The sequence below is a fragment of the Dama dama genome, chromosome 11 (assembly GCF_033118175.1).
Source record: "Dama dama isolate Ldn47 chromosome 11, ASM3311817v1, whole genome shotgun sequence".
Lineage (NCBI taxonomy): Eukaryota > Metazoa > Chordata > Mammalia > Artiodactyla > Cervidae > Dama > Dama dama.
Window position 1 is genome coordinate 36807375 of NC_083691.1, and position 56341 is coordinate 36863715.

A 56341-nucleotide genomic window follows, 5' to 3' on the forward strand; every position below is an offset into this window, starting at 1 on the left:
TGGGCTGGACCTCCTGGCAGCACACTTCAGGGAAGGAGTAACACATTCAGAAGACCCGGGTTCAATCTCTGGGTTGAGAAGTTCCCCTGGAAAAGGGAATGGCAATCCACTCCAGTATTCTTGCCTGGAGAATTCCATGAATAGAGGAGCCTGGCAGGCTACAAACAGTCCAGGGATCACAAAGTGTCGGACACGACTGAGTGACTAACAGTCAAAATCATAATCACAGTCAACACATTCAGAGAGGAGATGTAGAGGAAGAAGAAAGTAAAAATGGAGTGTGAAACTTTGGGTGTTTCAGGAGAGTGGTTGTTATAAGTGAGTATGTCTCAAAAACATAAGACATGTTTTTTATGTTATATATATATTTTATGTTTTTTATATTTAATAAATATATTATTAATTTTAAAAAATAAATAATAGTTGTAAAAAAAATCTGCACTGTCTAAGAGAAAAAGAGGAGCTTCATTTACTGAGTGCCTATAGCATACATGCATTATTTAGTCTTCATAATCACCCAGTAATGTCAACATTTTGGGTTCCATTTTACAAATGGGTAACCTGAGGTCCAAGGTCATACAGCTAGACTCTCCCTGCCCGACCCCTTCCCACTTTCATTGCTGTTGGACTTTGTATCCCTTCAATCTTCAGAACCCTGGGAGAGAGGGTAACTCACGTACTATGGCCAGCAACGTGACCCCAAAGGGCCATCTTACCAGAACTCCCCAAGAGCTGGATACACAGCTTGCTCATCCACAAGCCAAACAGAGCTGGCCTCCTCTTACCTACCTAGGGCCCACGGAACTCATTTTTGCCTTTTTCCCCTAAATATAAAAACTTATATTTCATTGGGAAAACATCAGCTTGGAAATCCTAGAGGCTAAAATCATTTCTCTAATCCAGAGTAACAACAGTAGGAAAGTAGTGCTCTGTACAGTTGGCAACTGACTGCCCTGCCCTGGGCCTTAACTGGAATCTGGAAGGTTCTCTGTGGTGACTGAATTTTTTTTTAATTTTTTATTAGAGATTAATTGCTTTATAATATTATGCTGATTTCTGCCATGCGTCAACAAGAATCAGCCACAGTATACATATATCTCCTCCCTCTTGGACCTCCCTCCCATCTCCCACCCATCCCATCCCTCTAGGTTGTCACAGAGCATTGGGTTGAGCTCCCAGTCAGCGCCTGAACTTTTATACAAACCATGAGAGAAAGGAGAAAAGAAAAACCAGAATAAAGAAATAAACAGGGCAGGTACTTTAGTCCCTTTTCTTTTATCAGCAGAATCCTTTTTTTTCCTCCTGAGATATGAAAGCTTAGGACAGGCTCCCTTGGCATGCTCTGCCTACTTGGGCTGGTCTTCTGGACAACCCAACCCTTTGGACGCCTGCCCTCACCTAACACCTGAGGGCTGGCTCCTTGCTCCTTCGTTGCTGGACTTCTGGATTGCACACTTTGCACCTGTCATGACAAGCTTGGGCTTTTGACTTCTGGAAGTCACTGACGTCCAGCACTCAGGCCTTCAACGTGACTTCATCCTGACCTTCAACAGTCTATCCTGCTCTAGAGCTTTACTTGCTCCCATGCCCTGGGTGACAGCAGATGGGAAGGGGTTACATGGGTAGGGACGTGGCTTTGCCCCTCATTTCCAGTACTCAGCTTTGGGGGGCATAGAGGGACTCATCGGGGGTGGAGGTCAGCAGGGCCCAGGGCATCTATGAGTCACCACACCACACAGTGATACATAACTTCAGGGGAGTGGAGGTTATACATGAGTGACAGGAGGCCATCTCAGATCATCACCAAGAAGCTGGAAGAGGGACTGTATCAGAATTCATTTCAGTGTTGATTCCATCTGCACCAGCAAAACCATCACTCTGCAATCCACATGTCATGAAAGGAATAATGGTACCATCTTCCCCCAAAAATCTGCAAAATTGCCTTCATGGTGCAAAGCAATAACAATTTAATTAAACCAAATATTTACAATGGCAGAATCTAAAGATAGAAATATTGATAAATAAATAGACATAAAACTCTTTAAAAGAATATAAATACAGGATTACTATTTATAAAATCAGTAATACCTCATGTAGTAGTATACATGGCGCTTTATGACAAACTGTGATATTTTTCATCATTTGGAATAAATAAAGGTTTTCCTAAATAAAATGCTTTTCTACCCCCTGAGCCATGCTTTGAAAGTGCTCCCTCCTTCTCCTGTACTGCCCATCTACCAGGCCGTCAAATTTCCTTTAGTTCTGCCAAAAGACACCCTTTGATCCCTCCTTTTCAGCCTCCTCCTGTAGTCTGCTATGGGCCTGGAAACCAGGCAGTCACGTTGGTTAGAACAGTTTGTAAGTGAATAATAAATAGAATTTTAACGAATGGCTCTAGGTTGCTAACTTATAAATAGAATGTATGGCCTTGGAAAATAGCCAATGCTCTGGTTTTCCATCTGGGTTCTGGGTTGGTAGGGATCCCATGAAAATGAGGTGTGAACGTAGTTTAAAAAAAAAAAAAACACAGATATACCGACTGTTTACTGACTAACTCTATGATGTAGCATGGATTTGCTGTTTTTCTTTGAAGTAGACCTGATAACCCCTAGGTCAGGTAAGCAGACTGACACCCATCATATGCAGGAAGCCCTTTAAGAAGCTGGGTGTTCCAAATCTACCCGTACATACCAAATCCAACTATCTGGAGATACTGTTAGCAGAAGATCACTCAGTGACCTCAAAGGCCAGAGCCAGCCCATCCCCGCCCCCAAACCTTGCCAGTTCTATTATTTTCTGTACTCTTGAAAGTGCAATATAGGTCTACTCCACCCCCAGACAGTTAGAACTTAGCCTACGCTGCTACCAGTTTATAGATGCCAATTTACATATGTCTATAAACATATCATTCCCTCTTCAGATCTTGAAACCTAGATAGACTCTTACCCCAAATATGATGACACAGCATGTCTAAGGTCATTTAAGTTGGACACCCATAGAGGCAGTATCATACAAAGGTAAGCACACCAACCCAGAGTCAATCAAGCCATGTCTCTGCTTATGGTTGTGGTCACTGGGGAGAAGAGCTGCTCTTGACAACCCCAAGGCAATCTTTACTTCCTCACTTCTCTTTTTGTATGCTGCCCATCCTCCCAGATGAGAACGTGATGACTGGAGACACGGTCCTGAAGAATTGTAGGCGGGTTGAATGTGGGTTGGTCTCAGCTAAAGGCCACTCTTGGTCCATATGCAGAGTCCTCAGTGAGGATCAGTGAGCTTCCAGCCTTCTCAGCAGTACAGAGCCATCATTAGCCACTGGAATAACGGGGAAGCAAGTTACAGTCCATTCAGACCCATCTCTGACATTCTGTTAAGGATGCTTCATCGCTCAGTCACCTGGTGACTGGACTTGAGGCCTCCTCCCCCTCACTCCTGGGAAGCCATGGAGACAGGACATTAATGGATGGCTTAGCCAGAGGGACCACACCATCTGGTGGTAAGTATAAATCAACCTGAAATATAATCAACCTTGACTTCTCCTGGTGCCTGTGAATGATGATAGCCAGAGATGCAGGTTGATTCTATATTCAATTCACAATGCAATTTTCCCCCATGAATTCAATTTGGCATGCTCTTGATAGCAGTGCGCAGGTGTGTGGACCAACTGGGCAGCAGAGATCCATTAGAGCATATTCTACATGTTTACATTTATGAACCCATTTGTCTGACAGCTTTATGTGCGTGTGATGAATGGTCACTCTAACTCACACAGTGGGGATCTCTGGGAGGCCACACCCCGGGCCAATTACATAAAAAGGGTGATGCTGATGCTGGTGATGATGAAGGTGATAATGGTGACATTACCAAAGGGATCAGAGAAAACCCCAGAGTGAAATCCCAACAAGTTGGCTGCTACTCCCTTCAGACCACTTTGAATGACCTTGAGATCTCCTTAGGGAACCAGAAATGGTCAGGGCTGCAGACACTCTTAGAGACCACCTCACTCAGCCAGCTCATCTCACATATTGGGAAGCTGAGGCCCAGAGTTGTAACATGATTTGCCCACAGATGGTTACAAGGGGTACTGTGGCTTGTAACTGTCTATTCTGTTATTGATAGCACATTGTTTTTTAGAAGCCTCCTCAAGCAGTGGGCTATCCTGTGTCGATTGCCACACTGACGTTGTCCTGCTCTCTCAGTGCTGAGTCTGCTATGGAAGGACTGCTTGAGATCAGGAGGTGGTCTTGGGGACCTTTGCTTGGGGATGGGCTCAGGAGTTCTAAAACCATTGCCTCTCTAGCTGCATCCCACCTTCATACTCAAACATGGGAGTGATTGAGGGTAGACACACGCTGTGGGTCCCTATATCTTAGAAAGTGAAAGTCAATCATGTTCAGCTCTTTGCGACCCCATGGACTATACAGCCCATGGAATTCTCCAGGCCAGAACACTAGAGCGGGTAGCCTTTCCCTTCTCCAGGGGATCTTCCCAACCCAGGGATCCAACCCAGGTCTCCCACCTTGCAGGCAGATTCTTCACCAGCTGAACCACAAGGGAAGCCCACCAGGGAACCTTCTATATCTTAGAAGGTTATTCCATAAAATGGACATCTTGGATCAAGAGAGAAACCCCAGCTTTTATCAATCCCTTTCTAAGCAGCTCAAACAGAGAATGTGTTTTATTTTTTTGACCACCCTGCATGTGGTATCTTAGTTCTCTGACCAGGGATCGAACCTGCACCCCCTGTAGTAGAAGCACAGAGTCTTATCCACTGGCTTTCTAGGGAAGTCCCAGAGAATGTTTGAGACGGAAAGGGCAAATGATTCAACTCCAGACACCAACGTCTATGCAGCAAACACCATCTAACACCACATCTGGCCCATAGAAGGTGCTCAGTAAATCCATACAACCTGAGTCATCAGGGAAGATAATCAGTGTCAGACACAGTGTTGTTTTCCCCTCAGCATATCACTTCAATCATTCAACAAACACTTGTACCTTCCCGTGTGCCTGGCACACAGCGGGTGCCCCATCAGAACAATGCCTGAATGAATGAATGCAGTGCTGCCTCCTGAACTCAGCAGAACAAAGGGTCCCCAGCACCCTTCTCCTTCACAAGACCCTGGACCCACACTGACCACCACTCTTTAAAATGACGAGACTCAATCCCGTGGAGAAGGTCTTACCTCTGGCTTCTGGAGGTATATCCCTTTGCCATCTTGGGTCAAGTTTTGGAAGACATCTGTGAAAATGCAGCAGAAAGGAACACAGTTAGTGTGTGTGTGTTGGAAACATAAGGGACCATGCATCCCCTCACCCGGGAACTCAATTTTGGCCTTAGTGCAACCACACGCGCCACACTTGTTCTAAGCAAGCCACCCCACACCTCTGCCCTGGAACAGGCAAGGCATCCATGAGTTTGGGGAGATGCAGCCAGGTTTCACAGAAACAGAGCCAGCATCCCCAGAGTTCCCTGCACAGGCAGCCGTCCTCTTTTTGCTTGAGCTGGGGACAGGTGGGCAATCCACGGGGAGAGCAGAGGAAGCCCGGGTCCACCCTCCTTCCTACCAGCTCACCCTCCATGTTCTCCACACGCAGCATCAAGTGGACAAAGTTGACGAAGTCCATCTGGAGGTCGGGGCGGCCGTAGCGGATAAGCATCAGTTGGCAGACATCATCACTGAGCACGATTCCTGTAGGGAACATAGGCTCCAGCTGTGGGTGCTGGGACCACACACCCAGCTCCCCTCCCACCTGACGCCCCTAAATTGTCCCTCCATCTCCAGGACCTGATTCCTAATAGCCCGGGGTCTTCTTTGACAGGGTTCATTGTGAATTAATTACTTATCTTACTAATCTTATTTTCTCTCCATTCTCTGTCCCTGTCCCCTAGGCAACCAGGAGGATCTCTTGATCACGCGGGTTACTGGCCTTCCAGGCAGGAGACAGTCTGCTTAGTGGTCAAGAGAATCTGTTTTGGAGTCTGGGAGTCCTGGAGGTAAGCCCCAGGTGACTTAACTTATCTGAGCTGCTATTTCTTCCTCTGCAAAGTGGGGATTATGTCTAGGTGCTGGCAAAGACTAAAGTGTGGGTGTGCCAGACCTCAGCAAATGTTAGCTGTGAGCATACTGGTAATAACCCATGTTTTAGTTAATCACAGATACTTATCTTTGGGCTTCTGAACTCAGGGAGTAACCCTGATCTTTAGAATGACTGCAGGCTTCCCTAGTGGTTCAGTCAGTAAAGAATCTGTCTGCAATGCAGGTAGACCCAGGTTTGATTCTTGGGTCAGGAAGATCCTCTGGGGAAGGAAACGGCAACCTACTCCAGTATGCTTGTCTGGAAAATCCCATGGACAGAGGAGCCTGGCAGGCTGCAGTCCACGGGGTCACAAGAGTCAGACACAACTTTGTGACTGAACCACCACTAGGACGTCACGCACCCCTGCCCCACCCCTGTCCCACCCCCAGCCTCACTCCCCGCCTGCTGTGTGCCTACCTGCCTCCCTCATGGCAGCCCTCAGTTGGGCCCAATTCAGGGATCCTGACCGGTTAGTGTCTTGCTTGTGGAAAACCTCCTGGGAAGAACACAAAGCAAAAGCTGAGGAAGCCAGCCATCTCCAAGCACCCGCTGAGAACCCCTTGCCCCCCAGCATCAAGCCTGCAGGACTGCTAGTAAGCATGAGGCTCCATCTTCACTAGCTGCCCAGACAAGAACAGGCTGGGGTCTCCTGGCCGGGATCCCACCCCCTGTCCCAGTTGTCCTTTAGGCTGTAAGAGGGGGCAGTCTTTCTGTCATGAAGGATGGAGAGACAGGATACAAATAAACATGCTTAATCTAAGCAAATTATCCAAATTTTGAAGGGCTTCCAACCTGATGACTCAGGAGACAGGAGGAGAGTTGTGAGCACTGACTGGAAAAGTAGGTGGGAGCCAATTTATGAAGGACTCTAAAGGCCATGCTAAGGGGTGTGAACTTGATCTGAAGGCCACAGAGAGTCTCTTGCTTTTAGTTAGGTAAGGAAGGAGGCAACGTGATCAGATGTCACTTTCAAAATTCAGAAGATGATTGCAGCAGGCTCTCTGGGTTTGGGAGGGAAAGGAAGAAACACTCAAAGGACACTTGGGAAGACTGGGTGAGTGGTTGGGTGGTGTCAGGCGAGTGTATTCTCGGTTCTGTCTCGTCTCAACAAAAATTTGAAGTGACGGACATTAGAGCCCTCGGCATATCATAGCTCTCAGACAGACCGTGCTATATAGCTCTCAGGTCTTGGACAGACCGTGTTATAGCTCTCAGGTCTCGAACAGACCCTGTTATAGCTCTCAGACAGATCAGTGTTACAGCTCCGTGTTACAGCTCAATTTTATTTAGAAAATAGCAAGAAAATACACCCTCGAGGTGTGAGGGCATGCCGACCCAAAGATGCAAAGAGAAGAGAGGGGGAGACCCAGCCCTTTGGCTCCTCTTTTTATATGTTTTTTCCTCCCCCCACCCCCCACCCCGGGCCTGCCCTATGTAAATTGGGCTAGCCAGGAGTGCTGTTTGTTCTACCTGAGGTCCTCACTCCGGTCCTTGGACCTTTCTTTGTTCTATTTTTGCGGACTTTTCCCTTCCTTGTCTTTTAGCCATCACCATTCTGGACTCTTGTTTCCTATTCTAACTACCTAACAGTAGAAAGGGCTGAAAGGGAGAGGAGTCTTTTATAAGTTCTGCAGAATTGCCATTTATGCACCATCCTGCGGGAGGCAGGCTAAACACTTGTTCTCACCTGATAGAACATCAGCTGCTTCCACAGGTCCCTGAATTCCTGGATACTCACAGTGCCGGATGCGTTAAGCTGATAGCAGGGTTAAGGTCAAAGCCCCCACGGAAGTTTCATGCCCACTTCTGGAGGCAGTGATGGGCCCTCCACAGAGCCGCGGGCAATTTGGGACACCACAGTCAATGTCGGACAACCCTAGCTGGCCTCCCCTGGCTGGTCTGTCCAGCCCAGGGCTCCCTGGCCCCTGCTAGGAAAGGACAGAAAGAGTTGGAACTCGGCAATGCTGGGAGGAGAGGTGGGGATGATGGTGGTGACAACAGCTTCCATTTAGTGAAACAGGGTGTTCTGATGAGGCCGATTTGATACAGTTTAAATAAAACATGTAAATATTTTATCACTGTTGTTAAAACTAACTTATGGATGGATTCAGGCACAAGGGTAGATGAGGAGGCCTTTTATATCTAGACATTTTGTGACAAGTTAACAGCTGAATGGTTGGCTCTGCAGACCATGTCCAAGTCCCCCCACATCAGAGAGACTGGGTTAAAAATCCCACCACACGCCTGCTCTATTGGAGCCCTGACTAGTGCTAGGTGGGCCTAGCGCTGAGCTACACACTTGACCTATGAAACTTCATTTTCACCTAGCAGTTGGGGTAAGTACTAACTGCCCCCTGCTATGGATGATGAAATGAGAGCTCAGCGAGTATGATCTGGTCCAAGTCCATACATCTGGTGACAAGGCTGGGACCTGTCCCAAAGCCTGCACACCTGACCACCATCCCCCATCACCCCCGGCCTCTGCAAAGTTGCTAACAAGATTCTTTGTATTTGCAACCCTCTTCACACTATCCATTCTACATGCCTCTCTGTAGTGTGGGTAATTAAACTCCAGTTAACTTGTCCACTTAGAAAAGCAGAAGGTTTGCTAGAAAGATCACAGGGTTGAGAATAAGGAAAACTGAGTTCTCGGCAGGTCACTGAACTCCAAGCTCTGGTTTCCCAATCTATAAATGGGGGCAGCTGCTGCCCCATCAGCAAAAGGAAAACTCAGAACCCTGAGGCTCCTTTAAAAGCTTCTTGTCATCCAGAGAAGTGTTACTATCCACCACCCTGCAGCTGCTTCATCCTCACTCTTAGGAAATAAACTTATTGTTATTAATAACAATGCATGCGTGCTAAGTCATTTCAGTCATGTCCGACTCTGTGAGACGCTATGGCCTATAGCCTGCCAGGCTCCTCTGTCCATGGGATTCTCCAGGAAAGAATCCTAGATTGCATTGCCGTGCCCTCTCCCAGGGATCTTCCTGACCCAGGGATCGAACCTGGGTGTCATGCATTACAGGCAGATTCTTTATGTCTGAGCCACTAGGATATTGATCACTTATTCAATGACTCAGTGACAGTTCTGTCCTTAGCACTTTATCTTATTTGCATACCAATCCTACAGAATAGGCTTTAACACCACCCCCAGGCTACACATGAGGACTTTGTCACTCATCAGAGCCCTAGTTTAGTGGGTATCAACCCCAGGCAGTCTGGCTCCAGGGCAAAGCTCTCCAACAGCAGAATGCATCTACCCACAAACCTGGAAGGATACATCCAGCAGAGCCAGGATACCCTGACAGGCCTCAAGGCTGAAGAAAGGCTGTTTGCTTCCTAGACCTGTGAAGGAACAGAAAGAGTCTACATGGGAGTGGCCCTGGGACTGCATGGCCCTTTTTCCAAACAGGAAGAGGCAGTGCTGTCTAGACCCTCCATGGGTTCCAAGGAGCATCATTTATGTTGGGGGTGGGGAGAATAAGAGCAGTGGAGACAGAGAGAGAAGGCTTGGCGGGTGGGGGTGCAGGGGGTGATTCCTACCCCCAAGGAAAGCAGTAAAACCCTGCAGAGAACATTCTGGCTTACACAGTGGGACAGATGAACATGGCCCTTTGTACCTGGTGGAGTGGCAGAGGGGTGACATTTTGTAACTGGGGGAGTGGCAGAGGCAGGTAGCCAGCTAGTCACAGACTACCCAGCCTGAAAGAGCAACTTGCTCAAGCTCCCACCCAAACTGGGAGACAGCCTCAGACATCTTGACAGTGCTCCTATCAGCGATGGGACCTCTCTTTTTCACTTGAACCCATAGCTCCAAGTCGGGAGAAATTTCTCATTTAACTCCAAAGGAACCTTTTTTCTCATTCATTCACTAGTCCTAGTTCTACCTCCAGAAAAGCATAAATAACTATCTGTCCTCTCCTCGACATCTCCCCTCCATTCTAAATATCTAAACATTTCTCCAACGCTTCCCCAGATGACATGGTTTCTAAACCCTCACCTCCCTCTTCCATGAGCTATGCTTTGCCAGCTTCTTCCTAAAATGTGATACCAAGACTGGAACACATTCCTGCAGCTGCAATTGGATTAAGCAGAGTACAGTGGGCCTATCACTTCCAAAATTTTCAGTCTGCATTTCCCAAATTAGGTTCCAAGGAAAATGTTTTGCAGAGAAAGGGTTTTGAGTTCAAATACATTTGAAATATTTTGTATCTACAAGCCTTTTCTCCATTATCATGTACCTTAGCACGTGACTGGTATAGAGGAGTCAACACTGAAATTTTGTTTAATGCAGAATTACCTAAGCTCAATTGACCATAGAACGTAACCCCTTATATTTCATGGAACACTCACGAAAGCCTAATTTCCTAAGCACAGTTGACCATAGAACCTAACCCTTTTTATTTCATGGAACACTCACTAAAACCTTTTGGTTTCTAACATTTCTTGGAACATGATTTCAAAAACACACATCTAAAGCTTCCATTAAATACCGCCTGAATTTGGATTAGCTTATTTAGCAGCAACTTAAAACTATTAGCACATGTTAAGCCCAAGGTCAACTAAATTAACCAGATATCTCTCAAATAAACTGCCACAAAGATGAGGTCTCTTCTGTTATGAACTTGTGCAACCAATTTTTTAAAAATTACAAAATGGCAGTTTTTAATTATCACCCTGACTGCATTTCATCTTTTTGGCTTGGGCACAGCTTGTGGTGAACATTCTGAATTTCAATTCTGTTGTCTATTAATGATTCCTCCCAGCTCTGGGCCATCTGCAGATCTGATAAGCCTTCTTGTCCTGTCTTCTTCCAAGCCATTGATAAAAGCTGAGGATGTGTAGGGGGACCAAGGGCAGAATACAGTGCTTCATCTAAGTATCTAAACATGTAGACTCTGATCCATAACATAGAATTATCCCTCTGGTTTCATATTTATATAACTCTTGGGATTGATGCTAAAACTTTGAATCATATTGCTACTTTCCAACCCCCACTTCATCACTTGTTATGGGAGACTTTACCAACTATTTTGCCAAAATCTATAGTAGCTCTTTGATCTGTCCACCAGAAACGCTGTCATAGGAATAAATGAAAGCAATGTGTCCATCCATTCTTTTAAAAATTTAAACATGCAGAAGCCATCTCTTTTAGATAATTTCCATATAATTTTTTTTTTTTTTTTTGATGAGGAGTAGGGAGGGGGTGCATCTCATATTCTATCATTTCTAGAGCCTCGCCTTCTGGCTCTTTTATGATATTTGAGTGTGGTTTTGAGAAACCATCTGGAAATTATACAATTTCGGAGTTTGTTTGGGTTTGAAGTCTTGGCTTCATATAAAAGAGAAGCAATCAAATACCCTTCAACTGTTTGGTTTACTTTTTTCATTTTAAGGTTCATTCTCTTGCCTGGAGAAATTATGTTCTTCTCATTCAAAATCTACATATAAAATACTTTTAGATGGGCTTTAAGCTTTCCTGATGATTTATGCCAGGCTTCACACAAAGGCATCCACATGGAAGTTCTCCTGTGTGATGTGCTCCCTTCTATCAGATTTTTGTAGGTTAATCAATTTAAATATGAGCTCATCAGAGATCTCCCTGGTAAGCTACCAATACTTATTTATTTGCTGAGTTGAAGAAATGAGTGCTATTCTTCCACATGGACTTTCTAAGCCAAGAAAGGAATACTCAGCTATTCTTCTCAAACTAGCAAACTAGCAGAAATCTTTATTTTCTCTACCATGTATCTCTACACACCCAACTAAGAAAAAAAAAAAAAGAACTATTTTCCCAAGCTGCATAAATTCCTCTACCTCTGTCTGAACACACGACCCACCCTGGTGTAGGACACAGCTGCTGGGGAGACCAGTGGGCATTCACATGGCCCACCAGGAGAAAGAGAAGCAGACCCAGAGTTCAGAAAAGTTGTGTCCCCTGAGTCCAACAGGAATGACTGAAATACTCACCTGACCAGGGCATATGGTTCAGGATATTCTGCAGTTGGATCGCATTTATTTCTGGATACTGAAGTGGAAGCAGAGGGTCGGGAGAAAATCATCATTCCTGAAGGCTCATTAGATGAACCCACAGATAAACAAGGCTGGGAAAAGCCTCTCCCACATCTGCTTAGCACAGCACATATGCCATTTCTGGGCAGAATAAGTGACACTGTTTTCTTATACATAAGGACGTGACTAGACATATAATTAAATCCAAAATTTCATAAGAACTTCAACAACAGTTTAACTGAGTGTCAAATTCAGACTGCCCCAGCAGGGCAGGACTCTTAAGAGGTAGACAAATAGAAGTGTTTCTCAAACTGGGTTCTATAGAGATGCTGCAAAAGTTTAGCAATTGAGTTTCAATTTTATTCTTATTTAACTATCCTTAGCCAAGAGTCCAGATTTCCATTCTAGACTTCATCAGAAGCCACTCTTTACATGGACATTTGACTTTAAAATATGTTAATGAAATGTAAGTACCATAAATTTGAACTTATAAAATGGTTATGATACCTGTTTATATTTATCTGTTTTATATATCTTAGGATTCTCTATGAGATTCCCTTTGATAAAAGGACTGCAGCAGAAAATGTTTGGAAACCCCTGGCATGGAGGAAAATTCTTAAAAACATTACACAGATTTTGATGTAGCCTCTATGACTACACTAAGCAAATGCCAGTGTGAAAAATGAGAAAAGATGGGAAGGCAGGCAACTTGTGAATTAAATCAGGAGTGTTACTAATGCAGGAAGTTCATGTTCTTCCAGTTTTAAATGACATCTCTCAGATGTCAGACCCAGATTTCTTGCCCTGTTCCTAACTGGGTTTACTGTCCTACAAGTTAAGAATGGGGTGGCTTTCTGTTGGTGCTCAGACCTGGGTCAGCCCAAGGAAAGAACTTGAAAGGCTAACAGGTGGGTAACCTTCCTCTTCCCCAGTCCTCTTACCAGTCCCATCCTCCACAGGGGACCACCCACGGGGTCTTTCTCCCTGGGTTTCCCTCCTCCAGACACCCCAGGGCTCGTCATGGCCACACCCCACCCTCCCCTCCCAACACTGAGTCTCACCCCTGCCATGTTCCATTTTTTCAGGGTTTAAAAATTGAAGTTGTTTCTCCCACAGCAAATCAAGGTAGCTTCCAAGAGCAGATATGCATTATATAAGAGGCTTCTGAAAACAATGGCTCTATTCATTTGTCTAAAAACTTGAGGGCTTTCCTGGAAAGTGGCAATTTGGGGACTAGGAAGCCTTAAATCACAACTTAAACACAGGATCAAGCAGAGACAAACCCATTCTTCATGAAATTAGAAGCTCCCCAGCTTCCCCTGCTCCTCGTTACCTCCCCTGGTCAACTTACCTTTTCAAAGAGTTTGGTGAAGAATTCATCCTTCCCTTCACTTTGGTCTACAATTTCCTATAGAAACAGACATACAGAAGGACAAGGTCATTCCCTGAACAAATGGACTCTCATGCATACACTAATGGGTCATGGCCCCCAGGCCTCTGAAATCTATAAACTTGACCTTGAGCACTGCTTTAAATTTTCTACCATAGCCTTCACACACACCCCTTGTTTCTCTAACCCTCAGTGGCTTGGGAGAAGTAGCAAACCATGAAAGGGGCAGAAGAAACACCAGGTAGAGAGAAATAAGAGCATGGATGTGTAACTCATGCACAAGGGCTCTGGGCCTTCAAGACCAAGGACCTGATCAGAAGGGCAGTTCTCCTGGTACAAAAACAGCAGAATCTGAGGACTTTCAGGGCATGATAGATAGATAACACAATATATGTGCCATAGAAGGCTTCCCCAGTGGCTCAGCGGTAAAGAATCTGCCTACAACGCAGGAGACAAGGAGATTCCAGTTCGATCCCTGGGTTGGGAAGATCCCCTGGAGGAGGAAATGGCAACCCACTACAGTATTCCTGCCTGGAGAATTCCATGGACGGAGGCTGCAGTCCATAGGGTCGCAAAGAGTCGGACACAACTGAAGCGACTGAGCATGCATATGTGTGCCACAGAGTAGGGCCTGCAGGATCTGTGGACCTCTTCCCCCTAAACCCTAAACATGAGGGGAGAAACCTGCCCCCCCAGCTTTGTGAACAGATCCAGTCATGTGGAAATCCACCTGAAAACTCACCTTAGAGAAGATGACACTGGAATTGCTGCCAATTTCACTGAGAGGGGAGAAAAGACAGACTTATTTCTTGGGGATAGCCTTGGGAATCTTTTGGCCAATACCCTCCCTCATCTTCCCAGTTCCTTAGCTAATGCGCCACGCGGGCCTTGCCCGGCTCCACCTCATGCCCCACTTGCCCTTGAAGTGTGAAGTCTGGCACACAGCTCAGCACTTGGCGGTACTTCTCCACCTGCCCTGCGTTCTCACCCCCTGCATTTGCTCAAGATGAGCCCCCCACCCCGACCCCATGTGCCCTTTCCTCCCCCTTCCCCCGCACCTTCATCTAACTACACACAGTCACACATTAAGGCTCAGAGGTCTCATAAGGCAGTGAGACCCAGGACCAAGTTAAACTACCTACGCCCAAAACATGAAGGAAAAAGAACTGGGTCCTAAGTACTGAAGGGCAGTCATGTCAAAACAATCCTTGGCAAAATACAGGCCTACCTCATTTCACTGTGCTTCGCTTTATTGTATTTTTCACAGATTAAAGGTTGGCGGCAACCCTGTGTTGAGCAAGTCTATGGGCGCCATTTTTCCAACAGTATTCACTCACTGTGTGTCTCTGTCACATTTTGGTAATTCTCACAATATTTCAAACTTTTCATTATTGTTTTATTTGTTATGGTGATCTGTGATCAGTTTTGTTATTATTGCAAAAGATTCTAACTCCTTGAATGCTCAGACAATAGTTGCCATTTTTTAGCAATCAAGTATTTTTTACTTAAGGTATGCACATTGGGTTTGTTTTTTTTTTTTTGACACAATTCTATTGCACAATACTACAATACAGTATAAACATAATTTTTATACACACTGGAAAACCAAAAACCCCTGTGACTCTCTTTAATGAAGTATTTGCTTTATTGCAGTGGTCTGGAACTAAACCTAAGGTAGGCCTGTTATAAGTTCGGCTGGGGTGTATGTATATTGAATTGTCTGAGCCCAATAGTTGATGACAGCCTCCCTCATCTGAACAAGCCCAGTGCCTCCTGTAGGAATCACCACCTCCATGAAGCAACCCCTGCTTCCCCCAGGACCGTGGAAAGTTAGCTCAAATGCTCCTCCTTGATGTTCTCCTAACACCCTGGGCAAATAAACACTTGCCCCAGACAAAGTGCCACATAAATAACTGCTCACATATCTATGTCCTTTCCAGACTTTGAGCTCCTGGAGGGCAGGGCCCAGGCCTTTCTAGCTTTTTCTCTAGCAGAGTGTTCATTTGTTAGGAGAGCAGGGAGGAAAAAGTGAAGGTGTCTCCATGCAGAGAGCGGCCCTGCTCTCGGGCTCACCCTGTCTCTCTTCTGTGTGGTCACAGAGACCCCTCCACATTTTCCGCTTACTTGCCCTCCCTTGGCCCAAGTGGACCCCAATGTCCGGGAGAGGATTGGCCCTTACTAAAAGATGTGCTTCCTGGAGAAGACTCTGAGGACGAACTCAGACTCCTGCCGGGCCTCAGATGTGCAGGGCACGATCACGTACATCCCTGGCTCCAGCCACAGTTCCTGGCTCACTTCCTTCTCTGTGAGAAACGTCACAGGGCGACTCAGGGAAGCATTTTTCCAGAAGAACTCAGAGGGCAGTTTCTTCTGGGCATCAAAGCTCTGTAAATGGAGGACAGAGGGCAACAGATGAGGTGATCACCCAGGGCTGTGGTCAGGCCTGGGCACCTTGTCCAAGAGCCAGGACTAAAGTGGCCTCTGATTTGCCAAATGCTACCTGCCCCAGTGGAGGGGTGAGGAGTGGAGAGAAAACACCAGAACATGTCCTGAGTAGGCACCTCTGCTGGAAACTTACATGAGGCTGAATACACTGGTCATTTGATTTGACTTTGTGTTAAAACAACATCATGCGTAGAATGAGGTGAGGAATGTCACTGCGTCTACACATACACGTTACAGTTGAGGGTCTGAGGCTCAGATAAGGTAGGTCGTCTGCACAGAGTTACCCAGCAGGTAAGAGTCTCTGCCAGTACTGGAATTCAGGGCCGCTAAGCCCCAGTGCCCATGTTCTAGATCCTTCCTGATGCTGCCTCCAGGTATGCGCTACAGTTTCAAGGTTGATTATGACATGATTGTGGTCACAGGTGCACACATACCACCAGCCATCTCCCTCCATACAGATCACCTGGACATTCCACACCATCTCAGGGAATATAGCCTCATTAAAGGGAAAGAGGACTGGCCAAAATCCAGAAGACCCAATCAGAGGTCTGGTTTGTGTTTTGTTTTTACATCATATTTTCATTCTCTCTTCCTCGCTCCCTCCCTCTTTTATTTCCCCCTCGGCCCTATTTCTCTCTCTCACTTCCTCTTCCCTTGGCTCTCGTGCAGGCTGTGGTGGTCCATACGGGGATGCACACCTTTGCTGATAAAGACACTACACCACGTAAAGACATTTCCCCCATTCCACTCAGGGCTGGGGAAACGAAATGTATGTCCTAGTCCTGCTTGCTTCCTTATTGAGAAAATGAGAACTAGAGAATCAGTCCGTTGCTGTCTTTGCCCTGGCTTCCAGGAATCTCAGAACTCACTTTTACAATCAGCTGTAGCAGCTGTCCTATGTGTAATGTTCCTGGTAGAATCAATTGCTTCCTTCTCCATTGTCCATTTATAAATTTTTTCTCTCCAGGTGAATTCTATAACTGGCTCATGGTTTTGCTCTGTTTACACTTTTTATTGTAGGTTGACCTAAATTCTATTTAGGAATAGGCTTGATATAAATAACTTTTTCTTTTTAAATTAATAGGTAACTTTGGAAGCACTCAGTATTCCCTCGGGAGAGAAGGAAAAAAAAAAAAAGCCCAAACCAAACTAAGACACCCAATGCAAAATGGTTTCTTTATAAAAATCCTTTTACTCTAATCAGTCTAATCTGAGAAAATTAAGTTTTTCACTCCTGTTTTCTTTGGGAAACAAAATAATAGCTACCACCCTTCAGAGGCCAGGATAGCTCAGGCCTTCTTAACTGATCCCTCTAGGCTGCCACTGCAGCTGAAACAGCTATCCTTGTCCCCTGCCTGTGTTTTCTGTTTTGTTTTCCCAAGCCTTTGTCCCTGTTTCCTAGGCGGTGGGCTGTATGGTCTCCTGTTGTCCCCTCTGTTATAGATCTATTTTATTATGGGCTTCATAACTCAGGCAAGATTGTAATTTATCATTCTTCCTCTGCTGTGACAGTCTGCAATATTTGCCCTAGGTATTTATGTAGAGATTTAATAAATTCTAAAATTTATTGGTTCTGCATCAGGCTCAGACGTCTCTACAGAGGCATAGGGACATTTGGGAGTCCTTGGATAAAAAAGAACAGCTGATGTTCTTTGCTTGCACACACAGGCAGTTGGCATTATTGCCAGCCCTTTCCAGAGCTCCTTACATAAGGCTCCTGCAGTCACAGTGACACCAGCCACAGGGGACATCACTCCCAACCAGGGCCAGAGGGCAAGTGTGAGACTCACCTGGTTCACCTGAAAAACAAACAAAAAAAAAAGAGGCCTCATTAGGCGCTGATCCAGCTCTTTCACAAGCACAAATTCTAACAGAGGCTGATTTACAAGAAGACTCTACCCAGAGGCCACTGCCCCTCCCAGAAGACTTGTTGTTCTAGTCAGTGACATTTTAACCCATCATTAGAAATTCTGGAAAGGGGTGAGGCAAGGTAAGGTTGGCTTGGGGGGAGGGGCAAAGGGAACCAGAATTAACTGTACTGTGTGCCAGGTACAATGATAATCACTATCCACAGGATCTTCTTCTGCTCCACCCTTTGCATAATTATCACTGTCCCCATTTTACAGATGGAGAAACTGATGTTCAAATGCAAGGAGGAGGCTTGTTTTAGATCATGTATTCCCAAGGGACAGAGACAGGATTTGCACCCATGGTGGACAAAGGAGGTGGGCAGACAGAGACAGGTGGTAAAGAGGACAGGGAATGGGAAGAAAGGATAAGACCCCACGAGAGGCCTACTGACCCTGAAGAGGTAGAAGCCAATGGCGAGGTGAGGCTTCCGGTTGCGGTGCCGGTGTCTGGGCTTCTGGAGCAGGGACACCAGCACGCTGCAGAGCATCTGGGACCTCCTGCCCTCCTGGGGCCTCCAGACCGACAGCAGGAACTGCGGGTTCTTCCAAAATGTGTCTGGGGCAAAACACAGCAAGGTGAGACAGGTTTCCCTAGCATCCTGCTCGCTAAACCACAGGGAGGGGCACAGATCCAGGGTGCCTGCCTGGGATTCCCACTCCAGGGCCACCTGGACAGAGCTGGGGCCTCTTCCACCATAGCTCTGTCCCTCTCCCACCCACCTCCTCCACCTCGGGTTCTTTTGTGGACACACAGGCCAAAGGTTACTCTCCCTGTATTAATAGTTTTGGCCCAGCACACTGCCTGGCACAGACTTTGTGTCCTGTATATTCATTGCCTGGGTTGGTGACTGTGTTAACTAACTAGAGAGTAGATGCCCCTGGTGCCAGGGCAGCTCCATGTTAATGGAGACCAAGCCTTAGCTTATGGGCAGCTTCAGCCTTTGGGGGGGACATTGCTGCTACTGGTAAGTCGCTTCCGTCGTGTCCGACTCTGTGCGACCCCATAGATGGCAGCCCACCAGGCTCCTCTGTCCCTGGGATTCTCCAGGCAAGAACACTGGAGTGGGTTGCCATGTCCTTCTCCAATGCATGTATGCATGCTAAGACGCTTCAGTCGTGTCCGACTCTGTGCGACCCCATGGACAGCAGCCCACCAGTTTCCTCTGTCCATGGATTTCTTTAGGCAAGAATACTGGAGTGGGTTGCCATTTCCTTCTCCGGGGGGCACATTGAGGGGGAGAGAAAGTCAGAACTAAGACCACTGTGACCTTGCTGAGATCCTACCCCTCTAATCTTTCCTACCATGGAGATGGCTCAGTACCTCCACTGTGGAGAAAGGGATGCAGTCCCCAAACCATTGCACTTGGAGAATGTATATGTGTTCATCTCTTGTACTTGATGACCTGGGAATCCTTGACTTTGTTTCCCTATCAAACTCTAAGTAAGGCGGGCCTGATACATACAATATAAATACTAATTTCAATCCTGCCTGTTACCCCGTTGTTACTTCAGCATATCAAAGGCCTTGTCCGAAAACCACAGAAAGATGTAACTTTTCTATTATGCGCATGCACCTGTGGACTCCTGGTGCTGGTTGGGAAAGAGAACCCACCCTCTACAAAGTAGCAACCCCAACAGATGGGCAGCTTGACAGCATTCTATGCCTCTGTGCAAATTAGGACAAAGGTGTCCCATCTTCCCGCTTGACACAGCCCAGGGCCAGCACACACAGTTCGGCCAGCAAAGCCCCCTACCTCCTCAGCCAGGTGCCCTGGGCAATGGCTCTGCCCACAGCCCCACCTTTGCCTGGAGAAGCTGCTACATTAGACACGAAAGCCTCTGGCTTCCATATACAGACTCACCTCGGGGCGATTTCATCTGGCCCCCAGCAGTGCTCCCATTCTTCCATCTCCCCTCCAGCAGGGTGTATGACCACTTTTGGCCCACCTCCTGAGTCAGCAGGCCTGGGCTCAGTTTACAGATGACCAGAAGCATGAAATGTGCTTTAAAGTCCCGCAGTGACATCCTGTGTAGAGGATGAAAGAAAGAAAAGAAAGTGTAGTCGCTCAGTCGTGTCCAACTCTTTGTGACCCTGTGGACTGTAGCCCACCTGGCTCCTCTGTCCATGGGATTCTCCAAGCAAGAATACTGGAGTGGGTTGCCATTTCCTTCTCCAAGGGATCTTCCCAACCCAGGGATCGAACCTGGGTCTCCCATTTCACAGGCAGATGCTTTACCCTCTGAGCCACCAGGGAAGCCCATGGAGATGACATTCAGTCATCAGGACCAGAGGGAAGCTGTAACTAAGGACTGGGCACCTAGCCCTCTGTAGACCCAGAGCCCCATCCTCCATGCCCTCAAGCAGACCCAGGAGAGTGCGGCTGGCTGGAGCAACATGAGGGTCCATCACCAGCAAGTGGTGCTACGGAGAACTCTCTGTGGCTGAAAGCAGCCTCCAACAATGGCTGCCTGAGGGCAATGATCCTGTGCCACTGATGGTGGTGATAAAGCAGAATTGGGGTATTCATAGCTGTCCATTGATTTACACATGTTCAATGAGAATCACACAGATTTGTTCCTAGTCATCTCTTGATAAAAAAGTCTTTGCCCCTGCAGGCTAACGTTATGGCCCAAGGCATGCCACCTGCAGCAGCAGATACTCCATTCACACTCTGTAACAGGAAAGTAATAGTATTTTTAGGGCTCTCGAGTTCAATGACCTCTTTAAGAATAAGTCTGAAAAGGATTGGTAAGGGGAAAAGAGGGGCCCATGGGACAGGTTGGAAGTTAATAGTAAGGGTGAAATGCGGAGGAAACCAGGAACAGGTGGGTCTCATGTCAGACACCCAGAAGCAGCATCAGCTCAGGGCGTCTGGTGGTCTTTCATAAAAAGAGGTGAGAGGCTTTGGGGTGGGTGGGATAGTACTGCTTTGCTCTGGAGGGCACAGGTGCAGTAGCTTATAGTTTGGCAAGAAACAGCAGTCAGAGAGGAGGTGGTGGCCACCCCCACGCTCTGCTCTGAGCACCCACTGAGCTCCATGTCACAGGTCTCTGCTCTGATCACAGAGACTGTGGATGTTGGATTGCCCTGCTAGGATGTGAGCCCCTCAAGGGCCTTCTTGGTCTCCTAAAAGAAGTGCCTGGCATATACGAGGCACCCCATAAATGTCTGCTGAATGGATGTCCTAATGTAAGCCAGGGCGTGTGTTCTGAGTCCCTGCATCAAATACCAGAATTCTCCATCATCATCTTTTCTCAGCAGCATAATCTTCTCCTTGGGGCTCAGTAGATCCCACATACTCGAGCTGAAAACAGAAAAGAAATGTTTTCATGGGGGAGGAATGGATTACAAAGGATATGCAAGAAATTCTTCTTGCATTATAGAGCAGAAATTCTTTTGCCCTATAATGGGCTTAGTCGCTCAGTCTAGGCACATCACTTACTCTGAGCCAAGCTCTGGACTAGGCTCTTGACATGTTTTATTTTATTTTTTTGACATGTTTTATTTTATTTAAGGATAACAACAATTTTACAAACTGGGGGCTTTTTATTGTCATTTTTGTGTGCATGCGTGCTAAGTTGCTTCAGTTGTGACCGACTCTTTTGTGTCTCTGTGAACCATGCCCCTCGAGGCTCCTCTGTCCATGGGATTCTCCAGGCAAGAATACTGGAATGGGTTGCCATGCCCTCCTCCAGGGCATTTTCCCAACCCAGAATCAAACCCGTGTTTCTTATGTCTCCTGCACTGGCCAATGGGTTCTTTACCACTAGCGCCACCTGAGAAGCCCCACTGTCATTTTTAGAGATAAGGAAATTGAGGTTAAAAGAGATCAGGTCACTTGCTTGAAGCCACAAAGTTATTAAATGTCAGAACTACCACTGGAATCTATATTGCTATTTCTTTTTTTCACAACCCGTCATTTTGGACTTTATTTCTGGCCATAGAAGAGTAAGGCTTTCATGTATCACTTCCCCACTATAAACAGCTAAAAATGGGACAAAATACAGGAAATAATTGCTTTTAGACACAGACAGCAGGCAGCACAGAACTGTGACCCCAAGAGGAGGGAGACAAATGAAGTGAGCCCTAACACTGACTAGACTCCTGCCTGAAACTAATTCCCCAGACACTGATGCAGGGACAGGGACCCCAAAAGAGCCTGGCAGTCTTGCTAAGTGTAGGAGACAGTCTGAAGTTCAGGGAGGACAAGGAAGCTAGAATTTGCTGGAAACAGTGCCCAAGAGAAGAGGGCTACTTAAGGAAGGAGCTCCAGAGAACTTCATAGGGGGTCCCTTGAGTCTTTGACTAAAATAAAATCTGTGCATACATGAAATGAAACCCCACAAGACTGAATTATACTGAGAACAATTCCCAGAGTTGACACTAGGTTGGAAATCATTTGAATTCCCACCAGCCAGGGTTAAAAGACCTTATAGAATACGTGGGGTCTTTTATAAAGAACCCAAAGATTCTACACCTTAGTAGTGAGGTCAAATTATCCCCTCAATAAAGTTTTTCCTAGATCTGTCCTAAAACTTCAGAGTATCATTTTAATCCCTAAGCAACTAAATTTACAATGTCCAGCATCTAATAAAAAATTACTAGGTGTATGGAGAAGCAGAAAATGTGATCCATGACCAGGAATAAAAACTGACCTAGAAATAAGAGAAATATGATTGAACTAGTCTATAAGGACATTAAAACACCTATTAGAAATATGCTCCATGTTCCCAAAGATGTAAAGGGAACTATGGACATAATGAAAAGAGAAGTGAAAGATATTCTCAAATGGTATCTCTAGATTTAAAAAATATTTTTTTAAAATGAAAACTACTTTGGATGAGACTAACTGCAGATTAGACACTATGGAATAAAGTCCATCATTTTATTTAATCCTTATCACACTTCTGGCTCAAAGAAGGTTGCTTAAGATCACACAGCTAACAAAGTCAATTTAACTCATTTTTTTCTCAAAACAAGCACTTGTTTTCCTAAACAAACTACTAGCAACAGCATTATGATGCTATATTTCTGTAACACTTTAAAATTTATGTATATCTTTGGATGCCATTTTTCCACATAGACCCAGTCCCTCTGACAATTCTCTTTATTAAAACGTAATAAATAGAGTGCAGTGCAACCTATCAGGAGTAAAATTCCACTTATTTTTCTGAGCCTTCAATTTTTCATCCATAAAAATGATTCAGTGATGATGCACATGTGAAAATGTTTCTGTACTCTTAAGTGATATGTGAAAGTGAAAGTCACTCAGTTGTGTCTGACTCTTTATTATCCCATGGACTATACAGTCCATGGAATTCTCCAGGCCAGAATACTGGAGTGGGTAGCCTTTCCCTTCTCCAGGGGATCTTCCCAACCCAGGGATCCAACCCAAGTCTCCTGCATTGCAGGCAGATTCTTAACCAGCTGAGCCACGATGAAAGCCCAAGAATACTGGAGTAGATAGCCTATCCCTTCTCAAGCAGATCTTCCCAACCCAGGAATTGAACCAGGGTCTCCTGAAGGCAGATTCTTTACCAACTGAGCTATCAAGAAAGCCCCCAAGTGATATGTAGAGTTAAGTATTACAAATCTTCATTGCCAGAGGGGAAAGGACTATAACACTTGGTCTGCCTTTCTGCCTGTGCCCTATGCCAGCCCGTAGCCTGTAAAGCCCACATTCCTTTAGGGTTGATTTTAGGCAGAAACAATCCAAAAGTAGGCATCTAATCAGAATGTCCAGAGGTCATTAAATGTAATTAGAGTGTAGGGGCCAATCCTGATCTGTCTGACCCTGACTCAACAAGTCCAAGTGTACACTGATTAGAAAGAGCAGTGGACTAGATGCCAAAGCTTGCTTGAGTCATGCTGCGAGACCTTAAAGAGTTCACTTAATCCAACCAGTCCATCCTAAAGGAGATCAGTCCTGAATATTCACTGGAAGGACTGATGCTGAAGCTGCAGCTCCAATACTTTGGCCACCTGATGCGAAGAACTGATTCATTGGAAAAGACCCTGATGCTGGGAAAGATTGAAGGCAAGAGGAGAGGGGATGACAGAGGATGAGATGGTTGGATGGCATCACCGACTCGATGGACGTGAGTTTGAGCAAGCTCCAGGAGTTGGTGATGGACAGGGAAGCCTGGCTGCTGCAGTCCACGGGGTCGCAAAGAGCCAGACACGACTGAGCAACTGAACTGAACTGAAGCATCAGTTTCATCATAAGTAAATGAGGATAAAATCACCTACCTTATAATAGTGTTGTTTGGAGGACTCAGTGAAATGATAAAAATTCAAAAGGTTTAGCACAATGCTGGCAAGCTCTCAATAAATATTAACTTTAATTATAATGAATGAAGTGAAAGTGAAAGTGTTAGTTGTTAAGTTGTGTCTGACTCTTTCCAACCCTATGGACTATAGCCCGCCAGGCTCCTTTGTCCATGATTCTCCAGGCAAGAATACTGGAGCGGGTAGCCATGCCCTTCTCCAGAGGATCTTCTCCACCCAGAGATCAAACCTGGGTCTCCTGCATTACAAGCAGATTGGTCTGCATATTTAAGCATTGTATATGCATGTGTGTGTGTCTGTGTAAATCACTTTGCTGGACACCTGAAACTAACACAACATTGTAAATCAACTATTATTCAAATTTAAAATAATAATAATTATAAACATGAGGGATTGAACCACACAGTCTAAAAGCTTTCCTGATTCAACCTGAGACCAAAAGCATGCACTGGAATTCGTGTGCCAACAACAAACTTCTTTGCCGCCTTCACCTACCCCGTCCTCACCCCTCCCAGCCAGTCTCAGACGTTCACCTGTCACTCCAGTCTCCTCTCCACTCTATCTTCCCCCAGGGGTTCCGCAGCTTCACGAGATACTCAGGTCCATGTCTGGTGGTCACCTACACAAAATGAGAACCAGTTCAGGTGGCTGGGCTAGAGGGCCAACAGCAAATGCTGCAGATATCTGGGTGAGATTCATGCCTACAGCTGAGACCTTGAAATGAACCATCAAAGGCCCTGGGAGTTGGCAGAGGAGAAAATGGCTCTGCTGTTTTGCTTGCTGTGAGACCTAAGGCAAGTTACTTAACCTCTCTGTGTCTGTTTACTGATCTGTGAGAAGAAGTTAATGGTCACGTCTATTGCATGAGTTGAACATTCAAAGATATGTCTACTGAGAATCTGTCAATGTGATCTAATTTGTAAAAAGGGTCTTTTCAGGTATAATTAAGTTAAGAATTTTGAGATGAAATCACCCTGGATTAGTGTGGGTCCTAAATTCAATGACAAATGTCATTACAGGAAAGGGAAAGACAGAAGAGAAGGGCATGTGAAGATGGAGGCAAAGACGGGAGCTATGTGTTTGAACTTAGGGAAAGCTTGAGCCACCCTGAGTGGGAGGAGGTACAGAAGGATTCTCCCCAAGCCATCAGAGGGAAGATGGGACTAAGGACACCTGGATTTCAGACATCTGGCTTTAGAAAACACTGTGAAAAACACATTTCTCTTGCTTTACATCTCCCAATTTCTTACTAAGGTACCTACTCATAGGACTGTCGTGAGCATTGAGTTAACACTGGTAAAGCAGTTAAGACAGTATCACACACTAAGTGCCACATTTTGTTAAATAAATATAAAATCATAAAAATAAATATTTTAAAGTATAAATTTTGTTATCTAAACGTGAAAATTTTCTTGACACACCAAATATGATTGATGGAGATCTAGGAGATAAAAGTCAGGTATGAATGGAGTTGAAAAAAATCTGAACCAGAGTTAAAGGGAATTGGAGGACTTTGGGGAAGTCACATCCTCTACAGAATAGCAGAAGTTCTCGAAGATTCAACCTGCTGATTCCTTATCTCCGTGCTCTGCTCCTGCTGCTCCCTCCATTAGGAAGGCCCTTCTCCCCTGACACAAATCTACCCATCTTTTAGGGCCAACTCAAGGCCACCTACCCTATAAAGCCTTTTCTGACTTCCCTCCAACCCAACCAGATAAATGTTTTCTCTCCTACCTCTAAACCCCAGAAGATTTTCTTCATTGCTTCCTTCTTTCAGCTTCTACTTTGCTTCCCTATAGATTTCAAATATGATTTGTCTCCATACTTGATGGTAAACTCTTTGTAGGCAGGGTCCCTGTCTGGTTCATCTTCCTCTCAATGTTTAATAAAGCTCAAAAGGTAGAGAGCAATGGAAGGAAACTGAAAGATGGTTGAAAAGGAGCATGTGAGAAAGAAGCAGGAATTTGAAGGGAAACCCCATTTCCATTTAGCATATCATTTAGCAGCCCAGGGCAAAGCGAAGCTCAAGAAATGGTTATGAGACACAAGAGGGCTGTGTGTATGCTTGGTCATTCACTCATATCCGACTCTTTGCAATCCCATGGACTGTAGCCCATGAGGCTCCTCTATCCATGGGATTTTCCAGACAAGAATACTGGAGTGGGTTGCCATTTCCTTCTCCAGGGGATCTTCCCAACGCAGGGATTGAACCCACAGCTCCTGTGTCTTCTGCGTTGCAGGCAGATTCTTTTACCCACTGAGCCATCAGGGCTAGACGGCCGATTGGCCAGGGCCACCCCATGGCAAGAGAGGCTGGGATGATACTTGGAGGCGGCAAAGCCTGAACCCACCATTTCACCCGAGAAGAGTGGCACAGAGGTCTGGGGATCCCACCACCTGCTTCAGCAGGCCCACCAGAGAATTCACCCCTAGACAGGGCACAGATAGTTAACAGTCACCAAGACGAGGTAAGGCATTGGGAAAAAGCCCTGGAGAGAAGGGAGAGGTGGAAGGGAGACAGAGGGGCCCGGTTCTACTCACCTTCCAGATGCCTGTGAGTGTATAGGCATGGCCATCCACCAGCCCATTCTCCAGCACCCGCTGCTTCTGCAGAGACAGAGAACTCCTGTCAGTGCTCTGTGGGGTACAGCTAACCTGGAAGTCGGGGGGACCTGCTGGCTGGAGCAAGGGTTTATGGGGAGGGTTGGGAGAGACCTATGTGGTGTTTCCCTACAGTTTTCGAAGCCCTTCAGCACCCACAGTCTCATTTGAGCCTTTGAAGAAGTCAAGGGGCCATTCTGCAGCAATTATCACCCTGCTTTCCGGAGGGCAACTCAACTCAGAGCTGCTAGGTCATGTGAGGTGACACGATGGTCATTAGCGGAGGCAGGCTAAACTGAGGACTGCCTACTCCAGTTCCGGGTTCTTGTTTGTTATGAAACTAGACAGTGATAGCTAGCAGAGCTGGTAAACTGCCTTGCATGGAGTTGACACTCCAGAAATGTTAGCTCCCTTCTCAGCACACCGTGTGTATTCTACGGGGTTCTTGCCTGCCCCGGGGGCTCAGTTCTGCTCGTTTAGTTTGAACATCAGGACTCTGGGTGCGGGAGTTGGGGGAGTCCGGGGCATACACTGAGGCAAGAGAAGCAGCTGGTGGGTGAAGGGACGGGGAGCAGGGGAGGAGGCTGTCCTGCCTGGGCATGGCCCAGTCTCACCCCACAGTGGGTCTGGCAGCCAATCAGGGTTCTGCTGCAGGCGGCTCGGGTTAGGACATCCCAGAGGTTGTCAGGGGCTTCTGCCAGGTTGATGGTCATTGTCACCCCTCCGGTGAAGTCCACAAGGGCTTCAGACACCTGTCCACGCTGCAAGTCTTCATAGGAGCCAGAGAGCCTGCCCAGGGAAGGAACAGATGTGAGGGAAGGAAGGGTGTTTCTACTGTACACAGCACAATCCAAACAAAACTAAAGAACCCCCTGCTTGGTTATTCCCAGGGCGTGTGTCTGCTATCCCTTCCTCCCATCCCAGGGGCAAAAAAGAAATACATACTCAGTTTCTATCCCTACTACACAAGTCCATCCATCAGGGAAAGGTAAGACTCCAGAAATGTTGTTCCAATGGGGTGACCCTTACATAAGAGACCCTGGATGTGTCACTTCTATATTTGCTGAGCTATGCCTCAGTGTCTCACTTGATAAACTTCCTCTGCCTCTTCTTGCCTCCCTCAATGTTGATGAGAGAGAGACAGAGACAGAGGAGGAGGGAAGGGCCAGGAAGGAAAGGGGAAAGGTTTGTGCAGTTGTCTTACTTAGCATAGGCCTTTTCCAGAAGAGCTCCCCAGAACAAGTTCTTGTAGGTGGAAGAGACAAAGACCAGCTGGCCAGCTTCATTCACAGGTAGTCGGTCATCCACCACGACCGGAACCCACTTTCCGAAGTGCCAGAACTGGAAGGAGAGAAGGTCATGGAGGATGGTTAGCCCAGGGAGCAGAGACATGACTCTTGCAGAACCCTCTTTCCTATGGCTTCCTCCAGGCTGGGGCACCCAGAGGACACTCACCCAGAATTGGAAGATGCCAGCATACTGCTCCGTGAAACTCTGATTCAGGGGAACAACGCGACTCAGGATGTCCTGGTGCAAACTCAGAGCTTGCAAAGCCGCCAAGAACCAGCAGTCACCTAAGCCAGAGAACACAAGGTATCCACATGAATCTGCCGGACACACATGCGAAGACCGCAAGTGTCTGCACGGATGTACTGTACAGGCCTGCACAAGCTACCAGTGTCCACGTGAATCTACTGAGGACTAACTGCAGGCAAGAAGTGCCTAGTCCCAGTTGCTATCCTCTCTGGACTTGTGGCCTAGTTTAAGAGGAAAGAATTCTGTATCAGAGAGAAAGATGGTGAGTGAGCAGAGCAGGGGGCAGGGAACATTGTCTGGAAATCAGACTTGACACCAAGAACTGAACCATATTCCTAGACTAGTTTTTAGCTTCCCATATGCCCTGACATCAGGAACTGGGACCCAAACCCAACCAAACTTTTCTAAATCCTGCTTCTGTAACTGATTTATGCACTTCTGAGAAAACATCAACCCTTCTGGACTCCATTTCTCTGTCTGTGAAATGTGTATGACTACACATGTGCCTTCCCTCATGGCCAAGGGTTTTTCCTCTTCCCTCTAAAAAGAAGTTGGGTTGAGGATAGATCTGCTCAGATCCTAAAGCATCTAGTAACTGGTATGCCAAGAAGGACTCATTACAAGAACTATGGTAGGGTGAGTCCATTTTCCCAAGATGAAACCCAGACCTGGAAACTGGTTAGGGAGGAGGATCGTTAGGCGAGGTGTGGCGTTCCCATGCATCCTCAGAGGACCAGTTGTGATCGTTCTCCCAGAAAATGACAGCATGTCAAGATGGAGCTCAGGGTGGCCATTTCCTCTCTTGGGATCTCTCAAGCCCCCTCCTCCCCACCCCACTCTGCCTTGGCTGGGCTGGGCTGGCAGGTGCCAGGTGTGTCTCGGGGCTGTGCAGACTTACCTACCAATCCCTGGCACAGATCCAGGCGTTTGGCCTTGGCAGAATAGAAAAGGGGGTTGCTGTGCAGCTCCTGCAGGAACAGACAGAAAAGTCCTTCTGATGGAGAGCAAAGAAGCCCCTGGAGCTACAGTGACCGTAGTTTCTCACGTCCCTGAACTAGACTTCTGGGCACACGGACACAGAACATATGTGAAATCAGGGCTATTTCGGGATTCTGCCCACTGTATTTCTCATTCCTTCTTGCTGCTCGTGTTAAGTCAGAGTGCTAGAAAACCCTGGGTAGATAGTGAGAAGTAGCACTTGTCCCTAACATGCCTTTTCTTGGAGTATCTGTGACAAACGGAAGCATCTGTTTTCCGGGGTGTTCTCATTTTTCCTAGAGATCTTCTCATTCCCACTATTCTCCCTGCTACTCCTCCTTCCCACCCCCAATCCCCGGTCTAACGGGTCTCTTTGGCTTCCATGCTGAGATGCAGGTGGGGGTGGCATCAAGGGGAGAGTGTGGGCTGGTCTCTGCTCCACGGCACACCCTAAATCCCTCCATCTTTGCCTGGGCTCCCTTCCATAGGTCTCGCAGCAAACGGGAGACCTGGGCACCACACCACAAGGTCAAGTTCGTGACAGACTTGCTACCTCAGCAGTTCCCCAGATTCTCTGGGAGGAGAGTCTTGGCTGTCATCTAGTGTAGGAGGCTTACTGGGGAATTTACACAGAGGGACTTGGTAAGTGGGGTTGCAGGTTCTGATGGGGTTGGTTGATAGGGGACAGAAAAGGGGAGGATTTGTAGCCCGGAGTGACTTCGTTCTGTTCACCAGCCATCTTCAACTTGTAAACCAAATTTGGGGGAGCTGGGTTGCCTTTCGACACATTAAGAAGTTGCCTGTGAAAGGAATTGTTGGTGCATTTCACAAAGAGAAGAAGACTTTTGTAAAGTGATTAGTAGCTTCTTCACCTAGGTGTTTCATGAGCCAGATTTGGGGAGGGGAGTATTAAACTTCCTCTCTGATAGATGGAATTGGTCAGTCACATGGAGCCAAGCGGTACATTGAGATATATTTCTGGCTGCAACTGTTCCGTGTACTTCAAGGCAGGGGGTAAAGGAGTGCTTAGACCCTTTTCAGGATCACCCTGGATTTTCTCTGGAAAATGGGAATGTGGGGACTTCCCTGGAGCCCTTCATGTGGGGATCAACAACAGTGAGTAAGCCCTGAGCCCTGGGCAGATGGTCTGGTGCCACACTGCCCGCGTGGGGTCTGGAGGCCCCTTACCGGAGGCCGCTTCCACTGCAGGCGGCTCGGCAGCTTCCGCAGCAGAGGCCCACTGCCGATGGAGCGCAGGGAGGCCGGGAAGCTCTTGTCCTCAAAGAGACTGCCATCCCTCAGGCACCTTTCCTTCAGGGCCTCGTAGTCCTGTCTGGGGAGCTGCGAAAAATGCCCCATTGAGTCCTCGCGCCTCAGCTTCCAATTTCTGCAGACAGGAAACCACATGGCCATGGCTGGGACCACACAGACCCCAGGGCCCTGTGGACGGTCTCCGGCGCCTGAAACAGACAGCAGAAGGTGCCCAGTGTCCTCACATTCTGTTGAGGCTTTGCCAGGCCTCCAGGGAGGAAGAGGAAGATGGAAGGATGGGCTGGTGGTGCAGGCGAGGTGGGGGTAGGGGGAGAGGCCATGAGAACAGGACTGAAGCACCTGGTTTATTCTCATTCCAGATAGTGGGGGACCTGGAGCACTGTTTGTTTAAGTGTTGGGGTTTCTGGTGGGAGGTCCAGGCTCCCACAGGGAGTCCTGTGGGAAAGGAGGGTCTCCCCAGTCTCAGGGCTGAGTCCTGGGCCCCTGACTGTGCCAGGGCCACAGGGCTACTCCTGCTTAGTGGGGACATGGGGAAGGGAGGAGTAAGAGTGAAAGCTCTGTTCATGGACTTGGGGGTCCATGTGCTACACCTGGAAGCGGTGGTGGCTGCCCCTTCTCTGCCCCTCCAGGGAGTTGGAGAGCTGTCACTCAGCCCTCCGCCTGGTCCCATGGCCTCCTTCATCTTCCCTGAAAAATCATGTCTCTTGCTTTCCCCCTTTTATATGTTCTTCAAAACGACTTCCTTGAAGACATTTTTGGCAATGTGAAAAAAAGTCACACGTGTAGTGGCAAAGGCCGAGAGTTGCCTGAACCTCGCCTTTCACTCTTTTTTCTTATTGGTAGAATTCTAGTTTTGGCTGCCCAGCTGCCAAACTTGATTTCCCTGGGCTTCTTGGCAGACAAGACGGCCACCATAGCACCTGGTTCACAAGGTGGCAGTGGATGTCTATTAGGTGGGGCTTTTGGAAAAGCTATAACTTCACCAATAAAAACGATAGTCTCGGGACTTCCCTGGTGGTCCAGTGGTTAAGAGTCTGCCTTCCAACACGGGCTTTGATCCCTGGTCCTGGAACTAGGATTCCATATGCTACAACTGAGGCTACGCACTGCAACTACTTATTGAGCCCAGGCCCTCTGGAGCCCATGGGTAATGAGGAGCCCATGCACCACAACGAAAGATCCCACATCCTGCAACTAAGACCCAGTGCAGCCAAAAATAAATAAATATTTTTTTTAAAAAGGCTCAAAAAAAAAATAAATAAAAAAGACTCATGGTCACTATTTTTTATTTCCTCCCTCTCCCTTTTCTGGAAAGTGGATGTGATGCCTAGAGATGGAGCGGCTGTCTTGCAACCATTAGGGAACAGCTGCATGCTAGAAGGAGTCTGGATCTCAGGGACTGCTTTGAACAAAGGCACCAGCTTTGGGTGGTTTGCCTCTAGATGTCTTCTTACATGAGAAGGATAAAACTTTGGCTTACTTAAGCCATGGTAGTATCCAGACTCTGTAAGATTCTTTATGTCAGCCACTATCCAGATGCCTGCTTCATGCATTTGGTTGACTGCTATGCTTCAACCATAGCATTCTCAACTGGTACTCAATGGCATATTAAATTTTACATGTATTTTTTAGGGGGTCAGTGGGCCCCTTCTTTGAAGCTAATCAATGAGTTTCATATTAAGAGGTGTGCAAGCCATAGGCCCTACCAATCTAAATATTCTAGCACATCCAAAAAAATAAATAAATATTCTAGCACATCCTTGAATCTCCTGCATTTTTGTGCAGTTGTGATTGGTTAAGTCAGTGATTTTGAGGCCTCTATTATTTGCATTCTTATCCACTTAGAAAAAGAAAATGTCAGAACCAGAATATGCCTTGAAAAACATGTTGTCTAGTATTTCCCCAAATTACTTTAGCAGTGGGGTTCTTTCTTCATGTGAAAGAAACCCCACAGAAACTCAAGGGTGGAGACCTGAGGTTGCAGCTTGGACCCCAGTGCATATTTGCAGTTTCTCATTGTATGGTTTGAAAATCACCAGCCTTTTCTAGTCTGCCTCATTTTTCAGGTGTTCACCTGAAACCTGTTCACCCATTCACTCATCAAAAATTTTGTTGGAAACTTGTCATCTGCCAGGCTTGAGCCAGGCACCATTCTCCAGAGATGGTCCCCATCTTCATGACTCTGACAGTCTAGTGGGGGTTTAAATGACCTTTCCAGTTGCATGAGGAAATTGAATCAAAGCCCAACCCAGAACTCAGGACCCAGGACTCTGGTTCCCATTACAGTGCTCAGCCCTCGATGCCAGGAACTCACATTTGTGTGAAGTTAAGCCCTTGGGACAGAATGTATTTGCACTAAAATTCACCTACACACAGTCAAATGAAGTTTGAGTATTCCCTCACAGCTATAGAAGCAACCTGAGGGCCCTCTTCATTTGTCAAGATCTTACCCATCCTCCAAAATCCAACTTGATGCCTTCTCCAGGAAGCCTTCTTTGAATGTGTAGCCATCACTGAGCTTCCCTCATCCTGACTACCTTCCGGCCCCCTACTGTAGAGGAATCCCTACTGCCCTCTACTTGGTGCTTCTCAAATTATCATTCATGAAAGACCTGTATTCTTTTCTTTCAAATTTGTCACAGAAATCTAATTAAAATAAATTAATAGAAACAGAAAATTTTAAAGGATAATACAAAATGCAAGCCCTCCTTTTAAAAAGAAAATTCAGATTCAACAGAAATAATTTTTTTGTGGGGGGGGGGGGTCAATTGCTATGAAAGTTTCTAAACACTGACCTTTGTTTTACACTTAGCTCGTCATGCATTGATAGTGACCTGTTTGCAGAATGACCTTGTCCTTGGACCCCACTGTGGGCTCTGCAGTGAGTGATTCATGCACTGAAACTTCTCCTGCCTGATACCAGTCTTTTATCCCTCAAGGGGTTAATGCTGGTGCAATTCTGTTAGCCTCACACCCTCACCTCTCTCTGAGGTTAAGACACTGATTCCTGAAAATTCTTATTTGTCACAGTTGCTGGCACACCTTCTGGGGGAAGACTCAATCCTCTCCTGAACCTGGGTTAGAGGGATCCAAAAGCGGTTAGTCTGGTCTTGTGTTTCCCCACGCTTTTTCCTTCCTGGTATGGACTATCAGGCAAAGCTTCCTCCAGCCCACCTCCTTCCCAACAAGTTTCTTCCAACATTTACATTTGTAAACATCAGGCACCTAAAGGCAAGCTCTTACTTTTTTGTCCTTCACACACGAACAGCCATCCTTCACTGCTTGTGACATGACAAACGGGGTCCCTTGGCTTCAGAACCCAGCCCAGGGTCATGACCTCCTCACCAAGTACTGACTCACACTCAGTTTCCAGTCTGGGCCTGAAAACATGGCATCTCAACACAAGCATCGGTGTCTTGTGGGGCTCAGAGAACAACATGCCCTTCACAAGATACTCCTGCTCTAAATTTTAGGATGAGGCAACATACAAACATATCTTTAAAGAAGTATTCCTAAGTCACCTTCAGGACCTTCTAGACCCACATGCGGCTTGTTGGAAATTCTTGCGTGTCTTCCATGTATAACAAGCTGTTCAAGAAATTGGCTTATTCCCAGATCGCCACAGCTCTCCACAAAGGGCCAAATGGGTCTCGGTCATATTTGGAAATGCACTTTGACCATTGTGAGTGAGCAGTGTTGGAGCAGGCCAGTAAAACAAGATAATGCAAATGAACAGAGGCTTGCTAATCAGGGCACAGATATTAGCCAGCAAAGCCTAAAGACATGCTGTCTGACCTGAGTGCTTCCTTGGCTCCCCAGAGGCAGTTGGACTTCTCCATCACATTCTTCAGGTCAGGATCCATTTGAACTCAGCAAATCAATAATCAGAACCTCAATCTTCACCTTGCCCTATTGGCTATACCTGCCTTCTCTGTAGATGTTGGGGGTAAGAGACAGCTTTATGATGGGGAGGGGGATCCCTGGTGCCCATGATCCCAAAGAGGCCTTAGAACATTAACTGGAAGAGCAGCACCAGGTGAGACTCTGATCTCCTCCATGCCTCGGGTCCCTGCCCTGATGTTCATTCAGATGTTCACTGAGGACCTACTGTGTGCAGGCACAGCACCATGTCACATACATACATGTGACCCACCAGTAAGGGTAGAGTCAGGGCTCTGAAAAGGAAATGAAATCAGTACATCCCTGCTCACAGGTACTGTGGACCTGTAGAATCCTCCTACAGGATGACTGATTCTCGGAGAGCTCTGGCATCTCGCCACAGCCCACTGAGTTGTCTGAGTAAAACTGGAATAGAAACCTAGGCTCCTTGCACAATGGCTCTGTCTACATGATAAAAAGCATCGGATTGAAAAAATGATCAATTCCATTCTCTTGACAGTTGGAACAAAAGAACAAGACTAAGAATCAGCCTTGCCTGATTTATCTTGGGCAAAGCTATCTTTCTTTTGTGTAACGGGCATTGTACAGTGTTCATGGTATGTCAGATTTGGAATTAGAAAACCCGGAGGTGGCTGGGTTTGCTACCTCTTCCCGTGTGGCCATGGGCAGACACTTTACCATTTCCCAGCTATCTGGATTACCTGTAAAATGGAGATGACATATCCTGTGCCCACTCTCAGGACTCAAAGAGACAATGATGTGAAGTGACTTGAAGAAACTCTAAAGCAGGGGATGGCATTCTGTGATCCATGGGTCAAACCTGGCCCACCACTGGTTTTTGTAAACAAAGCTTTATTGAAACACAGCCATGCTTACCCATTTACGTATTCATGGCTGCTTTTGCAACATACAACAGCACAGTTGAATAGTTGGAACAGAGATCATATGACCCGTAAGTAAAAATATTTAAGGCCTAGCCCTTTCCCTCATAGCTCAGTCAGTAAATAATCTGCCTGCAATGCAGGAGACCTGGGTTTGATTCCTAGGTCAGGAAGATCCCCTGGAGAAGGAAATGGCAACCCACTCCAGTATTCTTGCCTGGAGAATTCCATGGACAGAGGAGCCTGCCAGGCTACAGTCCATAGGGTCACAAGAGTCGGACACAACTTAGCCACTAAACCACCACAGTCCTTTACAGAGAAATCTGCTTTAAAGCACTATCTAACCCAGATGTATTGTTGCTACATGGCGGTAGGCACAGGGGTGAGCTCCAAGGAGGAATCCACAGAGTAAAATGTGGTTAATTGAATTCATCACTGAGAATTTATCTTAATGCAACAGAATTTTATCTCTAATTGATTCATTGTTATTTTTTTTTAACAGACTATTAACATTTTGAGTTTCATTTGTGCCTCAAAAAGACTTAAAGATATGGCTTGCCATTTCTCTCTGCTAAAGTCAGGTCTCTAATACATTTTTTACAGGTGTTGACATCAGGCATTCCTGAGCAGATTTCAGGTGGCTTTGTGGGTACTGATGACGAATAGGAAAACCCATATCTCCATGTACAGATCATGACTGGTTCATGAAAGGGGAAATGATTTTACAAAATTAATGGTTGGAAAGGAGCTTGAAAGTTTTTACCATTTAGACATCTGTCTGCATTTAGATTGCATTTTTAATAGAAAATCCCAAGACTTTGTCTTTCAGGAAACAATAAAGAACACAGTCCAACTATGAACTATTTTGAAGGCAAGAATAAGATTTGTTTCCTGGATTTGCAGAACCCAGTCATGAATAAAGAAATGGTTGATATGTGTTTGCTGACTATCTGACTGAATGAATGAATTGATGTTTCATTTGTAAAATGTAAAGAATGATAAAACCTGCCCTCCCCACCCCTCCTAATAGGAAGCTGAAGGAGAAAAGGATGGGAAAACTTTTTGTGAGATATCAACCATGTGACTGCTCTTCTGTTTTTCTGATCACATCCCTGGGACTGATTTAGGCTGAGACTTGGTTTCAGTGGCCTCCCTAACAGCACCGCTTCTCACAGGTAGGGGGTGGTATGCAGGATCTAAAGCAAAGTGCCCTGAGGCACAACATAAAATCAAGGGCGGCTTCAAAAAGCAAAGGAGTCTCCATAGCAACCAGGCACCTAGAGAGGATGCTAGGTTTGGGGTTGGCGGGGAGAAATGGCAGGAAGCTCCCTGCCTTCACTGGTAATGCTGGGGTGATTACATGACTATGTGAAGATATAAGAACTTGGCTGATGGAGTTCCCTGCCCACTCTCAGCTGCCTCATCTTCCACTTGACTCCATGAGACACTACACAGCCACAGATCTTTGTAGAAGTACAGACACCCCCAGAACGGGAGTGTACACCCTAAGTTGCCATGTAACTTTCCATGGGCTTAAGAACCTTCACTTGGCCCCTGCAGAAGGCAGACCCTGATATCAGTCACTCTTTGCAGCTGAATTGAACATCAGGCTAGAAGGAACTTGGTGTCCTGCCTTTCAGTGCTCCTGAGCAGCAGTTCCAGCGGATCTAGCTGCCCAGACTCACTAGGGTGAGCCCTGGGGCATCTTTTTCGCACATCTTCTTTTTTTACTTTCTTACAGGCTCTTCGACTGGAACCTCAGTGGGGTCACGCTCTTGCCCTCTCGCCTGCTTCTGCTTTTAGAGTTCCCACCCCAGGAGACAGCAGCATCCTGGTCTTAGAGCCATTCCCTACTCTGATTTCTCCACCACCTCCCACACTTTTGAAGACCCAACCTTTTTGATCTTTCTCCCTTCTGGACATTTCAAAACACATCTCAATAGGAAGGAGTTTTAAAACAGATGTAAATGAGTTCTTTTTTTTTTTTTCAGAAGTATTTGCATCTGAAGAGAGTCACAGGCTTTGAACTGCATTATTTGATTAAATAAAAATAGATTTCCTTCCCCTCCTCCAAACAGAGGGTGGCCTCAAACCCACATGGTCAGGCTCTCAGGGTTTGGGCCTCTTTCTGGGTAAACAACCCACAGCACACACCCTCTGCTCTATGCCAACACACCTTTCAGTCGCACACAAACACAAGATGTGTCTTGCCCTCTCTGGTTCAAATTGCATCTATTCTTCAAAGCTCAGCTCATTTCCCCTTATCCACAAAAGCCTTCTCTGGCCCTCCGGCACATTTTTGCTTCTCCTCACAGCTGAGTTACTTGACAGATGCACAGATTTGATACACCTCAGGAAAGGTATTCTCAGGACATCTGAGCTTGTGTGACTGTATGAGAAGGAGACTGTTGTAAAAGGAGCAGCAATGAAAAAACAACCCTGAATCTGCTATGACCTGGGAGGGGAGGACGATGCTGGGTAACAGCACTTCCTGCCCCAAAAAAACCTTGGTCCTGAACTCGAGAAATGGATGGCCTCCCATCTCAGGCTATGATTAGCACTACTCCAGAAAACCAAGCTATGCAATTAGACACCCAGGCAACACTTTGGAAAAAGGAAGACAGTCAAAAACATCTTTGGGGGGACTCCCCTGGCTGTCCAGTGGTTAAGAACCTGCACAGGGGCACGGGTTTAATCCCCAGTTAGGGAACTAAGATCCCACATGCTGCACGGTGTAGCCAAAAATAAACAAATAAAAATAAATTTTTAAAAAAAATCTTTTTGGGAAAACTATCTGGTAGTCGGTACTAAAGGTAAAGATACATACATCCTCTGACACAGCAACCCCTGGGTATTACCTAACAGAAATGCTTGGACTTGTATACCATGAAACATGTACAAGGAAATTCATAACAGCATTATTCAAGATAGCCCTGAACTGAGAACTCCCCACAAGGCCATAAACATGGATAAATAATACTGGGGAACATTCACACAATCGAATGCTACAGAGCATGAGAGTGAACAGCCATGAACTACACCCAACCCTACAGGTGAAAGTTACAAACTCAGTACAGAGCGAAAACATCCAGACACAGAAATCCAATGATTCCGTTTACATAACTTCCCAAAAAAGGCAAAACCAGTCTATGTGTTAGAAATCAGCTTAGCGGTTACCCTTGAGGTGGAGAGATTTGTCCCCAAAACAGTTGTGCAGCTAAGAGTTATATCAATTCTATCCCTTCCTACTGATTGTTGCGATGGTCAGTAGAGAGATTTACAGTGGAAATTAAAAAGCGATAGATTCAACTTGTTAACCAAGTCTTTATTAGACTCCTCTCCATGGCCTTTGATGGCAGGGGTGCAGGATGAATCAGAATTTCCGCCCTCAACTACGTCACAGGCCTAGAGAGAGGGCTATCTTCTCTTCCCTGTGATGCTCACTCTGTGTAATGTTCAGTATCCAGCCCACCCAAGAATCCTCACTCTCCAAAGTTAGAGGTACCCTCCCACCCTGCCAGGTCCAGAAGATCACCTCAGACTGAGATACTTAGGTCCACTCCACTAGCTCAAAGTTAGAATCACAGTTCTAGCCCCGAGCTCCTATAGATTGGACCTGGCAAGTCTGGAACAAAAATGTTTAACCAGTATCCAGTCTGTGTCTCACTCATGCAGGCAGTATCTCCCTCTGCCTTCACGGCACAGACTTACACGCTGAGCCGAGAGCTAACCACCTCCCTCCACAGCCATCGCCAGCCTCCGAGGCCCAGAGGCCAGCAAAATGCTTCAGCATTGTGATTTCCAGATTTCTCATCTAAGCCAAGGCCCCTCTTTAGCACCACACTGATACCTATCACGTGAGGGACCATTTCACTCTCGCAGAAGGTGAGCATCGTCATCAGTGTTTCTTCGCATCTGATTTCACAGAGGATATCAAACCAACCTCACTTTATATTAGCACCCAGAGAGCAGCCTGCCTCCCGGAACATCAGACCCCATGCGGTCCCAGGCCCCTTCCAGCTCCCTCCTCAAATAGAGCAGGCTCAGAAGATCCCTGGAAGGGCCTGAGCCCTGGGAAATGACAGCAACTCGCAGCATTGCTAACTCTACCAAATCACCATGGATGGAAATCAGAGCTGGAGGGACCCCAGGAATCACCCAGGTCCAAAGACCCCTGATCTGAATGAGGAGACAGAGCTCAAAGGGCTGAAGTCTACTGTTCTCGGTTACACAGGTGAGCAGACGCAAAGCTGAGAACACAATTCAGATCTCCAGATGCCAGGGCTCTGCCTATATAGACACTCAGACCTGCAAAGTTCGTATCTGGAAAAGCCACTACCTCTCCTTTTCTGAACCCAGACCTCACAGAGGACGCCAGGGGCTCTAGGCTAAATTGGACCCACCTTTGAAGCCACAGAAATTTACCTGCACAGGAGATCTTGCTTCTTTAAGAAACTGGACAGGCTCTAATCCCAATGCAGATAGAACCCAACTGCCAGAGATAGCTCCTTATATAAGGTCCTTTCTAGGTACAGGTGTTGGGCTGAGTCTGAGTTCCCGCCTCCTGGAGCCTTGGCTCCTCCCCACCCTGCTCCTTCCCCCTCCCCCCCAACTTCTCTGAAAGGGCGGGGAATGCCCGGGGCTTTGTGATGTTATCATACAAATCCAATTATTTTCTTGAGCTAACAGAAGAACAGAACATGTTCCAGTAACACCTTGAGAAGGGTTAGTCATCTTCTCACTTCCAGTCTCAGGAGGTTATGTGACGATATGGCTTAGAGCATTATTTCATTGCAGGAAATAACACAATTCTTTTCTTTTTCGGTCTTCAGAGTTTGATGCCGCAACAAGGGATATTCCCCGCTGAGCAGGAACTTTGTGACTCCTTTTTGCTATTGAAAGAGCCCCCTTCCCTTCCCAAATCTACTCCCAAGTCCCACTAGTCTGCCAATTTGGTCTTCATGGTTTTGACTACTCAAAGCTAGAAACAGTGACCCCTATCGACTGTTTCCTTCCATTTCACACTGGCTATTCCTCCAAACAATTCCTGTCACTCATGTGGCTGCTCTTTTATGAAGACATCTCCTGGGTTCCCATCATGACTTGCACAGACTTTCATTAGAGTGTTTAAGTCAGTTCTAGCTTGTCTGACCCCACGTTTGCACATCTTGGATCCCAAGGCCCCAGAGCAATGGCTGGCACCCAGTGGGTGCTCAATACATGGCAATGGAATTAAAGAGTCCCTTACCTCTAGAACTCCTCCCTCCTCTCCCTTCCTACCTGCTTCTCTGCAATGGCCTTTTGCCCTGACTCTAATCTCTCACACCTTGCTCCTTCTGTACAACTACCACTGTACTCACTTTAGTAATGTATGTTATTGTTTTTAGCCCCTCAGCTGTGTCCAACTCTTTCATGACCCCATGGACTGGAGCCTGCCAGGTTCCTTCTGTCCATGGGATTTCCCAGGCATGAATACTGGAGTGGGTTGCAATCTTCCTGATTCAGGGATTGAACTCATATCTTCTGCATTGGCAAGTGGGTTCTTTACCACTGAGCCACCAGGGAAGACCCATTTCAGTAATACTGATAAAGAAAAGAATACTGATAATATTAGCTGTTATGGGCTTGACATTTGTATCTTCCTCAAAATTCACATGTGTGCATGTGAAGCCACTTCAGTCATGTCTGACTGTTCGCAATCCTATGGACTGTAGCCCTACCGGCTCCTCTGTCCGTGGGACTCTCCAGGCTAGAATACTGGAGTATTTGGAATAAGGAAAGAAATGAGTCTGTAGTGATGTGGCCCTAATTTGATAGGATTAGTGTCCCTATAAGAAGAGACACGAGAGGGCCCACACTCACTCACTCACATGCTCTCTCTCTCTCTGTGCCCTGAGGAAAGGCTGTCTGAGGATTCACTGAGAAAGCAGCCATCTATGAGCCAAGAAGAGTGTTCTCATCAAAAGCTGACCCTGCCAGACTTCATCTGGGATCTCTATCTTCCAGAACCACAAGAAAACATATTTCTGTTGTTTAAGTTACCAAATCTAGAGCATATTAGTATGGCCGCCTGAGCACGGTGAAATAATAACCAGCATTTACTGGCACATCTGACATCCCAGGTACAACGCCAGGCACACTGCATGCAGAATCTCTGAATCTTCACAACTTTTATCATCTCCCTTTTACAAAGGCGAAACTGAGGCCCGGAGCAGTAACTTGATCAAGATATCCATAACTAGTAAACAGCAGAGAGGTGACAAAGTCCCAGGGATGTCATATTCCACTAACTTTTCATCATGTTGATCAACAAAGTGTGTCTCCATTACTCCCGAGTCAAATCCAAAGCTTCGAACCTTTGGCCAGAACTCATGTTTACAGAGCCATCCCCTCCTCATGCTATTTGGTCTGAAAGTGGTGTGGGGTTAACAGGAGCAATGGTTTGGGGGAGTCAAAAGACTAGGGAGTAAAATTCTGCTGGTTTAGCTAAGGAAAGTTCAATTTTCTTTTCTGAAAAATCAGTTCATCGCCAATTTAAGATTCCCATTAAGGCATGAATTCAAACATGTTTTATAAAATATACAGAGTTCATTATTAGAGAAATGCAAATCAAAATTACAATGAGATACCACCTCATACTGGTCAAAATGGCCACTGTCAAAAAATCTACAAACAATAAATTCTGGAGAGAGTGGGGAGAAAAGGGAGCCCTCTTGCACTGTTGGAGAGAATGTAAATTGTGTACTGCCAGTATGGAGATAGATTCCTTAAAAACCTAAGACTAAAACTATCATATGATCCAATAGTTCCATTACTGGGCATGTACTCTGAGAAAACCATAATTCAAAAAAACACATGTGCCCCAGCGTTCAAGGCATCATCAGGACATGGAAGCAACCTCGATGACAATTGACAGATAAACAGATTAAGAAGTTGTGGTAAGTATTTACAATGGAATATTACTCAGTCATAAAAAGGAGTGGGTTTGAGTTAGTTCTAGTGAGGTAGATGAACCTAGAGCCTGTTATACAGAGTGAAGTAAGTCAGAAAGAGAAAAACAAATATCATATATTACTGCATATATATGGACTCAAGAAAAATGCTACTGATGAACCTATTCACAGGAATCTAACCATTCTCTGCATTGATTCCTTTTTTGTGGTTGTAAGAGTAAAACAAGAAAATCAGGAACTGTTATACTAAGTGTTACTTCTGACAGCACTATAGATAGGGATTTAAAGTCCTGGTGTTTATGGCAACACCAAAGCTTCATAAAATAAATTGACAAGTGCTCCAATGTTTCTTGCTGCTTGATCTTTATTCAGTTGGTTGTAGGTCTTTAAAACTAGGATCCAACAAAGGAAAGAGAAGGGATTTGATTTGTGAGTAGAAGAAAGGAAAAGGAAAAATTGGTGGTTCCATATATAACTTTTAAGCATTAGAAATTTTTCCAAAAACCAAGATAATAAAAAGAGGCTTTGTGGGCTAGCTCATAAATTAAAAGTCATCTCCAAAGTTCCAAAGTAAATTCTAAGACCTAAGTTATTAATTTCTTCACACTGAAAATATATTCAGAATGTCATATGAAAATATTCTTGAAAAAACTCACCGGGAAGTTTGGAAATAAAAACAGACAAGGTATTTTTTCAGCAGGAGGGTGTTTCCTTACATTGTCAGAGACTTAGTTAGAATTTGAAGGACATTGATTTCTAACCCATAACCCAAGTGAACTTGAATTGTCAAGGTGTGCTATATCTGGGAAGGGCTTGGGGAGGCCCCAGGAGTCATTCAGATCAGGGAGGTAGGGCAGGCATCAGCACAGAATGGTCTGGAATGGTTGAGGGTAAAAGATGCAGAAATACACTGAGGTCCAGGTCTAGGCAGGCAACATCAGAGAGGGTCGAAAACAGCTTGGCGACCTGGCCACAGGGCACACCTGGATTCCTAGGAAAGTAATGGATGTATGGCTGACCTCTGTCTCTCAGGGCAGAGGGTCTGAGGCAGGGAGCTCTTCATGGTTTAGTGTGTGTGTGTTAGTCGCTCAGCCCTGTCTGACTCTTTGTGACCCCAAGGACTATAGCTGCCCGGCTTCTCTGTCCATGGGATTCTCCAGGCAAGTTTACTGCAGTGGATTGCCATTCCCTTCTCCAAAGGATCTTCCCAACTCAGGGATCCAATCCTGGTCTCCTGCACTGCAGGCAGATTCTTTAGCATTTGAGCTATAGGGAAGTCATGGTTTAGAATGTAAGGCAATTGCTTATCAGAAAACCAAACAAGAGCAGAATTATTGAACCAGATGTCAAGAGCCCATAAAATATCCAGATTAGGCCCTGGTTATTTCCCCAGTCTTGGGGCAGAATTGGTGGCTAAACGATGGATGGATGGAGGTGAAATAGGAGCAGAAGCAAGAGAACCCTCCGTCACCCTCCATTCGGGTTACCGTCTTCTTTACCTTACCTTCTCTGACCTAATATTGACCCAGGGGAGCAGGTCTGAGTAGCATGTGGGATCATACTGGGCAATGCCTAGGACGCATGTATTTATGACATACATATCATATATGGTACATAACATTTCAGTTAGATAGGAAGTACATTTTGGCATTTCTCTAGCAAGTTCACACAACATCTGTTAATCTAGCATGCTGACCTCTTTTTTTTTTTAACATGCTTTCCCCCATGACCTTTGGAAAGAATTTGATAACCTAACTCATGAAAAGATAGGCATGATTAATGACAGTTAAATTGTCAAATGCCAATGATTCAATGACAAAACATAGGCCTTGAAACCTAGAACTTCTATTAACAATAAGCCTAGGGGAGAACTTCTTCACATGATGGGCCTTCCTGGTATCCCACTCAGATCATATAATTATGAAGTTATGAATTATTCTTCCAAACAAAGACTGATCAAAGAGAGAAAATAAATAAACAAAAAAGTCTACTTTATGATTTGTTTTATCATTTCTTTTTTAGCTTCTAGTCTGGTTCCCTGACAAATAAAAATGTTGTCTAGACTTTTTCCTTTCAGCGCCTCACAGGGTACATTTCTTGTTTTCTGCTTCTATTCTTAATTGTGATAGGAACTATTAAACTTGTCCAAATTGATACACAACTACAGAACATACTACCACTCTTCTTCTCGACCTTTATTTTGTTCCTGACATCACTTTCCTCTGAGTGTCTCACAATTTTACCTCTACTTATCTGTCAGTATGGGTTTGTTTATTTTCCATTTGACTTGTAACCTCGACTATAGCTATTGGCAGTACATTTGTCTGCCATTATATGCAGGGAAAATTGGTTGCTAAGGAGAACAGTGTGGTTTCTATATTTCCTTCCAAGAGGTAGTGCCAAGGTTTCTGTCAAGAAAGAAGCTCTGATGGTAAATAAACCATGACTAATCTCAGGGGTACCAAATGAGTAAGACATGGTGCCTAATGCCCAGAAAATCCAAGAAAGGAAGGGGAAAAAGTCCCAAGGCCAGTAGCATCTCACCCAGGGTGATGACTCCACAGAACTGCTGATAGAGTAGCTCCAATTCTTGAGAGTTCTGCATACAAGACCCTCTAAAAGTGGTGTCTCTAGCTTGCAGGTTTCCAGGTCACCAATCAAAGGAAACCCTCACCTTAACAATTGTGTCTACTAGCTATCCTCAATCTTGCATTTTCTTAAAATAAAGATTTTTCTCTACATCAAAAAAACAACAGGCTTTTATGGAATATATGGACTCAGGTTTTCAACAGGACACTGGCAGAGGTTTACATTGAAATATATTTTTCTCCTATGGTCTTCTTAGGGCTTCCCTGTTGACTCAGATGATAAAGAATCCACCTACAATGCAGGAGACTTGGATTTGATCCCTGGGTTGGGAAGATCCTCTGGTGATGACATGACAACCTACTCCAGTATTCTTGCATGGAGAATCTCCATGAACAGAGGAGCCTGTAGGGCTACAGTCCATGGGGTTGCAAAGAGTCAGACATGGCTGAGCACTCACACACCAGGCACCACAGTTCCATGGAAGGGTTCTTATGTGCCTTTCAAAACATAGAAGATCAAATATCCTTTTACCCGAGAACCTTATCTCTGAAGCCTGAGTGTCTGGACTTTCAGAGATGAGGCAACAGCTCTGAAAACATTAGTCACTCAGTCATCCTCAGGTCTGAACCTCCTGAGTACCTGGCATGTTTTACCTTGATCTGCCCTTTCTAAGATTTTGGAGTCTGTGTCCTAGAGAGAGGTTGTGCTCAGAGCCAGAGAAACCTGGGGTTTGAACCCAGCTCCAACCACTTACTGGCACAGCTTTAACATCTGCTTTATCTACAAAATAGGAATAATATATACCTTGTAACATAAGTGGGAAAATTCAACTATTCATTTCATAATAAATACAAAACATTTAGTCCAGTGGCCAGTCCATAATAATAAGTAAATTGTGTTAAAACAATAATTATGATTATTCTTTAATGATTGGATTTAATGGTTACAGAGAGCTTTAGGAAACCCTTAACCCCTGGGCCTGAGTGTGAGCTGCCTACAGCATATCCAAAGGAAGCTCAGACAGGAGACAGGAATATTTAAGATTACTGGCATACAGACGGTAACCAAAATCTTGCAAGTGGGTAATATCACAGTAGTAGATTAATTCTTTCTGGCTCGTCCTATATTCATATTTTTGGCCCTCACAGGGAATAGCCCTCCAAATACAACTTTTAAAATCTCAGTTCCTTAAATTATTTTTTAATGCAACAGAGTGACTGGTTCCCTTTCTATTAACCATACCACATCAGACCACATCTGAGTGTATCAATTGGTTTACCTACTCTTCATAAAAACTGTGGCACGTGCCCTGCCCAGCTTCGTTCTAGGTACTAAGCTTCTGCTCCGCTCTCTGGGAGAATCATGAGGCTGAATTGTCATGAAAATGAAGTAAGCCATCTGTATAAGAACAACTATCATAGTGCCCACCATTATAGCAGGCTTTCAGGCAGCATTGATAGTCCTCATCTCCCGTGTTTTTGTTCATGCAGCTCAATCTTATAATTATTTTTGGCAGCTACATTTTAGTGTTGACTCACACTGAGTGCTGTCAATGTAATCTCACGTCACATGTTAAGACATGTGAGTTCTGTCTCATCCTACAAAAGGAAAACCCACTGAGAAGATCCTAGACTGATCTTCAGTATCCTTATGGCTATCATAGATATCACTCCCCAAACCTATTGCTCATCTGTGCTCTCAGTTCCTATTCACAGCACCATCATCCACCCAGGCTTCTAAGAAAGAACACTCGGAGCAGATAATACAAATACGTAATTATGTATATAAAATTCTCTATATACAAAACACATGTATCTGTCAAATCTAAGAGGATGCTATGTGCCTGATGCCAAGAATATTTTTTATCTGACCAAGAAAAAAGCATAAGTGTTGAAAGAGATCACAATTCCAAAGCTAAGGGGATGAAAGAAAGAAGAATCCAGATAGTTATCAGAATAGCACTGCCATCAGGAACAAAACAAGAAGTCTCTTTTTAAAATTCTCAACTGTTTTAAAATTTATGGCAAAATATGAAATATAATTATAAGCCTAAATAGTACTAATAAAGAAGAAGAACACTAGTTGATCCTCACTTAACTTGAAAACAGAATGAACTAAAAAGTACTGTATAAATGAGCATTTAGTAAAAAAAAAAAAAATACATAAGATACTTTTTAAAGTAATGGCATTCCTATATATAGCAGTAAGTGTGTGTGTAAGTTGCTCAGTCATGTCTGATTCTTTGCAATCCCATGGACCGTAGCCTGCAAGATTCCTTTGTCCACGAAATTCTGCAGGCAAGAATACTGGAGTGGGTTGCCATTCCCTTCTCCAGGGGATCTTCCTGATCCAGAGATTGAACCCAGGTCTCCTACATTGCAAGTGTACTCTTTACCATCTAAGCCACCAAGGAAGCCCACATAGCAGTAAGCATTTTGAAATTATCATACTAGAGATAACTTTTATAGTAACAATAAAAATATAAAATAACTGAGAATAATCTTAAGGGGAACTTTTTTTATTTATTTGAGGTCAACTACAAAAAGTTTACACAGATGTAAAAGAGTAAGTGGAAACTCGTATCATATTCTTGGATTGAAATTTTAAATATTAAGATGTTAATTCTCCAAAAATTAATATAGTTTTATTGAGACTCTGATAAAAAAAAATACCCCAATGATCTTGTTTTGTGGGGGAGGGCAGAGACGAGGAGATAATTGACAAGACATCTTTAAATTTAGTCTGGAGGAATAAACACAGAGACAGAAGATGAATGTCCTTATTGTGAAAACAAGGAACAATTTTCAAAACAATGAGAAAAACACTAAATATTTTTAGAAAAGTGAAGGAAAAACAAAAGTAGACAATCACAGAAGAAATATAAATGGCTCATAAAAGAAGAAAAATTTCAAACTTTTTTGTAATAATATATACACTCCTTTTTTAAAATCAGCTAGAGATTGGTGAATTCATTTAAATGATAACATACAGTGTTAGAGGGGGAAAAAAACCATAGGAACTCTAACATCATTGCAATCGAGATACAAACTGTTGTACCTCTTTTGAAAAGCAATTTGGTATAAGTATCGAAAGAATTTATAATGTTCCCAACGGTTCCATCTATAAAATATATTTTAAATAAATAAAACTGTAGATGAAGAACTATGTACAAAGGTGTGCATCTTTCAGTGAAACACAATAGATAACTCTAAAACAGAGCTTTCATAAATGCTGGCAATATTTCTGCCAATGACTTACATGTTCACAATTTAAGTATGGTTAATTAAATTATGGAATCTCCATACTGTTGATTATAAGCCTTCATCCCAATTTAATTATTCAAATAGTTTCCCGGGATATGTGAAATACGCATGGTATAATGTTGACTGGGGAAAAAGTAGAGGATAAGGAAATATCTATCAACATAAATGAGATGGAAACTAAGTTATCCCCAAATTTCATAATTACTTTTTAATTAGAAGGAACAAAAGAATGAGAGAAAGAGGAGGGGGAAGACAGAAAAGACAGGGCAAGAAGAAAGTGAAACTCAGAAATTGTTAAAACGAATTAGTAAGGGAGAGTGCCTAGTCATACCAGATATTAAGATGTATCATATGATCACAGTAATTTAGGTGGCATGTTACTAAAAATAGACACATAGCTCACTGTAACAGGATAACTCTGAAATAAGGCTTTAATTATCCAATAATTTATAATAATATATATTTAGGAAGACTTGGCAAACCAAAAGAGAACAGAAGACTATTTAACAAAGAACTGTAAAGAATCTGGAAATAATTTTGAATACATCACCATCCCACAACTTTATACCAAAACAAAAAAAAACCTGATAATGAATTTTAAAGTTACATATAAAAATTTCAAATTACAGAATAATTTTGAGAAAAATTCAAATTCCTGAGCAGGAGAACTCTAAGTTTAATGTAGTAATAGAAAAAACCGTAAAGAATAAAACCAATAACTTTTCCTAGAAAACAATTTTCAAATTCAATAAGTAAAAAAAAATTAATTTTATAAGCAAAACACAAACTAAAATAAAAATAGATACAATTTTTAAATAGAGAAAAATTGAGACAGCAATTGCTGAGTAGCAGATTTTTTAAGACTGGAGCAGGCTCTAACATCCACTACCGTCTGGTTTTGTATTTTTAAATAATGTCCACTCCTATCTACTGCCTTTATCAGATTCCTTCTGCTGGTTCCTTTTGTGACAGTCATAGCCTTATTGTTTTACATTCATGGGCCAACTGCAGGCAATTCACATTTCCAGTCTCTGTGCTTATCAAGAGCCACTTCCCCAATGAGTTAAGTTTGGAGCCTGAATCAGCCCTGATTTAGATTTTAAGAGAGATGAGAACTCAGCCTTCCTCCTCAAGGAGCTTCCTCTCTCTCCCCTCATGGGGAGACAGGCAAAGTTTACCACTTAGAAAGATGTTCGGGACTTGTACTGGTTCCAAGGTCCCTCTGAATTCCTGTACTTTTGTCATTTCACTGCTTTGTCACTTTTATGACCCAAGGAGGGTTGTTTGGTGGGATGGTGCAATCAAGATACTACCTGCAGGGACAGATTAATATGTCTGGACTTGGAACCGAGACTGGGTTCTGGTTTTGCTTTCATCAAGAAGCTCAGAGCTGCACGTGCCGCTTGCCTCTAAGGAGTACTGGATGAGTTCATCTCCACCCAACATGATCCCTGCACCTGCTACTTGCCCTTCCCCCTTCCATCTAATGCCTCAAATGTTGAATTACTTTTCAGAATTCAGGAGACATGGGTAGGCTGCCTCACATCTTTTGTGGATCAAGGAGAAAGGAAGTAGGATGTTGGATAGCTCCACAGAGGATGCCTGCGTGGGCAATGCTTTCAGCCTCTCTGTCCATGAGCGTGCCTCTCTAGGAAACACTCCTATCTTCACTTTCAGCACTGCTGTGAGGGCCAGCTGCTACGAGCGCAATGCTCACCCTCTAGAACACAAGTGCTATGAAAACAGAGACTGATGATGAAGGTGATGAGGTTTTCTAATTACAGCTCATACCTCGTAAGTTACAAATGTCTTGCCTTTGGGAGATGGGGTTCTCAGAGAGAAAACTGAGCTGTATTGGCTGTATTATAGGGGCTCATCAAGCAGACATTTTAATAAAGCCAGACATCCACTGCCTCCCACAGTGTGAGCTTTCCTCCTTGTGATGTTGGACTTTGCAGGTGAGCTCCTGCCTGGTACACCTAGGGATGAAACTATCTTTCCGCCCATGAGAGCTGCTATATGACAGTCTCAGCAATTAACTACATGTGGCAATAAAGGTACGAATGGGGCAAGCTGCTGAGGAGCAACTGGACAACTGGACTCAGCCTGTTACTTTATCTCCTTTTCTGTTTATAAATTTCCTAAGTACAATTCCTCATCTCCTCATTTTTATTCTAGACTTCCCTTTCTTTGTATGCAGCCGGTTTTCATTCATTCAAGGGGAAAGTGAACTACTGTTCACTGAGTATAAACTACTGTTTATTTATATTTATATATGTATTTATATATAATTGTGCCGTATATAATTATGTCTATAGATAGATATTTATAGAGAGAGTATAAAACTGTATTAGGTCCTTAACCCACATTGTGTCAATTTTTCCCCACAACAGCATTGTGGAGTCCTTCTTAGACCTGGTTTCACACATGAGGATACTGTCATAAAAAGAAGTTAAACAGCTTAGCCTAATTCTCAATAAGAGGGATTGGCTGAGCTGATACACTTTCCTCTTCAACAGAGTGCAACAAAATGAGTAAGCTAAGGTATACACACCTGGGAGGGGCCAGGCTGGTCGAGGCTCAGGTTCTAGGGTTGTGGACACTGGTCTCCACTTGGACTGTCACTCTGATTTCTCTAACATCCCCAAGTTAGAGCCAGGGCACACTTTTTTTTTTTTTAATTCCAGGTTGCCAATGCAGTTTCCATACTCTCATCCCTCTACTTCTAACGCAACTTTGGTGGTCCTGGTGAGAAAGGGAAGAAAGGGGATAAAAGGCAAAAGCCCAGTTTCATAGTGCCACCCTCAGGGGCCTATAACAAATGCCACACATTCCACTATTAGCAATTCTATTTCTTGGACCCCATGAGTCACCCTCAGTTACAATACAAATGAACCAAAAAAAGTTACTCACTGATGATGAAATTAAATTGGCTTATTAAATAGGTCTAGAACACAAGGCAGTACCCACAAAATGAATAAAAATAACAGATTATTATATTAAGAGTCAACAATATACCCTGAGCACTGTCAATGGATCAGGCAGTCACTGAGCAGTAGACATGCATTGTCTCCATTCACCCTAAAAATACACTCTTACTCATAACGGAGCTGAAACTGGAAGAGTGAAGCCACTTTCCTGAGGTCAGTGAGGATGTGGGGGAAATGGACTGCTGGTTGACTGTCTGGGAACCTCAGGCTAATAGAATATAGGAGCCAGGTGGTGTGTTTAGGAGCAGCACGCGGTAGGAGGGAGGCAGCTAGGAGCCAGATGGGACTGAAAGCAAATGCTGATAAAATATTGAGTAGGAAAATAATAGTTTCAGGGGATTATGTGCTGCAGGATATGCTTTTTACAAAGTTCTAAAGCATGAAACCTCAACAATATGCTATTATTAATGATAATATTAATTTAAAAACCAAGGGAATAAATTCCACATAGTGTCTAGCTCTGGGGGTAGCTAGGAGACAGGGACAGAATAATGGAGGGACACATAGATACACGCAAATTACTGCTAATTTTTCCAGTTCTTAGACTGGATGCTGGGTACACCAGGGGTTTATTACTGTGTTATTTAAAAGTGTGTTCAACAAAAAAAGAAAAAATGTAACCAAAAAGCCAGGTATAAGGAGTTTGTCTTCAATCACAATTATGAAAAAAATCTAACTTTGTGTACCCAGGGAATTTTTTTAAAGAATGGGGGAATGATAAATAAACAGCCAAATACTCATTTTCAAATTTAAGAAATAAAACACTGCAAATAGAGTAGAAGACACCTGTGTACCCATCCCCGATTTCTCTTCCATTCTTGGTACATGGATTCTTTACCACTTGCACCACCTGGAAAGCCACATACATATTCCCTTACATTTAAAAAAACTTCTGAGCATCATGAACAACAACAAATGCTTTTTGCATGATTTAAAATTTAAGAGACATGGTGTTTCATATGCTTCGCATCATAGACTACCTTGGGTTTTCTTTACTCAACGCTATGTTTTGGCATCAGACCCAGTCCCTGCATTTTCTCATTTGTATACTATTTTTTTTATTATGGGCTTCCCTGGTGACTCAGATGGTAAAGAATCTATATGAAATTAATTTTATCATATAAACATGGCACAATTTATCCACTTTCTTGGTGAAGAAAATTTCATTGTCTATCATATTTTGCTGTTAAAAACAATGCTGCCCTCAACATAATTCTCTCCCCATGCACCTGCACACGGACAAGAGTCTCTAGATAAAGTGTAGGTGTGGGATTGCAGAGCAAATGGAGGACACACACACCCTGAGCTTCACCAGGCAATGCCAAATCATTTCCTAAGGCATTTATGCCAGTCTACACATCCACCAGTGATGAGCGAGAGTTCCCATCGCTCTACATTCTCACCAGCACTCAGTATCATCCAATGTGTGTTTTTTGTCCATTTTGGTGGGTGTGAAGTGCTGTCCAATTGTGGTTTGGCATTTTTCTAACTACTAATAAGGTTCAACATCTTTTCTTACTTTTATAGGGTAGGAGTCTTTTTTGGAAAAGAAAACTTTGTGTCTTTGTTAATATGTTTTTCCTGTTGGAATGTTTCTCTTTTTCTTATAGATGCACAAGCATTAATTGTATATTTTGAATGTTCTTTGGTTGGTTTCATATATTGCAAATATCTTCACATTCTGTTTTGTATCGTCAGTTGAATAATAGTGACTTAAGTTTACTACTACCAAATGTATTAATCTTATTTGCAATATGTACTTTGGTGTCTTCAGTTCAGTTCAGTCGCTCAGTCGTGTCTGACTCTTTGCAAACCCATGGACTGCAGCACGCCAGGCCTCCCTGTCCATCACCAACTCCCGGAGCTCGCTCAAACTCATGTCCATTGAGTCGGTGATGCCATCCAACCATCTCATCCTCTGTTGTCCCATTCTCCTCTTGCCTTCAATCTTTCCCAACATCAGGGTCTTTTCAAATGAGTCAGTTCTTCACGTCAGGTGGCCAAAGTATTGGAGGTCCAGTTATAGCATCAGTCCCTCCAATGAATATTCAGGACTGATTTCCTTTCGGATTGACTGGTTGGCTCTCCTTGCAGTCCAAGGGACTCTCAAGAGTCTTCTCCAACACCATAAATCAAAAGCATCAATTCTTCTGAGCTCAGCTTTCTTTATGGTCCAACTCTCACATCCATACATGACTATTGGAAAAACCATAGCTTTGACTAGACGGACCTTTGTCAGCAAAGTAATGTCTCTGCTTTTTAATATGCTGTCTAGGTTGGTCATAGCTTTTCTTCCAAAGAGCAAGTGTCTTTTAATTTCACGGCTGCAATCACCATGTGCAGTGATTTTGGTGTCTCAATAAGAATTCTTCTTGACTTTATAAATGTGTTCTCTACTGCAACTTCTATATATATCAAATTTCCATATTTGCCAGCTATTTTACTGGGTCACTCTTCTCTTGGTCTATCTCTGTGCTAAAACCTCAGCACCTTAACCACTGCAACTTGATAATGACACCTACTAGGGCAAGTTCCCTCCTCTAACTGTTGCTATTGCTATTGCTGCTGTGTTCCTCCTCTTTCTCCCCTCCTCCTCCTTCTACCCTTATACTTGCCTCTCTTCCTCATTCTTCTTCTGGAATACCTTAGTTATTCTTGGACTACTTACTGTCTTATATACATTTTAGAATCACCTTGTTAATTTCCATGAAAAACCCTGTTCAGATTTTAATTTAAATTCTATCAACTATTGAATCTAGCAATTATGCTGTAAAGAATTCACATCTTTATTGTATGAAATCTTTTCATAATTGAACATAGTACATCTCTCCCACTTATTTAGAACTTCTTTCATGTCTTCCCATTGATTTTTATCATTTTTCATTTAACGGGTCTTGCACATCTTTTGTCCGATTTATCCCTAGGGTTTTTTTTTTTTTTTTTGTAGTTTTTAAAAAAGCTCTCCTTTGGAACTCTTTATTGCTAGTATATAGGCATGCTGCATTATTACTTGGTTCTTTTTTAAAAAGATATATTTCCCAATTCTTGGGGCTTCCCAGGTAGTGCTAGCGGTAAAAAGCCCACCAATGCAAGAGACGTAAGAGATGCAGGTTCAATCCCTGGGTCAGGAAGATCACTTGAAGGTGGGCACAGCAATCCACTCCAATACTCTTGCCTAGAGAATCCTATGGACATAGGAGCCTGGCGGGCTAAAGTCCGTAGCGTCCCAAAGACCTTCACCATCTCATCACCACCAAGAGCTGGAGTAACATGTATCAACGTGTACTGAGTAAATTAGATAGTCAGGCTGATGTTGAGTTGTACACAATATCATGGCTGTATTAGTTACTAAAATATTGAAATATTTCCAATAAAGGACCCCCCTGACTTCCCTGCTGGCACCCTGGCCATCCTGGCCTCTCTCCATGGACAGACCCAGACTTCCCAAACTCCCAAACATTACTAATGTGGTTTAACATCTTATATTTATAGGACAGTATAGTTGTAGTCTCTTTTTATAAAAGGAATTTTGGAGTCTTCTGCTAATTTTTTCTATTGGAATTTTTTCTTATTAAGACAGGCATTAATTGTATCTTTTGAATGCTCTTTGTGGGTTTTATTATTGCAATATACTTTCACTCTTTTTTGTATCTCTATCCAAAAGAGGTGGGGGGCCAACGTAGATGAGTGTTCTGATTGCTCCATTCCTATGCCATGTGAGTTGTTAAAAATTTTGAAAGTTGCCTTGCACACTCACATGCCAGTGCTAACGTAACACCAAGGGTGAAATATTCATCTGAGTCATTTCTCAATCAAGGTGCAGAGAGCTCAGAAAGAGGAGATCAGCTTTGGGGATCAAGGAGGGGGTCAAGAGATCTGAACTGTAACCAAGGAGATGCAAGCCAGCACCCACCTCTGGGGATCCCCACCTGAATCTCTGCACCTCGCCTCGCTCCTCCCCTTGGAGTTCCCATAGGCACCTTGATCATATTTCAGACTTTAAATGCCAAGTCTGCTCTCTTCCTGACTCCATACTGGTGGAACAGTGTCTCCAACCACCTTGCCCCCAACAGTAGGAAATTCAGAATTATCCTAGACTCTGCCTTACCCATAGTACTACTTACCAAGATCTGTCAATTCTATGCCATTAAAAACAAAATCTCCTAAATATGATCTTTTCTCTATCCCAATTACTCCAACTCCTGAGTTTTTTAATAGTTTCTTAATCAGTCTCTTGGCCTCCAGCCTCTTGTTTCTCCAGCCCCTCCCCTGCACTGCTACCCACATTAGCAGTCCCACCTGGCCCATGAGCCTACTCTGTTTCCTCATCTGTGGAGAGGAGTATGTGGAAGCCATCTGCCCTGGCAGCAGGGAGTGTTTTGTCACTGGTGCAAATATAAAGCAGATCGTCTTTGAGTTGGTTTTATTATTGTGTTTAAATTCCTTGCAGACAATGCACCCCTTTTTGCCTATACCTGCCTGGCCAGCTGTTCTCATCCGCTTCTCCTTGGTGTGAAACTGGAGACGTGATCTGCCCTATAGAGCTGCTGTATGCTATGCTTAGTCATTCAGTCATGTCAGCTCCTTTGTCCATGGGGATTCTCCAGGCAAGAGTACTGGAGTGGGTTGCCATGCCCTCCTCCAGGGGATCTTCGCAACCCAGGGATCAAACCCAGGCCTCCCGCATTGCAGGCAGATTCTTTACCGTCTGAGCCACCCAGGAAGCTAGAAGGTTAAATGAAACAATACTTGCTGGGAACTTAGCCCAGGCCCCTGCACATGGTGAGCATTTGGTCCATGTTAAGCATGATTAATAATAACATTATTATTGATTCCTTATCACCTCTGTGATTCCTGTTTCTGTAAAACCTTTTCTGCCTGGCCTCAGTCACTCCCTCCCATCCTCCTGAAGTCCATACTCTTGGCAGCAAACTATTGACTCTGCCTTCACCCCACCAAGTTCTTCCATGTTCCCCTACCTTTGCAAGTGCACTTTACACAGCCTGAAATGTCCCCCTTCTTCTCCATGGGTTCATCATTTAAGATCCAGCTCACAGTCAGGCTTTCTATGACGCCTTCCTCAAATTATCCAGACAAAAAGGATGCCTCCTCCTGCTATGCACCCAGGCCTTCCGTTCCTATCTTCTCTTTAAACCCAGCCTGGCTGGAGTTCCTGGAAGAGAGAGACCCTAGTGCTTATTTTGGTGATCAAATTTGTAACCACAGTCACCAAAATTGTGCCATAACACTG

The 56341-nt window shown here is 44.6% G+C and overlaps 1 protein-coding gene across 2 annotated transcripts; it reads right to left on the reverse strand.

Annotated features, from left to right (window-relative positions):
- Nucleotides 1–3012: 3012 nt before the first annotated feature.
- CAPN14 (calpain 14) lies at nucleotides 3013–39811 on the reverse strand. 2 transcript variants are annotated; one of them, XM_061156240.1, is made up of 22 exons: nucleotides 39721–39811; nucleotides 30431–30702; nucleotides 29163–29232; nucleotides 28184–28302; nucleotides 27933–28069; nucleotides 27343–27517; nucleotides 26669–26731; nucleotides 24661–24746; nucleotides 21069–21143; nucleotides 19701–19864; nucleotides 18231–18394; nucleotides 17719–17727; nucleotides 15663–15868; nucleotides 14226–14262; nucleotides 13445–13501; nucleotides 12052–12109; nucleotides 9362–9426; nucleotides 7769–7837; nucleotides 6499–6577; nucleotides 5577–5693; nucleotides 5187–5242; nucleotides 3013–3315 (listed from the first exon to the last, which is right to left on the reverse strand). In XM_061156240.1, exons 2-22 carry the CDS (start codon nucleotides 30653–30655, stop codon nucleotides 3289–3291), a joined length of 2058 nt encoding a protein of 685 aa, XP_061012223.1. In that variant the 5' UTR covers nucleotides 30656–30702; nucleotides 39721–39811; the 3' UTR covers nucleotides 3013–3288. The 2 variants fall into 2 exon arrangements, with proteins under 2 accessions (XP_061012223.1, XP_061012224.1); XM_061156241.1 differs by lacking the exons at nucleotides 27933–28069; nucleotides 29163–29232; nucleotides 30431–30702; nucleotides 39721–39811 and having other exon boundaries at nucleotides 28184–28206.
- Nucleotides 39812–56341: the final 16530 nt, after the last annotated feature.

Bases quoted from the DNA above. Each gene is read 5' to 3' on its own strand.
- CAPN14 (XM_061156240.1), bottom strand. From the start codon at position 30,655: ATGGCCATGTGGTTTCCTGTCTGCAGAAATTGGAAGCTGAGGCGCGAG. The intron at 29,233-30,430 runs GTAAGGGGCCTC...CTGTTCCTGCAG, and splicing joins TGCAGTGGAAGCGGCCTCCG to GAGCTGCACAGCAACCCCCT. The intron at 5,243-5,576 runs GTGAGCTGGTAG...GCATTTTCACAG, and splicing joins GCGTGTGGAGAACATGGAGG to ATGTCTTCCAAAACTTGACC.